We start from the raw sequence: 72089 nt of genomic DNA, 5'->3' as shown, positions 1-72089 counted from the left end.
ATCACAAGTAAAGTACTACTAGTACACTGTACCAATTATCACCAGAGGACAACCTGATGTAGCAGAACAGCCACAAGTGTTGATGTTACAGATACAAAACTGTGTTTCGCAAACTATTCACAATGTACATGTTTACATCCTTCCTGTTCAGGGTGACTTTTTCAGAGCTCCAACTTGATATTCTATATCAGTATAATGTTACTCTTGTGTCTTTCAGTCTCTGCTGACAACAGCTCCATCTTAGTTAGCCTTTAGTTTTACCTTTGGCCATCCTTCCTACACACCTTTGTAGTGGCTTTCCTGTGGACTTACTCTTGTTGTTTGATGCCCCTTCTCTTGTGTGGACCCCAGAACTGTGTGTAGTATTTAAGATATGACCTTATCAAGGCATGTTTGACTGAAAGCATTATCCCTTTGTTTTGGAAGTTCATCCCCTGATGGCGCACGTCATTTAATTTGCTGCTGGCAAAGCCCTCTTTTTCTAGTAGTTTAGTGAAGGTGTGATAAGCTCCTTAATTCCTTTTGCTGTTCTGTTATCATTTTCACTCCTTCCAGCTGATACACACCAGACCAATCATGCCCCAAGCGTAGCATTTTGCATAGTCTGCATTAAACTTTAACTATTGCCTTTTGACCAACTTATCAGCCTTTAAAGTTCTTCTCTTATCCTCAGCTAAAGCTCTAGTGCACTTGCCTATGACTCATCAGCAAAGAGGCTGTTCCTGTTTTCGTTTCCCACAGATATGTCTGAAATAAATAGACTAAAGAGTAGTGGACCCAGGAATGACTTTTACAGTACTCATTTTCATTTGTTACATTGTCCATCACACTACAGCCTTTTCCTCAGTCCTTATACTGTCCATCTCATAAACTTCACCTCATTCCTTATACAGTTCATCTCACTGCAGCCTTCAGAACTTTCTGTACACTGTCCATATCACTACAGCCTTTTCCTCAGTCCTTATACTGTCCATCTCATAAACTTCACCTCATTTCTTATACAGTTCATCTCACTGCAGCCTTCACAACTTTCTGTACTCTGTCCATCTCACTACAGCCTTTTCCTCATTCCTTATACTGTCCATCTCATAAACTTCACCTCATTTCTTATACAGTTCATCTCACTGCAGCCTTCACAACTTTCTGTACACTGTCCATCTCACTACAGCCTTTTCCTCAGTCCTTATACTGTCCATCTCATAAACTTCACCTCATTTCTTATACAGTTCATCTCACTGCAGCCTTCACAACTTTCTGTACACTGTCCATATCACTACAGCCTTTTCCTCATTTCTCCATCTCAACACAACCTTCTGTGTTCTACCCTTTAAATATGAAACATGGCTTTTTTCTGCATTTTCCTAACAGCTGTGTGGGCAGGGTTGAGTCAAAGGCCTTGAAGAAATCCAGGTAAACCACATCTACTGGCATCATGGTCAAGTCCTCCTATAACCTAGTAATAAAACTTGATCAGGTTCAAATACCCTGGGCATTACTGTCCTCTAGGAAAGCAACAATGTTTCCCCTCAAGATTCATTCTGACTTTCCCTGCCATTAGCCTAACAGATCTGAGTGTCATAACTACCCCTGCCCCTTCACCTTTGTATAATGGTATTATTCATCTTCCAATCTGCAGACATTGTTGTTCTGGTGAATGAAAATTCACCAGCATGCTAATCAGTTTCTTGGGGATTCTGGGAGGCCGCCCATCTGATCTCTGTTTTCTTCTTACTAAGAGTAGCTAGCTCCTTTTCTGCCCCACCCCTTCCTATTTTGATGGTTATCCTGTTCTACCACTCAAGTTTTGCCACTGTCCCAGAGTGACAGCCTCCCCTCCCTTTTTCTTTGTGAAGACTGAAGTGTTCTGTCAGAAGAGCAACTTCTACTTTGCCTTCTATGATCTTCCTTCTTGTTTGTTGAGTGCATCATTTGTTTGGGACCACAGAGATTAAGGCTTACTGTTTTAGAGGTTTTCAATGGAGAAAGGTCAAGATATAACCTTCCATGGGGTAGACGCTAATGATTGTACTCTTAAGTTTGAAACTAGATCACAGACTTTGTATATTAGTGGACTGATAACAAGTTTGGAATTCTGAGACTTGTAAATGTGAGGCCTGGAACAGCGAGACTGAATTTGTAAAAATGGACCACCATAATCTAAACATGAAATGACCATGTCTAAAGAGTTTTGTCCAAGTGTAGCATTCTCTGAGGAACTGCAATGTAGGAGTTAGCACACATAATTAGTGGGGGTATGGTGGGTGCAACAGAGTCTTCTCCCCCCCAAAAAAAATATTTTAAAGGATGTATAGCAGCAATTTTTCACTATTAACTGTTTTTCATAATTTTGGGACCCACAGTTACAGGTCTCAAAATTACAGCAGGCAGACTGGTGGACCATATCAGTGTATTGTTCTGTTACTTAAGCAAGAAATGTTTATCTCGGTGCAAAATGAAAATCATCTAGAAGTTCATGTGGACTTATTTAGGTGACCAGCCTGATGAGTACACTTAATTTAATCATATGGCAAGATAAACTGACCAAAAAAGTTCAATCTTTATTCGCTAGGGGGGAACCTATTTACTCATTTTACTGGCATGGAAGACAATTAAAATGCATACCTGTCTCTAGGGGTACTAGAATGTTTGGAATACATTATATTTGCAATTCTAGAAGTATAATGCAAGCCACGCAGTGTACAGCAAAGACAGATAAAAAGAAAAAGTTATTCAAGAATGGTCATCAATTCATTAGCAGCACAACATATTGCTTTCAAAGAACACAATTTAAACAATGCTTTTAAAGCATTCTAAATAATCTCCTTTGCTGGAGAAAAAATAAGGTGTCACAAATGTATCCTATTCCTGCTCCAGTATTTTATAGAATGGAAGACTTTACAAAGACATTTGACAAAGTCCCACACAAGCTACTGCAAGAAACTGGGGAGCAGGATGCGGGAGTGTGACAGAGAAACATTATGGCTGAATTCTTGGTTGAGGAGTGGGACACAAACAGTTATGGTGAAAAGAATCATGTCAAGAAATAAGGAAGTGACTTGCAGAGTTTCATGTGGGTTCATCGTAGATGCAGTACTCTTTAGTGTGTTCATTCCAGCAATAATTGAAGGGGTAGAAAATGAGGATGACCTCTTTGTCAGTAACACAAAATAAGATACAACAGTGGTGGGAATAGAAAAATGGGGGTCTAAGAAAGGATTTAAAAAAGGCTTCATAAATGGGGAAAAAAAAAACAGAAGTGGAGGTTCATGACAGACAAATGCAGAATGCTAGAACTGGGCCACAGTAACTATAGTGTAAAGTAACAGAAGGAAGAAAAGGGAGTAATGGCAAATGAGCGGAAAAACTACTTTAGGATGTCAATAACATCTGGACTAGAACACTGGATGAGAGTGAGAAGGCAGCGTTAGAAGCAAACAGAATGGTCACTTATTACTTCACTACTACCACCAGGTAAGGAAAGTGACATCAGGCTGTTGGAAGGAGTTCAGAGGAAACCCTTCAGAAGGTTGCTTAAGGTAGAAGCGGAAAGATATGAGAGGACATTAATGGAGCCGGAGCTCTTTTCATTAGAGACAAGAAAAGTGAGGGAAGAACATGATTATACATTCACAAGATCACGTCAGATGTGAAAGGGCCATCCTGAACAGAAAGGCTAAGGCAGGGAGGCTCGTGAAAAAGTTGCAGGAATCAAATCTTCTCGATGTGAGAAAGGACTTCGTATGGTGGGTTACAGTGTTTTGGAACGGACTAGTAGAATGGATTAATTGACAGAGAACCTTTGGACACAATCAAAAGGGAAGAGGATGAGTGAGAAGGGAAGAAGGGGGTAATGGTAATGGAGGAGAAGTTGAATATTAAATACACAAAGGACAACCCAACAGGCTTATCATCCCTTCTGGCATCAAGGAAATATAATATAAAAGCAACCCCTCCTACAATACAATTTTTTTATTGGTAACACAAGCAGCTGTAATGCATAGGTAACTATAGTGTGCTGAATCACTAATGTTTTAGGACGAAACCCAATTTTCATAGGTAGGTACTAGGCTATCTGCCCAAAGGCATTTATAGGCCTAGCCGGAATGTGTTGGCTTTCGCTGCCCCCTTAGATTAGTTCCCTGTGCCTCTGTTCAGCAGAGCCATTGAAGTGATCCCTGAGGTAAACTTTCTGTTTCCCATCCACTCGTCAAGGTTTCTCTTCTAGAGGGTTAGTGAGGAGCTCTGCCTAATGTTGATTGGAATCTTGTTCCAGAGCATGGGAAGTCTCTGGGACAGGAATCTATCCCTCCAGCACATCCTATTTACTGTTGTGGTGAGGTTTAGATCCCTGGAGTGTGTGGCTCGAGGGGATATGGTTTACTTTAGGTGGAGCATGTCCATCAATTCTGGGTTGGACATGGCCTTGTATGTCAGGCAGAGATCACCTCTGAGTAGGTGGTATGCAACAGAGTACAGCTGGAGTTTCTTCAGTCGAGCTGCATAGGGCATCTGCTTGAGACCAGTGATCCTCTTGGTGAGGAACTTCTGTGGTCTTTCCAGTTGTTGCAGGTGTCTTGTAAGGTACATCCCCAAACTGGGCATTGTACTCTATGATGGGTTTGCTGATTGATGCATAGAGGGGCCCAATGACCTCTTTCGATCTGGATGCAAACCCTTCTGTGATTAGGTGGGCCACATAGAAGGATTTTCTAACCACTTTGGCAATGTGATTATCAAAGGAGAGGTTACTATCTACTTGGGTCCCCAGATCCCTTATGTTTTCTGAAAGAAACCTCTAGAGCACTGTGAACAGCACAAATATAGCTACAGTAAATCTAGCTCAAACCTCAGAGTTGTTAGGAAGGAACATTAACCACCATATCACCTTACCACTCATATACATTGAATGTAAAAATATATATATATTAACTAACCACATTACCAGCATAGCATACACAGTACATTGGATATTATAAAAAAATTATGCAACTATGCTGTGGGGCAGAATGCAGAGCATCTCCATATGTGGTGAGGTTGGGAAGAAGTGAGATAAGTCTGGCAACAAGTTAGAAAGATATGGAATAGGATATTTTTCATGGAAGTTTAGGATCAGTGGGACATTTGTCTGTTTGCAGTTTAAGGAACAGGGTCCACACGTGTGAAAAAGAAGATACAGTATAGCTTCAAACTCCAACAGAAGAGGTGAAACACCTCATAACCAGGAACTGGAAGGCATGGGAGTCACAATTCATCAATTTATTCATTAAATTAAGCAGTCAGGGTTGTGTGACTATGATGTAGTTTAATGAATGGATGAATGATGAGGTATTGAAAGAATAATTAACAGCAATAAGGTCTGCTTTTTAAGAGCTTTTTGCTTCTCAATTTTAGTCTTAGGGGGCATCAATCTGGGGACCATATACAGTGTACCTAGTTAGGTACTGCTCTGTTGGATACCAATAACAGAGATGGCTTGCAATTCTAATAAAAAGTTGGAGAGAGAGGACAAGGGTTGGGTAGAAAATAAACTTAAGTTAAAATAGGGACGGTGATTAGAAGAGGGAAATAGAATGGGTTTGAATGAGAAAAGGTAAGAGACGCAGTTGTTGTGTTGACCTGATCCGACGTGGACACAACAGTAGAAAGATAACATCTTGGGAAGCCAATGGAACTCTCATATTAAATTAATATGGGATGTTGTGCTGTTGAAATGGACTGCACCCTTAGAAAACCTTTCATCTTGAGGGCGAGTATGGAGTATATGACAAGAGTGCCAAAATACAATAAACTGGTAATGTATTAATGGCAGAATAGAAGGGAGGTAGGATAGTGCAAAGGATGTATTGGAAAGCTGCAGAAATGCAACATAAAATGGATTGATGTAGGAGGAGAAGAGAAATAAAGGGATATAAGTGGATATGGCTGTTTTATTTTGAAATCTTGTAAGCTAATGCAAATGTGAATTAGAATAATAAAGATAAAATATACCTCTCATAGTACATGAGGGCCTCACACAAAGTGATAATTCATAATATAACTATATCGACCTAGGGACCCCTTTTAAATTTAAAAATTCAGCCAACTACCTTATCCAAATATCCTGAGGAATGACCATGTAAAGGCCCTTTACATCAGTCAATAACGATTTGGAATAAGATGCTAGGGACATTTTAATCAGTGCCAAAAAATTCCATGAATCCTTACATATTTGTACCTCATCAGCCAGAAATTTCTCAAGTTTAACATCTAAAAATTTACCACAAGCTGAAGTGATGGAATTATGTCCATCAACTATGGGACGCATTGTTGGTCTATCTATATTCTTATATTAAGTTTAGGAATGCCGAAGAGAACTGGTGTAACCCCAGGTAGATATAAATGTATATGAGGAATTATTAGAGTTGGTTTTGAGTAATAATTTTATACTTTTTGATGGTACTTACTTGCAGAAAAGTGCTGTTGCCATGGGTTCTCCATGTGGAGCAGTGTTTGCAAATATAGTAATGACATTCTGGGAGCAAAAGTTTATATTTAATAGTAAATTCAAGGATAAGTTCTGGTTATATGTCCAGTTTGTGGACAATATATGCATTATTTGGAAGGGACATGAGGAGGAGGTGGAGAAATTAATGGATTATATTGGTAATATCCCAGGTTTTCTGGCCTTTACCCATGAAGTAGCTTTAGAGAAAATATGCTGTTTGGATGTTGTCCTAATTAATGATGGAATTAATAATGGGTATATTTCCAACACCCACAGAAAGGATACTTACTCCACTAGTTTGCTACATTATACTAGTTCTCATCCTTTCCAGCAAAAATGTTCAGTGGTTAAGGGGCAACTAGTGAGAGCATCTAGGATTATCACTAGAGGAACATTTCTTGGAGTGCTCCAATCTGGTGGATATGTTTACGAAAAGAGGATACCCTAATGAATTATTAGAAGAATTGGTAAATGAAGTATGTTCAAAAAGGGTTATTCTAAACATATTTTAAACAAAGGATCTTGAAATTTTAATTTATAAGGAACAAACAAATGATTATGAAAAAAGTAGTTCCTTATATATGGGACTTAAGGGAGCGAGGACTTTAAAATAACATTTATTACTACATTTAATAATGATCATGGAACACAAATGTAGGGTAAAAATTGGTCTCTTATAAGTGATGATAGGTTGGTTTGGAATAAAGTCAGGGACAAACCAATTTTAGTGTACCATAAAGGGCCTAACCTTAAGAATATTTTAGATAAAAGCTACAGGATGGAAAGATACTAGCTTAGGAGGGATGAGGAAATGTGACTTTTGCCATTTTTGTAATCACATAAATGTGGGAAAATCCTTTGAAATAAAAGGATCTGAATACAAAGTAAATGGGAAATTCAACTGAGAGTCCTAGGAGGTGGGGTATGTTGCCATGTATTCAGCTTGCCCATGTTTTTATGTTGGCAAGACTGACCACAAGTTACAAGAGAGGGTTTATGAGCAGGAATATAGCATGAAACGTAATTTAAATAATGTACTTGCTAAATGTATTCAGATATTCACATATTTTCGGAGCACTATTTTAAGTATATACCTATTGATTGCTATCCCAATGTTAGGGGTGGTCCCTTGATTTTTCAGTTGGAGTAGGAACTAATCTGGCAAATACTGCTTAATGTCGGTATTTGGCCAGGTATAAATGAACAAAGCTGTATGTCTTGTATATTACAGCTAAAAGCTTTGGAACAATAAAGACTTATGATTTTTAGGGCTAATGGTTAGGAATACCAGCCATGGAAGAGTGTTTTAATAAGGGTTTTATTAAATGTATCTAATATTTATTTCAGCATTTAGTTCAAAGCACTGAAACATCTTGAGTATATTTTTTTTTAGCAAAGATTTAAGTATTCTAAATTATTATATTTTAATGGTTATTTAAAGATTTGTGGCATCTTTTGATAACTTATTTTAATTGAATGGGCTATACGTATTCGCAGTAGTTCAATGAAATGATGTAGGAAGTGCGTGTGTCTGCAGTAATCACATAAATGTGGGAAAATCCTTTGAAATAAAAGGATCTGAATACAAAGTAAATGGGAAATTCAACTGAGTCCTAGGAGGTGGGATATGTTACCATGTATTCAGCTTGCCCATGTTTTTATGTTGGCAAGACTGACCGCAAGTTACAAGAGAGGGTTTATAAGCAGGAATATAGCATGAAACGTAATTTAAATAATGCACTTGCTAAATGTATTCAGATATTCACATATTTTCGGAACACTATTTTAAGTATATACCTATTGATTGCTATCCCAATGTTAGGGGTGGTCCCTTGATTTTTCAGTTGGAGTAGGAACTAATCTGGCAAATACTGCTTAATGTCAGTATTTGGCCAGGTATAAATGAACAAAGCTGTATTTCTTGTATATTACAGCTAAAAACTTTGGAACAATAAAGACTTATGATTTTTAGGGGTAATAGTTAGGAATACCAGCCCTGGAAGAGTGTTTTAATAAGGGTTTTATTAAATGTATCTAATATTTATTTCAGCATTTAGTTCAAAGCACTGAAACATCTTGAGAGTATATTTTTTTAGCAAAGATTTAAGTATTCTATATTATTATATTTTAATGGTTATTTAAAGATTTGAGGCATTTTTTGATAACTTATTTTAATTGAATGGGCTATACGTATTCGCAGTAGTTCAATGATATGATGTAGGAAGTGTGTGTGTCTGCAGTAACCAAACAAATGTTTTTGAAAGGGTATTTACATTTTAAACTCATTGGAAAATGATCTGATGACGTTCATAGTTAATGGACGAAAGTGCTTATCTAAATTTTATCACGGTGGATTTATTTATGGTTATCAAGTTTCTTCAAGTAATAAAAGGTTGTATTTCACGTATCTGTTTCTTTGAGTCTGTTTTTTGGCATCATAGCTTGTCATTTTTATTGCACTTTTTTGTCGTGTGATTCACCATCTTTTCTCAGTCACCAATTTTAAAAGGGAATAAGAGGAACAGATTTAAAATTTGAGTCAGAATCAGGGACAGTTGACAGGTATGATGTTAAAGCATTATTGTATGTTAAAGTAGGCCTCATTGCTAATGGTGGCACGAGTATGCCACTCTGAACTTTAACTGCACTTCTGTGTTTTATACAGCACTGCTTTCCCACAAAGACACGAGATTAAAAAGGCCTAGAAGTGGCCATCATGAAGGAAACTCACACATGAAACAGTCGCGACAGTGAAAGAGCTGCTTCTATCCAGCAAAGGAAAGGTCGCTTTGTTCTGTGAGGCCTGTGTGAGTGATGTAAAACAATTCGCTACTATGGAAGCCACAAATCAAAGCCATAAGGGGCATCTTGCGGTATACAATGGCAGTTGAGAGTCATATCAAAGATACAGAAGACAGCCAAATGATGTGGGCAGTAAGGATTTTCCTGGAATGCACAGGAAAAAGACATTGCCAGTAGGGAATTGTCATTATTACCGAGTAGATGCCAGTGAAGATACTCTGCTGCATTATGGACAGTCCATCTCTGGAAAGATATAGACTGGAGAAAGAGGTGAATATATAACATAGAAATCTATACAAGCTTAGAGAGAAGGTTATAAAGTATTTAACATGCTCATAGCTGAAACAGTAACCAGCCTTTGAATAAGTGTGTTCATAATGAGGAGGAATTTAAGAAAGTCTTGGATGAATAAATGTTCCTTTAGTGTAGATGAAATGGGTGCTAGTTACAAGAAAATATAGTGCATCATGCAAGTAATGAAAAGTCAGACTCGGTGAGCCAAATTAAATTTTTTTGTTCCACTATTTCCCATGGCACTTGATTAATAAGACACAAATCGAGATAATGTGTCATAAAATTATTATTTATAGTAAAACAGACCATAAAAAGGAGATCAGCCATGGCAAAAATGTATAACTCACTGATGGTACAAGACCTAGTCGACTTTTTCATTTAGGCAGAGGGCTGAGTACCATATCTTGAAGCTGACTTTAGTTGGTGTATGAATATAGAAAGCTGGTAACCGATTACATCATTTCTTTACTATCTTTACACCTCACTTTGCCTTTTAGCACTTAGTACTAATGAAAGTATAGAAATAAGATAAAAGACATACTTACACAAGCATTCATGCACACACAAACAAAATTTTGAGATGTAGTTGCCATGGTTACAAATCAGCAGGCCAAAACAGAGATTACAACTCTGTTACAATTTTGACATAAAAAAAAAAAAAAAAAACAGGATTTCTTTTTGTGACATGTTCCCTGCTGGGCTCAGAGTGCCCCACTGCAAGCAATAATATTCTGTCATTTTTATCTGCAGTGAGTGCTGTTGAGAAATTCAGGAAGTAACAATCATGTCCTGATGAAAGCATTCACACTGTGAACAAATAATGGCTTAACTGTGTTAAACATATTGATTAGAAGTGCATTTTAAAGTGGAAAGTCTTTTTCAAACGCATACTGGAGACATACCACACATCATGTCTTATTTTGCACTGCTTACTGAAGATAAAATGTACTGCAGTTACACTCTGTAGATCTGTGTGACCTAGTATGGTTATTTGTTTAATATCTCGTAATAATGTTACTATACAGCTATGTGCCAACATAATAATGATGCAGTGGGTATGTTCCTACATTACTATGGTGCAGTTCAGTGCCCAGAGTAATGTGACTGCACTGATTACTAATAAAATCCCTAAACTAAGTTCTTGCTTCTATATGTAGCAATATATAGCAAAACATATGAAGAAGAGTAGGTAAGGAGGGGTCCATGTTTGGCTACTGAAATCTAAAATACTTGAAGTGCAAAATAATGAACGGAAAATAGCGAAAGGGAGAATCCTTGAACTATGGCAACTTTGAAAAAAATACATAAAACGACCAAAGTTGGCCAACAACCAGGAAGTAACACTATACATAAGGTAAGTGAAGGGAAACCTTTTAAATTGTCCCTTTTCCCCACTGTAGTGGGATCTTGGAGTTGGTATATATATATATATATATATATATATTATAGTTGGGGGGCGCTGACTATGGCCATTCAATGTAGTTTTTTTAATGTTGTTGTTCGATGATTGTCCCGTTCAGGTTTTTACTTTTGCTGTTTCACAGTTAACTTTTTTTAGAATTCGGTGGCCGAACATAAACCTGGCAAGAAGATCTTCATGAATTTTAATTTAAAGAAGTATACCTAATACACAACTGCTTGCCTTTATTTTTTACTACAAAACGGAGTTTTAAAATTGAGTTGATATGCAACCTTATTAGGATTTTGCTGAAAGTTTAGGTATAGTCTAAAAGAAATTTTCAAAGTGTGGCATACTTTGGTTGTGCTTCATATGGGAGTATGGACTTGTGTATTCTCATATATCAGCTTTTGCCACTTTTGTAATCATTTTACCTTTATGAAGGTTTATACAATGAAAATCAATTAATGTTCTAAATTGTGAATGACAACTGATCATTCACTTGTGTGAATATTGTAAATAGAGCATTATCCTCAGAAAGTAGTCTGATTTAATTACTACTGCTCTAGCTAGTCTAGTAAATTAAGTCAGTTAGGCCGATGGCCTAAGATCGAATGTTTACCATCAATCACACAGAAAATTACAGCAAAAATATGTATATAAAAATAATATGTGCTTGCTAATATAGTTCAAGTAGAATGTGGGCATACTCGGGTAAACTACAAAACCCATGTGCACTCCGTTTCTACTGCTCATCTTCCTTAAAAAAAGGAGATAGCAAGTGCAGCAAATCAGTATACGTTGCACATGTCATCATGCACAGTGGTGCATGCACGCTCATTGTGCATATGCAAGGCATTCCTCTGCACTAGAGTGTCTGAGAAGAGATAAGGAATTTTGCAAAACAATGCTGTTATTTAATAAACACAAGATATTTTTAAGTAGTATTCTATAAAAGCAATAACTCACATTTGAGTGTGATAATGCAGGCTGGCTTTGTTTGATCACTCATGCTTTGCACTTATCAAAAAACACCAGCCATGAGTAAACCCTACATTACCCAGATGCAAGTCTGAATTGCTTCTAAATTAAATAAAACAGAAAAGGGCAATAACTTGTTTTGTCCATTAGTTCACCAGCTTATTTTTGAACCACTTTGTATAATATAAACAAATATTCTTCAAGATGCATTATACTAAACAATTGGGTTTGAAATTGTAGTCATTAACCAGTGAAGCAAATATTCAGTGAAACAGATGCCACAAAACACACTCTCAGTTATATATATGGAGAGCGACCTTGGACCTTTGCAAAAGAGACAGAAGCACTGCTGTTGAAACTTCAGTGTTTAATTCTCCTCTTGAAAGAGGAACTTAAAACTGTGTCTGAAACTTACATTGCTAACATGTCAGTGAATGTGCAAACAATGAAACTAAGAGCCTTGCACAGATCTGGTCTCATAATTCAGACTACAAAAAGGCACAGTTACGCACAACATAAAGCATAGGAGCATCTGTCTGGTATGAAGCCAAGATGTTTTAATTCCATGCCAACTTCTAGAATGTAGCACTTTTCCCACAAATCTAACCTCCTCCCACCCCAGGCAACACATGCTCTGAGCAATATACCTCTGTAGAAATAAAGACATGCTTAAGCAAAAAAAAAAAAATATCAACCAAACTGTGACCAATTAATATGGGATGCTCCTTGCACTGACTCAATCAAGGAGCCTCAATCCTCACCACTGGCAACAGTGGGGAACGTACACACTGGGAAAATGAAAGTACACCAGAATAAAGTGCAATTTCCCTTAAGAGGACACACAGATCACAGTCAGTCTGGGGACGGTTTCTCCCAATCCCTAATAAGACTCCCCACTGGTACAGCTATAGGGTTGAGATCTCAGCTGAGTAGCCAAACCAAGATCTCCAGTACCCTTCTCTGTCCAACCAGTACTTAAGTGTCCCTGCCCAAGTAGCTCACACACACACTGATTTGATTTACACACACACACACACACACACACACACACACACACACACACACACACACACACACACACACACACACACACACACATACAATCCTGGGAATGGCTGGCACAGGTTTACTAGCTATGACCCCTTCTGCCCAGACTAAGTTAGCTCTGACTGCCACCAGCCAATCTTTGTTAGCTACTTTAAGGCCCTTAAAAAAGGGTATCCAATCCTACTGTGTAATGTTACTATTACTCCAAATGGTAGTTTGACCAAGAGCCAGGCTATTAGGAGCGGCTTGTGCAGTGTCACCAAATAGACATGCAAGTACTTTAAGAGCTTAAATATCTCTAGAGAGACCAGCCACAATTGAAAGGTTTAAATATATTTAATAATAAATCAAACAAGAAAATACTCAATAATCAGTTACATCAGTGTTCAAAATGACAGGAAATATTTAAAACAACATAGCTGGACAGTCTCAAATAAAGAAAACATCTAAGATACACTTTACTATATTCCTATCTGAATCTAAAAGTTACTATGCCCTAAAAACTTACTTACAGAACAATCAGGCAGATGTGATGAGTGAATGTTCTTGTTAGGTCAAAGACAATACAAAATGCCATCTCTCTCTCTCTCTCTCTGGGTTAGCTTGGATGACATCACTTTTTGTCACCTGACTTTAGTTCCCAAGCTAATCCCCCATTGTCAGTAACTACCAACATTTTAGCATCTCCCAGAGGAAAATACAGATCTCTGAGATCTTTGCAACTACTAGAAGACATAACACAATAAACACTTACAAAACAATGCAGAAGGCACCCTAGTTCTAGAGGCCCTGTCTCCTTGCTACATTGAAACTAACTTTTATAGCACAATCATAAAACAATTTAATTTCAACTATTTTCTTGAAGTTTTGCAAGTTAACCCCTATGTTCTAGTTCCCACTGTTAAAACATATACATTTACACATGTACACTAGTTTATATACATTTCTGCTCTAATCCAGCAGGGAATGCTGTGGTCACACATTCAGGCTTAGCAGTGTACAAACCCTGTTCAACACACACACACTATACTATACTGTACCAGAAGTTTAATATACACATAACATACTGTTCTAATACATTTGTAAGACAAGCATATGAATCACATTGATATTCACAAATGACATATGATTATTTGTAAAATTCTAGATAGCTGTGCTGGCAATATCTCCTTCTGTCACACTTCTGTATAAATCATATTAATATTCACAAATGACATAATTATTTACAACATTCCAGCTAGCTGGGCTAGCAGAATTTCCCTTTGCCACACATTCAATGAAATATATAACCATAAACCATTAAAATATGTACAAAATATATATTTTGTAAAGGGTGAGGTGGGCACATGGTAAATGCAGGGCTAAACTCTTAGTATTTGCCTCATCTCTCTTCATGTTGGTCTTTATATTTGTAAAGAAGAAAATACCTTATGCATTATGAGTTCATATCAAGAGGTCGGCATCACTGAGCATATAAACAAATAGCAGACAATCCCACTGATGGACTAAGCAGTTCTCATAACAACAGGTACCAGTGCAAATAAAATTGTTCTGAAAGACCACACTGAAGGAAGGTTGGTGTAAATTTATAATAATCCAGATTGTGGGGCAAAAGCATGCAGGCACTTGGGTTTCTGACTCATACTTTCAATTTCCCATGGAAAAAATGTAGATCCGACAGCCTTGAATAACAACTTTGCCATGATTTCCTTTTCAGACAAACTGCACAAGCTTTCTGAATAAATCCCATCTCATTTTCTGGAGTGGTGGGTTCATTTTTTTTACACTATCTGACTGATGAGGACAGTCACCATCCATTATTGGAAAATGTTTCTGTTGTACAGAGTAAACTTTCCTTCACTCAGCCTTGGCAGCATGGCATGATATTTAGAAGTAGCAGCGCTCCTTAGTATTGGAATGCATATAAAAATAATATACAGTTTATGACAAGTCAACAGTACACAACACAGTTTGAATATAGAGGTAAGAAGAAATATGCTTATAAAACAAAATGTAGTGAAAGTGCGAGTGAGGTACACTTCTAATGCAGGGTTTGCATGAGTGCTTACATTAAAAAGTGCAAGAACACGAGTAGAAACTGGGTCAATACCTAAGGCAGGTGGATATTATTTAGTGGATGTGCTAAAAGCTCCTGTAAGGCACATCTGGAGGATTACTGTACTAACCCTCCTATTAGTGAAACTCTGTCGATATTATGGCTAGCTTCTGATCTGAACCTCTTCTCCTTTCTCTTTCTCTCTCCCTCCTGCCTTTCTCTATCTTCCTCTCATGCTCACGTCTGATCTGACCCTCTTTCTCCACTCTTTCTCTCTCCCTCCTGTCTTTCTCTATCTTCCTCTCATGCTCGCTTCTGATCTGACCCTCTTTCTCCACTCTCTTTCTCTCCCCCTCCTGTCTTCCTCTATCTTCTTCTCATGCTCAGTCATTCTATGCAATGTTTTCCCTTCTAGTTTGTAGCTGCTCCCTGTTATGGAGCTTTATCTCAACAGCAATGGCAGTCACCCAGACATGATGATTGGCCCTCTATGACAGAAAGCACTTTGTAACGTGGGCTGATGGTCATCTCTCTTACTCCAGAGAAGAGTATATGACACTGCACCCTTGCCTCATGGCAACAGGTGAGCAGGAATGGGCTGATACAAGAGCTAATAAATATCTTTGGTGGGGGATGCTCATAGGAGCATATGCATGATGTTACTCCTGGGAAGTATCATGTACATAGGCATCCCTGCATAGGAAAATTAGACTCCAAGCAATATCCTTCATCCAGTCACCTATCAAATTCAGAGTTCTGCAGACCAGCCTTTATTAGGCATATGTAGGTGACATTTAGGATACTGGGGTAAAAAGCAATAGAAACAGGAGCTGGGGGAACAATTATAAAAAGCATGCCAGGGATAGGAACATTATGGCTATTTTTTAATGTCAGTAGCAGCTGCAGTTCTCTTAATACCTAATAAGTGCATCTGATTTATTCTAATCTTTTAGACATTAGCCTAAATCCTACAAGGCAATCAACAGCTGCTCAGCAGCACTGCAGGTGGATGTGATACATATGAGAGCGTGGAGAGGGAGGGAGTTTTATATGCAAGTGCCTAGAATGAATTGCATAGTCACATGATCAATGTCATTCAAAAGGTCAGAAAGGTCAAAGTTCACAACACATTGTTTAATGGAGGTAGTGGGTATCAGAGGTTTAAAAGTGACTTTGTAGTTTGCAGATCACCAGATGATCCATTTCAAAGGCAGAGGCAGAAGTTGTGAATGAGGCTGAATTTACCTCCATAAAGCTCAGTCAGCACTTAGTGGGTGATTTCAGCCTCCTGATTTTAATATGAAATAATGAGCCTGTAGCGCCAAAGATAGTTTACTATCTTTACAAAAAGATATTGAAAGATCTACATATCCTTCCTTACAAAAGGCAGAAATATTTCATATCATATTTTTTCTTTCTTTTGGGTGGACAAAATGCTTGTTAAAAGACTGTACCATTATCTGCTTGTGATTTGGTTCAAACATATATTGCACTTACACTTCGTACAGGAATATGAGAGTTAACGGGACTTTGATAAGAGTTCACACTGGACATGGAATAATAGATATAATACAAGGATAAATAAAATACAAAAATAAATCACAGCTAACTATTCAAGGAGCAGTCAATGCATGACATACATTCATGAAAAAATCATTGATGGGACTCAAATGACCATTTTAATAAGACATCAGATTTAATCAATCTTAAGACTATATAAGGAAAAATTAGCAGAAAAACAGGTTTCATAAAGTGTATGTCACTAATGCTGCACTGGTTTGCAACAGTATCCAGGGATCTAAATTAATAGATCAAATATGTAAGGTATTCACCATCAGTCTTCGGGAATCTTTCACCCCATATAAATAAAAGCAAGTGGTGGCATTCCCTCTAAAATAAGAATGCCGAAAGATAATATGATACAGCAATACAATTCTTACAGTATAGTCTTAATACATAAGATGTCAAGTATATTTTGCAAATCCATAGCTATGTCAGTGGATCAAATGGAGATGCACAGACAGAAAATGGCAGGTATAACTGAGCAATAAAATATGGTGCAGTTTCTTACAAGAATATCAGAGTCCCTCAGAGCTCAGTATTAGGGCCTTAGTGATATTCAGTTTGAAGGCAGTTATGATTGCCATAATTAAGTGAGATACTAGTCAAAATAAAAGACCGACTTAAAAACCGTTTCTGTAAAAAAAAAACTGCATAGTCCAGCATCATCTCATTGATGATGTTATTAAAAAAAAATTCCTTATTTAAGATATTAGAATAAAAGTCAACAGCAGCTTTGTTTTGATCTATACTTTGATTACATTTGTAAAGTAGGCCTCAAAATGATCAGATTATATCAAAAATGTGTGTATATATATATATATATATATATATATATATATATATATATATATATATATATGCACACTATTTGCATTTGAAACATCAAGCACTGCCCCATTGAGATACAATATTTGAGGATGAATATATCACCTCATGGCATATAAAGTCTACCAAAAGGTTTTCCGACACAATAGTTAAAAATGTACTTATTACGAAGTCATGTGTGTTTAAGCATTTCAGCTGTAATAGAACCTAAAAAGTAACTGTGTGTGTAGCTCAATAATTTCGCTCACCTTGAAACTGCAGCATAAGAGGTACAAGGTATGTACTTACCATGTTTGCATCCTTGTCTAATATATTCATTTTTCTGTGCTGTCTTGTTTTGAAGTTGGGGTAGTAATGAGCCAGTAAGTCTCTCTCACTCACCTAGTAAACAAATGTAGAGAGAATGTAAACCGATAAACAAATACTTTGTTACAGTACCCATATTGCTTTGAATATAATCTACATGTTTTTCCTGTAGGAAAATCACACAGCAGTCTACTTTCTGGATGTGTGGTTTCTGTTCTTATATGGGCCCTAACTATCTATTTGTTAGATGAGTTGCAGATGTTTTCCTTTCCTACCCTGTTTGTTATATGTTTGCTCTATAAACCATATAATATTGATGTAGGTGAAGTCAGTGTTGTTTTTGTTGGTGTGTATTTTGGTCCCAGCTGTTGACAACTTGTATCTTGTGTACAATGTTTGAAATGCAGCTGTTGTGTAGCATGATGCATAGGTACAGCCAGGATAGGTTTAGATGACCATGCAAAAGGAGTTTTCAGGATGTGAGAGATACAAGCAAGAAAGTTGCAATGACTCCAGCTATAAGAGAAGATGGTACACAGCAAAGTATTTCCTTACGTATCAATTGTCATGCAAACTGTAGCTACAGAATATACCATAATGTGAAAAAGGACATTTCCTTGCATTCATTCTGTACATCTCATTCCTGCTGAAACATGCACTGAATGACATGAAGGGTAATTCTCTAATATCAGCATATGAAAGCCCAACTGCTGATTCAAACCTAGTATCAAATTATTAAACTAAGGTCAAATGTCCTCATCTGGAATACCACACCTGCAAACCCTTTCTTTCCCATCTGCATACACCACTTTCCAACCTGCAATACATTATACTGGGCACAGGCAATGGTGGATTTCCTTTCCCTTTCCCATCCTTTTCCTTTCATTGGATATGGTTGGATTCCAATGGCCCCATGTTATCTAGCTGGGAAACTTTCAAAAAAACATTTCCCATTAAAGCTGCTACATTGCCACCTTATATGCAAATAACATTTTAGCTGAAGGTTGCTTTATTTACACGGCTGGTTCAGATTGACTTTGATGGTTCACAGCATGTACTGAAGGAGCACAAAACAGGTTTTGGAGTTCCAGGTTTAATGAAACATTATGTACACTGATAGGATGAATAAAAAGCAAAGCTATTAAATCAGTAAAGAAAATAGGAGGTTCACAGTTCAGTGAGAAATGACTGTTATCAGAGCATGACCACAGCAAATGTTTAGCTACTAGCAGAATTCATTTGTAGAGTCCAGTGCAAAGATGTTTTCTTCATCAACAGGGGGCAGAAACCATTTAAATGGGCAAATGTTAGTGTCCCATGTTTGTTTGCTAATGCCTTTCTCAGAGGTCCATATTTTGGGTTCTTTGTTCAGAACTCAAAGACCTTTTTCAAGGATATTGTATAGACCTTTGAGAAACTCCAAGGATGCACTATATGCAGAGACAGACCCATGATCATCAAGTGAGAAACCAATAAAGAAGAATCTTCAAGGTGACGGAGTAGCCAATATATTATAAAATGGTCTCCATTCCTTGATTATTCCATACTTGGATATTATTCCATATCATATTGCACATCGGTTTGGTCATCCTCACTTGCAGCATCTCCTTAGTGACCTCATCTTTGCCGTGTTTCCCAGTGAGCGTTGCTCTAGGCTGACAGTACACTAGGCATGATTACATGCTGCAGATACTTTGCTCTTTTAGATAATTCCATAACCTCTCCCGAGTTCAGTGTTTCCTCTTTCAAAGTATGATTCAAAGATTCCACACTCTGCCATCCATCCTCTTATGTCGGTGTCTAGTCACTTCCAAAAAAATACTCTCCCAAATTGTTAGCAGGGGAGTTTTCCCAGTGTCCTAGCCAAATTTCCTGTAATCACTATAACTAAATGACTGAATTAGAGTTTAAAAAAAGACTGCTGGCCTAACAGGATCTTCCAGGTCAACAAATGCAGTAAAATATCCAAGTTCATTTTTTAACAATCAGCAGCAAATGTCGTGAGATTGTTGGCTCAAAATGCTGATTGTTGTTTAATTTATGCAAAGTAACACAACTGGGTATGACAGTCACAGTGAAGTGTACAGCTCCTAAGTATATGAACAAAGCAAGTAGGGGATTATGATAGATTTATAGCCCTATAGTTCAATAATCTACACCATATTTCAACAGTACAGCTAGAACAAAAGGTCATGGTACATTGTATTGCTGCACTGTTTGTTTATGGATCCACAGCTGAAAAGTATTTATTCAGACAACAGCTATTTTTGAAAAAGCATTACACAATAGACAAATACTTGTATAACTATAGTTATGAAAGATATACGTGAATTTTATTAACCAGATAAGACTGATTATGAAAATCGTAGGACAGTTAAAATACCTGATTTAGAGACATATTGTACAAGCAAAGGCTAATGGAATCAAAGTCTTGTCTACAGGTTATAGTTTATTAGTACTTCACAGCCTTAAGCATCTATGCTATGTAACTAGCCACTCAACATTCTCTGTGTAGCACAGTTTTGCATTTATAAAACAAGTTGCCTTTGATGGTGAAGATCTAAGTGGTGTGATTCATCTGTTTAATCTCATTGGGAAAATAATTCTAGCACTTTAAAGTGCATGAATTACACATATCAAAATGTTTAGAAGAGATTCCATCATTCCTTTTTGGTGCATAATAATTTAATATGGCTAAGAAAAGACCTGGCACTTAAATTTGTAAGAAACAGAGTACAGACCATTAATTATACCATTTGTCATGATGGGGAATCGAACACAGTAAGTAATCAGAACATCCATAATCATGCTGTGTGAACTTGACTGAGGGAAGGGGAGAGACCACGAGAGAGAGATCAAAGAAGGGAAAGGAAGGGAGACAGGGAAAGATAGAACTCTCTGGAATAGCCAAATAAACATAAAAAAAGAAATAAAATGCAGAATTGTATTGTAGCATACTCAGAATATATTAATTATGACAGAAAGGCATTCATTAAAAAAATTGCAGAAAACATAAAATCATGGTTATATTTAAAAAAATGTATCAGTAAACTAACTTGTTTTTTCAACAACTCCTATGTAAGGTTGGATACTATCATAATCAACTAAATGTAGTTCTGAATGTAACACAATTTGCTAAAGTATATTCCTGTGAACATTTTTTGTGGGATTACCTTTCTTCCCTGTTGTGTTAATACCAAATATGTGCAAAGCAATACAGCTTTTCTTGCCCTACTGATTTATATGAGTTTTATTTCCTTTGTACCAAAATTAGTTTATGCAACAAACATAATTAAAGGATCTGTTAAAAGATTACTTCCTTGTATGTCATAAAAAAAGGGTAGAGTATGAACATTATGCTAAATGCTTTCTGGCATAATGACTTTTCTACCTCTGGTTATTGTGATCATTTTATTAAGTCTGAATATTTAGTAACCAGATAAAGAGTGATCCAGAAGCACTCTGAGGTTACCTGACTAATCTTATGTAGATAACCTCATCTAGGACGTTAAAAAATTCTGAAAAATAATCTTAGAAAAATGAAAGAGCAATGGGGACGAATGTAAGGATGCTTGAGGCAGTTATTCATTCCTCAATACTCGCTTAATCATTTTCAAAGTCACTGTGAAGTCAGAGCCTATATGCCAGTACTCCGTGAACATAAGACAGAAAATTAATTCTGAACAGGATGTCAGCCCATTTCAAGATGTAAACATTAACACTCACCATGCATTTACATCTTACAGGTAATCTAGAACTCAGCATGACTCTGGGATGTGGAAGTAGACAAGAAATCCTGGTGTAACAAACACAGAAGACGTGGTATCAAAAGATATTCTAGATAGGAATTAAACAGAAGAATGAAACACTGGGCCACAGCAATGTTTACCGCTGCATCACTGAGCGACCCTTATGCCTAAAAACTAAATATTCAGCCAGTTAAAGAATGTTGCTGTTTTGGTTGGTCTTTGTACTGAATCCAGTCACCTAATTGTCTATTAAACCAACTCCTTTCCTATGTAGAACATGCTGCTTAAACTTCTTGTTGAGAATAGAAAATGGCATAACTTTTCACTCTTGTCCCCCATTATGAAAAATCCATTGCATAAAGGATTGTTAAATGCAGTATTTCTGCAGCTCTCAGTGTGTGGAGACTTTTAATTGATGTTTTGTGGCACTCCGACTCTGATCAGGATTATTACTTCAAAAGAAGTCTTGGAATTTTAGACAGTAAAGGCACCTGAAAATACAATATATTGGTCTCTTACCACCACGTACATAGTCAGAGAAGTCAAAGACAACGGGAAGCATAACATAATGAAATTTCCTTCCTCAGGCAAATCTGGCAATTGACTAGCTATGCCATGGCAGAGTCTGTTCCAGAAAAGAAATCATACATTTCAACTACTTTTAAATTTAGGAGACCACATGCATAAAAGCAAGTAGTAATGTACTGTATTAATTCATATTTCCTGTGGCTTTAATATTATCCCATGCTGTGAGTAAACTGTACATAATGAACAGAAATTCACATTTATGATTTAAGTGACTGTTCCAGTGAGAGTAAATCTCATAATTCCTAAAGGATTGCTCAAAACTAATTATGTAAAAAATAGATATACTTTTTGTAGTTATGCGGCAATCACAATGACATTTAAGCTCAAATAACTCTAAATTTGGAGAACACATACCAGACGTCATCCACTAATCAATGCATGCTGTCTTAACTAATTAAAATTTCTCTTCCTTCTTTCTGATTTTGACAACCCCACAACTACCTCATACATACATGTACAAACATACACAGAAAGAAGCGGTTTTGCTTCTGTTGCCTTAAACAAATGTCAGCTTCTCTGTTACCACTCATTCAGATTCTGAAAACTCCCACCCCCATCCCATACATAAACACACACACACTTGCATTTAAATCCAGTCTAATGGAAACACTTGCAGTGGTGGATCCCGGAATTTCCAGATGGGTGGAGGGGGGGTAGTCTGACCAATAGGCCATCAGGGTTACTCTGACAGCAGGTGGGAAATGGGTAACTATGGGGGCTTGGTGTAAGAAGGCAAGTATAGTAGCACATTTACTCACAAAAAATAAAATAACTTTTACTGCTTTGCTTCACTGTAGTAATTATATGCTATACCCAACATACCTTAATCTAACAGATGGTGTTAGATGTATTCCGTTAGTGGGAGCATCTCACTTAGGTTACCTATTTCCCTTATTATCCGTCTGACAATATTTTATTCAACATACCTTCATCTGGTAAATAGTGTCAAATACATTCTGTTGACAGGAATATTTCACTGTTGGTCCCTGTTTTCCTTATGAATCCTTCTGAAAAGCCATGTCCCCAACTCAACTAACTCATAAAACTATAATTCTCTTATGGCTTTACAAAGACAGTGAGGGGCAAACATTCACACTCTAACTATATCTGTACAGGAGTGACTGGACAAAGACAAGATAGATACTGAATAAATTAATGTAAATATTGGTTAAATCAGTAGAATGAATAGATGTAAATAGATATTCAACAAGTATGTTCCAATCATACCACTCATTCAACATTCAGAAACAAAACAGTTTGCTCCCAGTTTAATTTCTCTAAGTCTTTTGGTTTTCTAATATCACAACGGGAATAGACCCAATTCCTAAATCACAGTATGATTAAAGTTCATGAAATTAATTTTGTTTCAATCTTTGATGTTAGCCAGAAGTGCTCTTCACAGCACCTGCAATGTGCTCAGAACTGACTTCTGCAATTCATATGGAGCTACATGTATTGGTAACATATCTAAGTACAGTTGTAAATTCTTTTTATAAGACGTGCTGTTCCTACTACTATTGGAACTGTCTGGGTAACCTTCTTCCACATTACCCTCATTTCTGCCTGTAAATCCTGGTATTTTATGACTTTGTCTCTATCTGTACTTAATTCACTATAGTAACTGTGTATAGCAATTTCAATGATTAATGCTACTTTTGTCTTCTTTTCATGGACCACTATATCTAGTTTTCTAGCATCTATTTTTTAAACTGTTGGTAATGGGTGATCCCATGCGATATAAACCATCATTTTCTATAATGTTTTGTGGCTCATGTTTCCAATGTATTTCAGTTACTTCAATATTATAATGTTTGCACAATCCCCAATGCAACATTCTTGCCACATTATTATGCCTTTCGGTATAGAGTCCTTCTGCCATTAGTGTATGACACCCAGCAACAAGATGTGTGACTGTTCCCAATGCTATTTTACAAAACCTATATTTGTCTGTTTCTCCCACATGTTCAAGGGACTTTGTAAACCAATGTGTATTTAGTCCACTATCCTGGGTTGCCAATATTAACCTTTTATCTTGATTTAAATTCACCTCTCCTTAACCATTCCTTTGTTCGATCCTGATCGAAATAAGGTTGTTCCAGGAGTTTTCTGTACTTGCATCTTCCATATTTCTTGCCTTCTCATCTGATCCTTCACCTTATATTTTTTGTTTTTTGGTACATTCAGTTGCCGCTTGATTTTTATGTACTTCTGGTTTGATTTCCATTCCCGCCTGACACCGATATGTTTCTGCAGGGAAGTCATCTTAGACTTGTTCTCTTCATGTTTCAGAACTTTCACTATGTTTGGGTCTTATAAGGCCAGCAGATATGTATGGAGTCCTACAATTTCAGCTCTATACATGTAATCAATTTTGAACGAGAAATATATAATATTGGTATACACTGATTTTTATATATCATTTGATAAGCATGAAGCATTTTTCTTGTTTTGACCTAATACCTTTTGGGTCCAGTTAATCACTCCAAAACTGTAAGTTAGGACAAGGAAAACAAATTGGTTTATAGCCTGGACGTTGTTCCTAGATGTCAGCGCTATTTTTAGTCTTCTAAAATATGCCTACGTTTTATTTGCATTAGTTCGTTTTTTATTATTGATCCTGTCAGTTCAGAAATATTTATACACTCCCTCTTGCGGAAGTTTTATATCACATTCCTGTTCCAAACTGATGTTTTCTTGATGCTGCAGCTTTCCTGGTTTAAAGGTTGCTTTTGCACATTTATCAAGACCAAATTACATTCTTATATAATCTGAGAAAGTTTTGACTACTGGCAGTTGTGCTTCAGTTCCTCATCTGATGAACTATACAGTTTTAAATGATCCACACAATGAAGACAAGAAGTCTTTATAATTTGTTGTTTTCTGGAAGCCAACTTGTAGCCATGACCTAATCTGTTAAGTAGACAGCTTAATGGGTTAAGGGCAAGAAAAAAGAGCAGCGGTGATAGTGTCACCCAGGAATATCCCCTCTTTGAATTTTTATTCCCTGCAATAATAATTTGTCCATTATCATGGCTTAACTGCATAATGGTTTGCCACTGGTTCATGGTTGCTATAATGTAATCGATCAGTGTAGGGTGTATGTTATGTCATAAACACTCGATGAATGTGTGATACTGTCAAATGCCTTTTTGTAGTCTATCCATGCCATACTTAGATTCTTCCTCTTTTTACAGTTCTGCATTATGACTTTAACAACAAATAATTCTTTGTTCCATATGATTTTCTTTTGTTACCCTTTTATTCTATTGTCATGACTCAATTTTCTTCTACATGACTATGAACTCTGTCGGCATCAATTCCAGTGCATAGTTTATACATAATCAGAAGGCGATAGCTTGCAGGTTTGCTCTTAAGTAAGAGTATTGCTTTTCCTGTTGTTAACCAGGCTGGTGTCTGTTCTGGGTACACACATAAATTGTTCTTACTTGTGGCTAAATTTTCATATAAAGATGCTAATACTTTTAAGCCAGAAGTTAGGTAACGCATCTGGGCCTGGAGTTTTCCAATTAGGAGCTTTTCTTAATTTTGTTTCAATTTCTCTGGCCATTGCTTCATCCCATTTCATATCTTGTAAATTTAGAACTTATTCTTTCTTTTACTTCTTCTATACATTCAGCATCTTTGTTATGTTCCACAGGATCTTCATAGATATTTCTCCACAACGTATCCATTTCTTCTTGTATTGGTGGCGTTTCAATTCCTTTTACCTTGTTTCCCAATTCTCTATAAAAAATTTTTGTCTCATCAATAAATTTCTTATTTTGTACTTTTCCTTTATATTTATCTGCATCTCTTCCAAGTTTCTGATCTTATTTTTTGTATTTTAATTTTTCTAAATCTGGGTGCCCTTGTTTGTATTTCTCTTTGATTATCTTGGGGGTTGCTTTTTTTGTATTTATTAATTTAGCTTTCTCCCTTGCATAAATATTGTACTATATCAGATCCCGCTTTCTTTCCCATAGTTCTTTTTTATACCTTTCAAAAATATCTAGAGTTTCTTTATATTTTCACACTTCCTCAGTTGCTTCTTTTTCCAAATGTCTCAAGGTTTCTTGGTCTGTATCATGTTTTTTATGAATCTGTTGAATTAATAAACACAAATTTGCATTTGAAGATTTTGACAGTTTTTCTTATGTAAGTATTTTTCTTTCCTGTAATTTCTTTGTTAATCTTTTTATATACCTTCTGTCTGGAAATTTTAGGCTTCTTGCATAATAGTAACAATACATAATTTGTCTTATCCTCAATAGTCCACACTATCATCTTTATGGCTCTTTTTTTTGGCCTATCAATTTTTGGGGACTACTACTTCCTTCTACAACAGGGGGCCATCCTCTCACCTACACCTGGCCTAGCCCCATTTTAGGAATGTTAACGTGTCTTGAGGATTCTGTACTATCATTTTTTCCAGTCCTTGCACCAGTATGCCTACCAGGGTTGGGCGGGTTTTTTATCCTGGGACTTGTGCACCCAGCGGTCTTTTCATTTTTTAACCTACTTCTGTCCGTGACATATGGTATAATAAAATAGTCTATATATCGATATCATCTTGGTGAGATTTTATAAAAAACAAGGTCTATGCCTTGAAGATACTTACCAAGACTTGAGGAGGAATTCAATGCCAGCCATACTACTCTCCTTTGCTTGATGATTTTATCATCTCTCCATTTGGACCCTCATCTCTCTACTCATGCCCTTCATCTCTTCATTCAGACCCTCACCTCTCCATTCCAAACCTTCATCTCTGTATGGACCCTTCATCTCTCCATTTAGAGCCAAACAGCAGTGTGTCACAGATTATGTAGTTACATATTTTTATTTAGAGCCATGTTAAAATACAGCCATTTCAGCAGCACTGAACTGACTACATTAGCAAACAGGTCAGAGGAAACAGATTAACAAAGCTGCTGTATGCAGATAATGTGACATTACAGCCAGACTCTGAGCAAGAACTTCAGCAAAGGATAGGGGAATGGAAAGCAAAACTGAAGGCACATGAGATGAAACCAACTATAGATTAAGCAGCTGTAACGGCAGCAATTTGTGGAGTTCATAAGGAGCTGAGAATTGAGATGGAAGGGAAAATAGTGTAACAGGATAACCGCTTGAATTATGTAGGAGGGGTGGTTGAGAAGGGAAGGCTGAATGAGGTGGTCAAATCTAGAATCAGAGGGGCTGCAGCCAAGTGGCAGTGTGCGTGTCAGGGGTAGTGTCAGACACATGAATGCCAAAGAAGCTAAAAAGTAAGGTGTACAAGACAGTGGTGCGACCAGTACTACTGTATGATACAGAAACCTGTGCAGTAAAGGCAGATCAGTTGAAGAAGCTAGAGGTGATGGAGATGAAGTGCCTTAGATGGGTGGAAGGATGTACACTGTGGCACAGGTGAAGAAATGAGGACATAAGAGCAAAAGCCAAAGTAGCTCCAAATGCAAAAAAGGTAAAAGAGAACAGAACAGACTAGTGGTTCAGGCATATGCGCAGAAAAGCAGAAAACAAAATGGTGAAGATTTGAGAATGACTGGAAGAAGGCACAAGGAAAACATGACATCCAGCAAAGAGGTGGATGGATTGTGTGACAGAAGACCTATGACAATCAAGCATGAATATCAAATAAGGCATGACAGTGGCATTGAACAGAAAGAGATGGCGACAGTTGACAACACCTTGACCCCATGTAGAAAATGGATTTAATGATGACTTCAGCATCACTAAACTTATGTACACTGTGCTAGTTCTGCAAGCATAGCCAACTGACGGGGGTTGGAGGGTCCAGAGGGCTCTCCCCTCACATGCATTGATCAGTAAATGTATTTATTTCATAAAACATATAAAAGTATGGATACCTAAACTGGCAGGACATATTACCAATGCTATCAGTTCTGGGTAACTATACATTTGAGAACTTGCCCAAACCTGCACAGAGTCCCTGCACAGATCTTGAGAAAAAAGTACAATAGGGGGTTATTTTGCTCCAAAATTGCCAAGGACAAAATTATAACAAAGCCATTTGTGTATTAGTCAGTAATGGAATTGCTAGTGCATTTTTAGGTATTCTTTTAATCCCACCATCCTGCACTTTAATATAGCATATTTGTTTGCTACAGCTGTTGAAAATTCAGTTATTCACATGAAAAAGAACTGTACTGTGGCCCCAGCAAAGAGATTACCTAAAGTCTCCCTTAATGAAGACCACTATCTTACTAACTGCATGCCAGTTAAATCAAGGAAGAATCTTCATTCTCACAATAGCTTTCATCCTTCAGAAGGTAGTTCAGATCAAACTTTATTTACCTGCTTGCATTGTATCCTGTTACTCTCTCAAATATATCAGTGCCTAACAGTTGTTGAATAAGATCAATTGTCCATTGCTTTTACGGGCAAGCATGATCTACTCCTCTACTCCATTCATTAGCCACCTTCCGTGTACACACCTCACATAGTATTGGAGAAGAAAGTGAAAGAAATAAGGACTGCAGTCATGTATTCAAATGACTGCTTCCCTATCCCACCCACCCCCAGCAACACCTTCTTTGTACTCCACTGCTGTTATGTTGTGAGCCAAGTGAAAGAAAATAATGGCCACGGTAATGCAACACCTTCTTTGTACTCCACTGCTGTTATATTGTGAGCAAAGTGAAAGAAAATAATGGCCACAGTAATGCAACTCAATATACTGATCTCATGTATGCAGTGTCCAGTCTGTTCATGGTTAACTAATATTTGCTTTTACTCACAGACTGCCTTGAACAGATCTCCACTCTGGTGATCACCTACAATGTGTGGTTACCAGATAGTACCACGACTGGCCTAATTAAAAAAACTGAACATGCACAGAATACTGCTGTGGGAAATAGGTACTTTCACCATTGCCACAGATATACTTTCATAAATCATTAAGCAAATGGTGTCAAAATATGTGGTTGGCTGACACGGAAGAAAATACCTGCTACAGCCAATCACAGTACTGCTGACTCAGGTGAGTCCAGTGCCTCTTGCCACTTCTAAGTTTCTTCTCCCTCTGCAATGACCAAACTGTCCTTTCCCAATCCCCTGACTACGACTGCTGCCTCTGCAACTAAGACCGACCGTAGATTGCTTCCAACTCCTGGTATATGACCATGAATACTGATAATCTTTTTGAATTGAAACTTCTTATGGGAGGTTGTGAGGGCTCAAAGTGAAACAGAAGTATGGAAGTCAAACTTCACCCACTAAGGGCAGAGTTTGACTTCTGTACTCTACTCTAGCTTTTCAGCCACACACACAAAGTTTCAGAATGAGTCATACCTTCGCAGCAGTAGTACCTTTAAGATCTGAAAACTATCTCTGTTTCTTTACAGACTAGTAGAACTGCAATAGGCAAGAGAGTCATATTTGCTCAGCCTGAATACAGGCTCTCCATCATAGCTACAGCTTCTAAAAATGTAAGTACTAGAGATTGGCAGTCTAGAAGAGCCAATCTCTAGTGCTTATAGTGGTGTCTCTTTGCCCTATCTTCCTTGATCTTCAAGGTAAGTTTTTGTATTTTGGTTCCCTCCTCCAGTTATTACAAAGATAGTTAGGCATTGCAACAAACCCTGTTACTATATTAAGTACACTCATGGACTGCACCACATTCAGCCTGTGAATCCTGTGGGCGGGATACTGCTTCAGTGTACTGCGTGTTCTCTCTCAACTGTAATGTAAATGTAAAAATGGTCAGTAACCAAAAATAATGTCACCAGGATGTGAAGGATATAAATCAATTTTTGTAAGAGCTTTTATCCAATAATTCATCCACACCACTTTTTATGGTGCATTCTTCTTTTTAGTGGCATACATTCCTTCAATTAATTTTTGATTTCCCCTGCCTGCCTTATACAGATTGAGGAAGTCACCTTAAAGTAAAAAATAAATTAATTTTTTAAAGAAAAAAATGTGAGTGGTCACCACGAGCGGTAGACGAGAAACTTCTGTAAGGAAATGTGAAGAAAAGCAAATGATACAGTATAAGCTCCTTTGCGCTTCTTTACAGAAGTTTCACTTCTACTACGCATGGTAAACACGCACATATTTTTTTGTACGCAATGTAAAACAAAACATTCTATTTCATTTTTAAAAATTGTAGGCTTTTTACACCTTTTTGCTCAATTGTCTCATAACCAAATCATCAGAAGGGGCAGAAAAGTCTGGAAATAAAAATGAAAAGGTGTATTGCATGTTGTATATAGGTAGTTGGAAACTGAAAAATGGGAGGGGGCAAAGTCTAAAAATACAACTGCAATCCAAGTACATACATTGCATTAATATTTAAACTGAGTATTTTCAGGGATATCATACCTCCTGCTACAAAGCAGAATAAGCCAAGCGTAACACCTGACACTTGCAAGAAAAAAGTAAAACCACCTAATTTAGTGAAAAAAAACATGGTATAATACCATATATACCTGACAAGAGTGGATGCTGTGGTTTGGCATTTTACTCCTTTATAGCCTGAGCATTGATTCTCTTGGACTTCATTCTTTGAATCAAACCTGGCTTGCTAGGCATAAATCCCACAACTCCTCCTTCCCCTGGCAGGTACTAAGGCTGTCATACTAGAGCCATGAATTATGTGAGCTGGTTTGACCAGATAAACATCAAAAAGCAAACCGGCTGTAGGGAACTCTCTACCTAGCGGCTCTCCCAACTCATGCCATGAACAGTGTGCACACCAAACACTGACTATTACACTACCTTGAATCTCCAGACAGCCCTCTTTGTCCATCCCAACATGCTTGCCTTAGAACCTATGGAAGCATTCAGATACAAAAACATCTGGGACAAAGGGACTTTTTGCTAGAAGCAAATCAAGGGCATTGTACACACAAGCTATGTATGTTAACCTGTAATATCTAATAGTGTAAATAGTATATGTTCCACTATATTATATGAAGTGGCATGCCCTTTTGCTGCACTTTGTCAGGGTGGTTTGCACATTGAAATGGGATGTAATCAATATTAGTCCCTCACTCATGTTATTAGCTTAACTTAAGTAACAAACAGTCTTGTACAGGTTTACCACTATAGTCATTCCATCTACCTAGATAGATCCCATAGCTATCTATTTTAGTTTACTCAGCAATAGATAAGCAAGGCTGGTCTCTTTGTTCACTTTAAAACTGAACTTGTCACTATGGAACTAATACTTGATAATGCAACCTATACAGCTTGTTCCCTAATCAGTAGATACTTAGCTATAATGTTCACCAGTATACTGACCTGTGCTGAGCATAGTCCATAGATAGTTTTTTTTTTTTTTTTTAAGAGAATACTCTTCTTGTTGGTGGAATGATTTGTACTCTGTTTACTCTTTTTCTTAGACACAACTACCTTCCTTTGAGTTATTCAATTCCCAGGGTGCTTTCTGCTCTAAATGCTTTGTGAGAAGTGCCATTTTTGATAACTCTGTTCATGGGACAAGTCAGGACAATGTCTAGCTAAAGATTGGCACAGCAAGAAAGTTACTCAATCATTTTCCTATATTTTGTGTTTTTCCAACATATTTGGAAATGCACAATCAAGTTTAAAGTACTACAGTCAACTAAATAATAGTAATGAATGCAATTGCTAACAGTTGCAATGAAAAAGTTAAACTGCAAGTGGCACCTGCCTGTTTCTAGAAGTTTGTTGCTATGCTACTGTGGCATCATTTTCTGATTGTGTATGTCAGTCTTATGTAAAATACTGCATATTCCATATTGAACCACAACAGCAGAAGTTGTATTTGAGGCTTTATGAACACAGTGTTATTTAGCATGTCAGGTTCATTAGTAAATGCATAATACGTTAACATTATGCTGGCACAATTTTAGAGCAATGGGAATGAGGTCTCACTTTGGGAACTCTATATATTGTACTTGTTTGCTGTAAGATATTTTCTGCAATAATCTACCCGTTTAAAAAGAAAGTGTTAAGACATTATAGATACTACATAGCTGTTGTGAACTCTGGAATATACTTGCTGTTCTTTGATATATACTGCTACAGTTTGTTTAAAAAGAGCTGTTAGAAATACTTCTACTGATATGCAGTCAGTTTAGGTGCTGCATAGTAGACTCATACTTGCTTGTTCACTTAAATACTTACAAACATCAGTCAATTATGCAAACTGTTCTTTGCTCTCTAAATTAGATTAGTTAAATGTGGCAATTCTCTCTGTGTGTTTATCTGCTATTAGGACATCGAAATCTACTCCTGCCAATTTCTGCTACTATCTTGACATTTAGCTATATGGTATAAAGACTTAAGAACCATAGTTGGTTTTAGGGGGTCCGTAGGGAAGACTGGCATAAGTAAGCATTACCTACTTTGAAGTGTTACCAAAATTCTCTCAGCTAAGTATTGTATTTTTCTTTTCACATATTTTTCCACTTCTTTCTCTTCCTAGATACTGACTAGTATTCTACTTTGAATTGTACTGATTAATGTCTAATACCTAATGGTGTAAATAGTACATATCCCACAATATCATACGAAACAATGCATCTTTTTGATGACTGTGTCAGGGTGGTTTGCACACTGAACTGGGATGTAGTCAATAATAGTCACCCACTCATGTTATTAGCTAAATTTCCCTAAGCAATAAATAGTCTGTACTTTACGTAGAACAACTACTGATAAAAGCTTCATGAATAGCTAGATTTCCTCATAGCTACATATTTTAGTTTACTGAGTACAGGTAAACAAGGACATATTTTTTTCACTTTAAAAGTGAACCTGTTACTATGGAACTAATACGTGGCAGTAAAACCTACACAGCTTGTTCCCTAATCAGTAGATGCTTAGCAATAATCTTCACCAATGGGCTGTCCTGCTGAGAGCATAGTCTGTAGATATTTTTTTGTGAAAGAACCCACTTCCTGTTGGTGGATCCTGCTCCACTAATACTTATTCTGCTCCACTACCCCCAATTTCTGACCACCTCAAAACCACTCACCTTACTAGTGTTGCCAACTTTGCATGTCAAAAATTCTGGACATGTACGTGAAAGCAAAATTCTTGTAATTTTAACAATGTCTGACATGCAAAATTTTGCTTAATAATGTTTAAATTGACCAGAGACAATCAAGTGATTATGATAAATTAATGTTTACAATACCTATGTTACTGTATTGTACAGTATTTTGCCAAATATCAGGTTTGAACTCATGCTGCAACTTAAGCTACCTTTACCGTAATGGTTTAAATTAAAAACACAGTGTGAAGCAATCATAACTTGATAGGCATGAATAAGTATAACAAATCATAAAGACAGCAAGCTGTTACAGTCTCTATGTCAGGCTCTTACAAAATCTACTAACATAGACGGGACAATACAACAAGCAATATGAAGCAGCTGGAAGGTTAGGCAAGTTTGAAAATGATTAACTTTCTGAGCTTCTCTCTATTCTCAAGATGAATTTCTTGTCCTTTGTTTCTTCAAAATATAACAATAAACAAGCTCATCCCTTAAACAGCATCTTATTAAATTTTGATCACATAATTGGGAGGAAATGCGTCCAACCAGGCTGCATCTGGGTTACATTTCACCTTTCTCTTGCTTAGCACCACAGTAAGTTCAACACTCCCAGCCATTTCTACATGAGCTTTTTATCTTGATTGATTCAACAATGTTCAAAGTGCATTCGCATCTATGGATAGGTAATAGAAAATGTACCCTAGGTCTGCTCCTTGTACTACTGCTGGACAGAGGTAGTTCCTAAGTGCTTTATTCCAGGCATGGTTTCCCTCAAATTATCTACGGTATGATCCTAGTTATTGTCACTAGGGTTAATATATAATAACCATGGGATGGGCTTGGTTAATATTCCACAGGACAGGTTAATTCAAACCCAATTAGGGAAATTGGATAGGCTTAAAATGTCCTACAAGGGCAGCTAGCCTAATACTTGCCTATGAATCTATACATATTTGTATAGTGAAGCCTGATAGAAGTTCAATAAAAAAATACCATATTTCCATGGTTTATGATTATTTATTTTTGTAAAATGGATTTCTGTATAATGGTCTAAATAGTTTTTGCTTTCATTCAACTCTATTACTGCAAGAATTTATTTAATGGGGACTAGTTTCCGATAGTCAATATGCAATTCCAAAAACCTTGGCTATGACCTCTAGGTTGCAAGAAGATGGGCAACCTATCTCGTCAGAAAATTTAATCTTAACTTTTGTTAAAATATTTAAGCATGTGTACAAGTAATACAATAAATAAATATTGAATAATAAACAACATCAGTATTGTTTTGCTGTTGGGGTACATGAAAAGTGCCAATATGAAGGCGATAATTACAGTAGTTGAAGATGCATATCATCTTTTTGATGTATATCTTACCACTATAAAAAGTAAAGACTATTGCAAAGATAAAGGCCACAAATCTTGTGTTATTACATTACTAATGCAACATGTGCACAATACTCTTCTTGTTAGAAATCCTGTACACCCACACACCTCTATCCATATTACAACTGCAGTCCTAACAGGTAATATAGAACTATATTTGCTTGTAAACTGAATGCCAGGCAGCACAAATGTCTAATCCCATCTGCAGCTGTTCCAAAGTAATCACAGAATTGCCCATACCTTCTCTGCTTTGGCTAAGTAAAGCCATAACTTCTTCCAGGTTGTAAACTTCTTTCACTCATTTAAATTGGAAGCCATTTCTTTGCTAGCATTTCTAGAAATGAGCAGTGACTGATACTTGCTTAATTCATCATCAAGACTGGGCTAGTACTTCCACAACCACTCATACCTGTCTTATTGGAGGCAGCCATATTGCAAGCCATAACTTCACCCTCCAGAAAAGTTCAAACTCTTCCAGAAACTGGAAGAACAAAAGAGCCAAACAATGACTTCACTTATCAAAGCTATAGCTTGTGGGCACCTGTTTCTTAAAGCAGATATCACATTAGGGAAAGTGATTCATTACAGTTTAAGTGTGAGAAATTAAAAGTTTTTTCTTTCCTTAGAGTTCACAGAAACCTTTATATATACCCATGTACTTAATGTATGTGAACATACCTGCTAGGTAGACTATACATGCAGAGACATAGGGAACTTTTAGAATTGACACCACTATTCACTGCCACTTGAAAAAGCCAGCAGTTACACAACAAACAAGATAAGGATGGTGCTTCCTCAGGACTCATACCTGAACTTCTCCATTTTCATATTTACTTCTCAAATCTCCAAGCAGAGAGCCAAGACCTCTGGCTAACAAAGTTTGCAGACAATTGCAAACTGAAATTGGGAGTTGTTAAGTCACCATATGTCACCCAAACCCTCCAAAATGAACTCACCCTAGTAAACTCTTGGTGCATTAAAATGGGCTCAGTATAAATGCTAAAGAATGGAATATCACTTTTTTTAAAAAAAAATTTTTAACAGATAAATCAATTATACAACAAACAACTATTTACATAGGTCCACAGCTGATCAATACATCAGAGTTATACAGATCAACAACGATTAATATTTTTCAAGCAAGTCTTTAGGATCAAGTCAAGATCTATATGAATGTGTAATATTAGAAGTTCTCATCTTTATAGCATGCAATTCACTACTGCAAACAATCTTTGCCATATTAATAAATTCAACACTAGTGGGGTAACTTTACTTTTCCAATTTTTACTAATTACTTTTCTGGCTAGAGCAAGAATAGATCAAAGAAGAGGCACTTGGGTTTTTGGAATTATCTCAGGAATCGGTGCATTAAATAAAACTAAAGATTTAGAAATATATCTATCTGACCATAGAGCTTGAATGAAGTTATTAATTTCCTTCCAAAAAGGGGAGATGGCTTCACATTCATATACCATGTGCATCCAATCCACTATTATTTCAGAACATCTCCAGCATTTAATTCTATTTGATTTATACATAATTGTAATTTTGTTAGGAGTGACAAAAGCTCTCTGGAAGAATTTCCAACTGAAAATTTTTCAGTATAATTAAGATTTGGTTTTATCTGTAGATTTTAATATTATTTTCTTCTATTCTTCAAATAAGTCTTCATTATTAATTTTTGAAGTATAGTTCCAATAGGAATTGTCTAAATATGTGAAATCTAACTTAAGAATTTTATAAATTTGTGACAGATATGATTTGCTTTTCATTGCATTATTGATATTTATTAAGAATTCCAGTTTGAAGATAGATTTCTTATCTAGGCTAAATATCTTATTTATCTCTGTGTTCAGAAAGTCTCTAAATATTTGGAAAATTAACAACCAATTATAAGAATCTGGATTGTATTTGGACCTTAAATTTTCAACAGTATATATATCAGTACCATTTAAGAATTGATGCCAATTAATTAAATTACTTTGTTGTTTCAACACTAGCACTTTGTTGCAGTGATGAGTTTCTAACCATTCATTTGCATATGAAATTGGAAACAAAAATATTAAGTCTTTAATACAACAGTTAGAATACATGAACTTTTGGAAAGAGGAAATTATGTTATTTAATTAGGGAAGAGGGTGTAATTCCATTTATGCAAAAATGTTTTAATAACCAGATAAAACTATTAGGGACTATTTGTTTATGGTTGGTTGCAATATATTTATTAATATTTGTTAATGTATTTGTCCCCATTTCGAATCATAAGATAAATTTATCCACAATGCTATAACTTTCAGAATTGCTGAAGTAGCATACAATTGAATATCAGGGAATCCTATTCCACCATTAACCCAACCTTTTCTGTATGAAAGAAAACTCTTGGTTTATTAGAATGTCAACAATTTTAAGTAGAATATTATTTATCTTCATTTTATTTGGTGGAGATAGTAGTAAAGATTGTAACACAAACAATATTTTAGGAAGAATTGCCATTTTAATAAGCATTAATTTTTCTTCCACGGTACAGAAGAATCTACTCCAATTTGTGACTAAACTTCATATTTTATCAACAACCCATTGAAAGTTTGTTTGTATCATTTCTTTATTATTGGACACAATGGTTATACCAAAGTATTTAATTTGATTGTTATTCCAATTGAATTTAGAATATATCTTGTATGATTTTTAATTTTTTATTAGTAATGTACTTGTTTTATTATGATTAAATCTAAAATTTGATATTTCTTCAAACTGACTCACAGAACTGATTATATCTCCTGCTGAATTTTTTATATTTCCTATTAGTAAAATATCAAAGCGTTGAATCTTTAGTTTGATTTGATACCATTAATGATCTTATTGGATCTAATGCTATTAGCAAAGGGTTCTATAGCTAATGTAAAAAGTAAAGTTGATAGACATTCTTTTTTGTGCCTTTTTGTAATTTATAGGAATTCAAAAGAAAACATATTTAACATAAGTGCAAGAGTTATTGTACAAGTTAGAAATTAACGCAATTAGCTCAGCTGAGAAATTATATACTTTAAGTGTTTTAAACAGGCCTGACTGATTAACTGAGTTAAAAGACTTATTTAAATCAAGACCAATGATGGAAAGTTCTTTATTTTTATTTGCAGAAACTATTAATTTATGTATTATTATATTATCCTGTGCTTGTCTATTTAAAATAAACCCAGTTTGATCATTATCAATTAGTTTAGGTACTAGTAGATTAATTCTGTTAGCTAAAATGGGCATGAACATCTTATAGTCCACATTTAAAAGTGAAATTGATTTGTATAGTGAACACTTTGTTGGATCCTTATCTTGTTTTACAATAGGTGATATAAGGGAACATTTCTAAGATGGGGGACTTCAGCAGTTTTCATTTCTCTATAGACCTTATCTAATATTTTAACTGCATCATCTGGTAGTATTTTATATAGTTCTGGCATTAAGACCATCTAAGCTCAGTGCCTTATTATTTTTTAACTTTTTTTTTTATCTTTTATTTCTGTTCAAGTGAATGGTCTATCATTTGTTTTTATTTGCTCACTTATTTTATTCTTTATATTTTCACTTAGAAGAGTTTAAACTATATCATCATTATCTAGGTTATTTGCATTATTTGTATTTTCATAAAATATTTAAATCCCTCGTGTTTTTTATTATTTAGATGCATTATAATTTCTTTGATAGGATTTAATTTATTCATTTTCTTTGATGCAAGAGCAAGTTTACGGTAGGTTAAAGGGTTACTGAATATGCCTGATTAAGTTGTTCCAGGTTTTTGAAACTTTATGATTTAGAGTTTTAAAGATTTGTATTTAAGTTTTGAAGTTCAGACTGACTGATAATGTTATTTGGTTTTAGATTTAACTTTAGTGTGTCTATTTTGGCCTGTACTGTATTTTTATCCTTTTCTCTTGTTTTACTAATATAGCAACTTGTAGATCTTCCATTTAAGTAAGCCTTTAGCGAATCCCACAGGACAATGGCAGATACTTCACCATTCACGCTTATTTCTATAAAATTTTTGATCTCTTTAACATACCAATCCTTGAATCCTTTTATTTTAATAATGTGCCCTGGTACTCATCTGTGTTGTATTAAATTATCAGTTTTTAAAATAATATTAAAGATTATAGATTCATAGTCCAATAATGGTCATGAAACTATTGAAACTTCTCTGATAAAGTTTTTCCCTCAATCTATTATCAGTATTTGTTTGTGTTCCATATCTATATGAATAAAGGGAAAATTGAAGTGAGTTTGTTTTCCCTAGCTAATACATATCCTTTGAATTCATTCGATTTAAAAAAAAATCATCAATTGTTTGGCTGCAGATGCGATTCCCAGCTTTCTAACTGCAGTGGAATCTTTGTCTAATAAAATACAATTAAAATCACCAGCCATTATGACTTCACATTTCATGTAATAGGCTATAGTATCCAAGTAATTTTTTGCATCTTTAGCTCCTACCACTGGAATCCAATAAGAGTTCACCAATTTATATAGTTTTCTGTTCCACTCAATTATAGCAATGCTTAACATAGCATTTTTATCAACATAGGTATCTTTCAATTTAGGCATTACTGGTGAGTTCTTCCACAAAATGAGGGTGCCTCTTTTTATAGCTCAAAAGACAGAACCTGAAAAATCAAATAATTCTTTAATGGAAGTTTATTTACATCTTAAGTAAATGTGTTTCCTGCAGAAACACTTTTTCAGCTTTTTTGTAATTGCAAGTATTTGAACAGACTCCCCCCTCTTTACTGGATTATTTACTCCATTAATATGAATAGATATGCATTTAAAATCAAGCATTTATACAAGAGGGAAAAACACTGGTATATTGAAATCACATGTACATAACTTATATACTTTATAACAATATGCAATATTCAGGTATGGACAAAACTTTTGAAACAAAAAAAAAATTACCTAATGATATATAACCCTAAAACATTCTACCATGGAACATCATATTTCAAGTTTGCTGAAAATGTAACTACCTCTCAAATTCTCCATTAGACTAACAAAGCTTAGCTAGTGCTTCTCTTCTGATTCATATTAATGTGTCACATATTTTTAGTATGTATCATCTTAAAACCTGTCAGTGTTATGAATGAGAAAAGTTAAACAGATATTCAGAATCTTTATTATAAGTTGATCAAACTGAATATATCTACAATCAGCTTTTTCTGTACCACATATACCTCTGGTGCACTATAGAGAGGAAGTCGGTTGTTATTTTCATATATTTTATGTTAGATGATTTCATATTTTTTCTATTTTATTTACTATAAGCTTTTCAGGCTTGTTGGCTGTTGGTGAAGCACCCACCAAGAGGGGAAAACGCTGAGAGAAGAAAGGAGCCACTTTTGAGACTAAGTATTTTTCCTCTGTTTATTTGCTAAGTTTTTCTGCATAGCCGCCTATTTTGAGCATTTTCTGGCTTGTTAAATTTGATTTCTGCATTAGTAACTGTAGTTAGAGCACAACCTAGAGCTGTTTACTGAATTTCCTGTTTGCACTTATTTTTAAAATCGTTTTTTTCTCAAAACTTGCATTTTATCTGTCTTTGGCCTAGCACTCTTGTGTGGGGTCATTTACTGCACTGTTATAACTTGTTGATACTTGTGAACCTCTGCTATCTCTGAAAAAACAAAAAAAACAAAAAGAATCTTGCTTTTTTCCCCACTTTTCTGAGATTTAAAAAAGTTCGGTTACAGGCTTGCTGTTCTTGAACTGTTTGTAAGTTTCTGTGAGGCCATTTTTTGCTTGGGCTAAAGGAAAGTCTCTCTGTTGATCAGTGGCAGTGAAAAACATTGAGCAGCCTGCCTGCCCCTGTGGGAGTGGTTACTGACTTGAAACTGTAGTTTTATTGGCCATTTTGGGTCAATTCCAAAACTCCTTCATCTTCCTCTTTTAAAACCCTCTTTTGCGCGTTTTTGAGCATAGCGCAACAACGGGCAGCGCCGCCTAATTGGGTTTAATCTATTCCTGGCTCCACAAAGTCTACTCTTCACTTTTTCCCTTAGAACTGCTCTATCTCTCAATTTAAACACCATATTCTCATTCTAAGGCCCTTCACTGGTCCAATTAAGTAATCCTACAAATTAGCACTATTAAACCATAAGCACTACTTACTCTTATACTCTCTACGATTACCCTGTCCTCTATTGGTCTGTCTTAAATTCAGTTTCCCTATTACTCTAGCATGTCCAAAGGTCAGTCAATGGTTTCCTCTCCAGTCCAGCTGGTGAATCTGGGAATTTTGAGGCAATGTTACAACTGTCTCATGTACACGGACAACCCTCTCCTCCGCCAAACAGGTTCAAATATATGTGAGAGATGCAACTATTTAGCCTAACTGGAGGCTGATCTCTCTCATCTATAAACTGGTGTAACCAGTCAGGAGGAGAAGGTAACCTCACACAACACAATTCCAGTATCACATAGTCCCACCACATCAGCGAACCAAACACAAATACACAAAAACATACTCGGAGGCTCTAAATAAAAATCTACCTAAGCAACAGAGACCTCCAAAGCAGACATCCAAGCAAACGCTACCTCAAAACAAAACACACACAACACATAACCCACAAAGTCAGTGTGCCAAGCAGCCACAGCCCTTAAGGCTGAATAACACACCTGATACTCTTGTTATAGGTAACTCTATTGTCAGACACACTGACGTCCCACTCACCAGGCTGAATAAAGAGAAGGTCACTGTGAGCTGCCTGTCGGGTGCTAGGATCCGACACATAACGCAAGCACTCAGGTCACTCCAAAGCAAATACAAATATGACTCAGTCATTGTACATGCTGGTGTGAATGACCTGAGACGTACCTCCCTGGACTACATGAAGAGAGACATAGAGGAGCTCTCTGATCATGTAGCCCAGGCTGGTATGACCCTGACCTTGAGCAGCATCTTACCCTTACCTGGAATGATGCCACAGTACAAAGACAAAATGATCGATTTTAACAATTGGCTAAAATTTTGGTGTCATTCAAAGGGGATCCAGTGTCTGTCAGCCTGGGATGACATGCTCGACAAGCCACGTTGCTTCGCTAGGGACGGCTTGCACCTGTCACCACTGGGCTTTCGGATATTGGCAAAGGCTCTTGCCACCCCCATAGTGCCTTTTTAGGCAAGGCTCAAAAGTCAAACCCACCCCCATAGACAGCACAAAGAACAAGAAACTAAGGGTAATGCTGCTAAACGCCAGAAGTCTTAACCTCAAGATTGCACACACTCGAAGCTCTCCTCAGTATGGAGAACATCGATATCTGTGCAGTGACAGAAACCTGGTTCAAGGCTCCAGAGAGCACCCCAGCACTACCAGGCTATACCTCATATCATGCTTTTCGGCCCCAAAACCCGGACTGAACCACAAAAGGAGGGGGAATTTCCATATTTATCAAGGATATCCACACCTCTATGTTAGTGGCATTGCACGAAGTATCAGAGACCATCCATGTGCAACTAACAGTGGGCAAGACTGCTTTTCAGTTTATAGCATCTTACAGACCACCCTCTCAAAGTCAGGAATCCCATTCGGCTTTCCTGAAAACATTGGAGAACATGAAGATCTCTCCGAACACCATTATATTGGGCGACTTCAACTACCCAAACATTGACTGGGAGCACTACTCAAGCCCCAGCACCTTAGCCCAAAGATTCCTGGAAATTATAAACTCAAATGCTATGGAACAACTAGTCACCACTCCCACAAGAGGGGCAACATACTAGACCTGATCATTACCAACATGGGGACTCTATGCTCCACACCAGAAGTATATCCCTCATTGGTAAGATCAGACCATAAATTAATTTCACTGGATGTCCACATCCCGACCCCACCCAGCCCAGAAAACCACAGTGAAAAACTTCTCAAAAGCGAACTTCTCACTTCTCAAAACCGAAGTGGAATCCTTCAAGGCCACAGGGCCAGTGGAAACTACGGCCCAAACTGCAGAATCCTATATAAATGCATTCTACGGACATCTCCAGGAATGCATGGATCATGCTATCCCAAACAAAACCAAGACCCAATCATCCAAAGGCAGGCGTCCAGTCTGGTGGACCCCTGCCATAAATAAACTGTACAACAGAAGGAGGAAGCTACTACATGATAGAGCAAAATCCCTAATAGGGAAGGCATCTCTGATCAGTACTAGCAAAAATTACGATCCCTCATAAAATCCTCCAAGGCCAGCTTCGAGAGAAAAATTGCACAGGACACCAAAGACAATCATAAGGCTTTTTCCAGTTATGTTAGAAACCTGGGATGCAACTCCCAGACTTGTTCTGAGTTGATTCTAAATGACAAAAAATACACTGAACCCACAGACATCGCCAATATCCTGGCAGACAGATTCAGTGCAAACTTCTCCCCACCAAAAGAGCAAGTATATATCCCGGCAGAGGGCTGCCTCCCAAACATCTCAGATGCTCAGGTGAAGGCTGCCCTCTCCAAAGCAAAAAACACTGCTTCCATGGGATCAGATGGCGTCCCAGGTTGCATCCTACATGAACTACAAGGGGAACTAATCCCTCAAATAAAACAGCTATACAATCTCAGCCTCACTACAGGATATGTGCCCACAGAATGGCGTACAGCAACAGTGGTCCCACTCCACAAAGGTGGAGCCTCTACGGACCCTGGAAACTATCGCCCCATAAACCTGACTAGCTTAGTCTGCAAGGCTATGGAGAGGATCATCATGGAGCTCATAAACAAAGACATTGGGGACCTACAGACCTAGATCCTACCCAGTTCGGCTTTGTCAAGGGCAGATTCTGCCTTTTGAACCTGGTTGACTTCTTTGAAACAGTCACCAAAGCCATAGATGAAGGGAAGGTAGTCCACACAGCCTATCTGGACCTTGCAAAGGCATTTGACACAATACCCCACTCGGGCATCATAGAGAAGCTATTCAGCTTAAATATAAACCCCTATGTCACAAGATGGGTCGCAAACTGGCTCAAAGACAGAACCCACAGAGTGAGAGTTGCTGGAGCCATGTCAGACTCGAAACCGGTCACAAGTGGCGTCCCACAGGGTTCTGTCCTGGGATCACTCTTGTTCAGTATATACTTTTCCGAGGTACAGGCAAACGTGGGAGGACTATGGCTCACCAAGTTCGCAGACGACTGCAAACTGGGTGCCATAATCAGCTCTCCAGCTGACACAAACATCCTTCAAAAAGGTCTCACAGAGACAGATAACTGGTGCCAGCGCCATGGTTTAAAGCTAAATGCCAAAAAATGTATAGTCATACCCTTTGGCAAAAACAATGTGCCCACAAATTACCACATAAGTACAGAGAAAGTTATTAGGGACCTGGGGACCCAAGTTGATAGCAATCTCTCCTTTGAAAACCACATTGCCAAAGTGGTTAGAAAGACCTTCTACATAGCCCACCTCATCACGAAGGGTTTCACACATCTAGATCAAGAGAGGTAATCGTGCCCCTTTATTCATCCCTCATCAGGCCCATCATAGAATACAATGCCCCTTTTGGGATGTACCTTACCCGACACATGCAGCAATTAGAAAGACCCCAAAAGTATCTCACCAAGAGGATCAAGGGTCTCAAACAGATGCCATATGCTGCTCGGTTAAAAAAACTCCAGCTCTACTCAGTTGCATACCACCTACTTTGAGGCGATCTATGCCTGACATACAAAGCTATGTCAAATCCAGAATTAATGGACATGCTCCACCTCAGTAAATCTAAATCCCTTAGAGCCACATGCTCGTGGGACTTGAACCTCAGCACAGAAATAAATAGAACTTGCTGGAGGGACAGGTTCATAACCCAGAGGCTCCCTTCGCTCTGGAATATAATTCCAGTTCATGTGAGGCAGAGCACCTCACTGAATCTCTTCAAGAAGAATCTCGATAAGTGGATGGGGGATCGTAGGTTTGTCCCAGGTATTACTCCCGTGTCACTATTAGACAGAGGCACAGTATACTCAAATCAAGGGGTGGCATAAGCCATACAGAATTGGGCTAGGCTTATAATTGCCCCAGGGCAGATAGCCTAATATGAACCTATGAACCTATAAAGTTGTTCAGAGGATCATAAGTTCATAAATTAGTACCAAGCTAGCTGTTCTTGTGGGCTATTCTAAGACGAGCCAATTACCTCATGTGAGAATCAAACCCTGCACCTTGTTCTTATAAGGTGAACACCTTGACCATTATGCCAACCTACCACCCTTGTAGGCATATTTATATTCTTTAACTATATACATATTTCTTTATTCTGATCCCTTTCTAATTCTGTTTGTATACTATGTCTTGTAGTAGGGCAGCCGAGGTGGTACAGCAGTTAGCATTGCCACCTCACAGCAAGAGGTTCTCCGGTTCGATCCTCGGCTGGGGTGCCTTCTGTGCGGAGTCTGCATGTCCTCCCTGTGGTCGCGTGGGTTTCCTCCGGGTGCTCCGGTTTCTTCACACATCCCAAAGACATGCTGTAGGTGGATTGGACACTCTAAAAACTGGCCCTAGGTGTGAGTGCGTGCATGTGTGCACCTTCTGTGAAAGGTTGGGTGCTGGGCTAGCAACTCGACACCGTAAAACTCCACTGCCAATCATGAGTGGACAGGTGATCCGCGGTGGTGACCCCTACTGGGAAAAAGCTGAAAGAAGAAGAAGAAGATACTATGTCTTGTAGTATTAATATATTATTGGGTATTATATTTTAGCTATAATCCTAGTGTAGAGTATTGTATAACAGAACATTATATTTATCCTTATATATTTGATACTCTTCAGTACTAGTTAGAATTGGTCTTATTTTTCCCTTAAATGTTATGTCTAATAGCAGCTGAACAAACATCTGAAAAATCTTCCCTTTTAAGATTTAGACATTCCATAATGAATTACATTTTATCATTAAAAAGAGATAAGAGAAACACAGTCCTATTTTTTTATCAGAAGTATAATTCTATAGGCTAGTATATCCTTCTGATATACTGCAAGCATTCAGAACTATTTAATAACTGACAGTGGTTTAGAATGCAATTCACTGTCATTTGTTTATTATCTAACTTGTACTCATTAACATCTTAGCACATGATTCAAAATGTTATGATTATTTACTGTTAGACAGGAAAAAGTAATCTAGATAGTTCTTAGAAGTTTCAGAACTACCACAGCATCACAAAAGAGCTCATGACTCTAATTAAGCTGTCTCAAGCTGGTCCTCATGACAAGGGCTTGCAAATCAAAAATGTATTAGCTACAATTCACACAAGCATTCACAAGTGAATCCAAGCCAGCTTTACATTATACGTCAATCCCTCAAACCCTTCCAAACCATTAAAAAAACAGAAAACATTTCAAAGTATGTTAACCACTAAAAAGCTATTATATTTAAAGAAATAACATTTAATGATTCAGGAAGCACTATTTGTATGAGATGTTTAATATAAAGCAGAATGTCATTTTTTAAAGGAGACATAGCATATAAACTTGTGTTAAAAGAATGACAGTTATATGTGATCCAGGTTTAACTTGTAAATGTGTAAACGTTACTCTATTTGATAATATTCCAATAACAACTTTTATATATGTAAGAAACTATATTTTTATACTTTGTTTATAACATAGCATAACTTTCCTGGGTGCTATTGCATGTCAAATATATTATTGGTCTCTGTAATAACTGACAGTGGTTTACAATGCAATTCACTGTCTTTTGCTTATTATATAACTTGTATTCTTTGACATCTTAGCATATGATTCAAATGATTATGATTATTTACTTTTAGACAGGAAGTAGTAACCTGGACAGTTATTTCAAGCTGATTTTCATAAGGGCTTAAAATGAACAGTCCATCAGTTACAGTTCACACAGAAATGATCAGAAGTAAATCCAAGCCACCTCCATGCCACACATCAATCCCTCAAATCCCTACAAACCACCAAAAAAAAACACCAAAAACATCTCAAAGTACCCCAACCACTAAAAAGCCATTACACTTAAAGAAATAACATTTAATGATTCATCAAGCACTATATGTATGATATGTTTAATATAAATCAGACTGTCATGTTTTAAAGGAGACATAGCATATAAACTTGCATTAAAAGAATGACAGTTATGTGTGATCCAGGTTTAACTTGTAAAAGTGAGACTAACTGATATCATCCCAAGAGCAACTTTTATATATGCAAAAGCTATATTTTTATACTTCGTTTATAACATGGCATGTCTTTCCTATGTGCATGTTAGGTATACTATCAGTAGCACACTACTGGACCATTTTAAGAACCAAGAATGTAACTTAACATGCCTTGTGTCATTTGTTACCTCTTGTATTATATAGGATCATAGATTAGGATCGTAGATTAGTACTACGCTAACTGCTATAATGGGCCATTTTAAGCCTAACCATTTACCCCATGTGAAAATCAAACCCTGAACCTTGTGTTTTTAAGGCAAGCACCTTAACCATCACACCAACCTCCCACCCAACTTCTGCTCATGATATATTATATTTAATAGTACATTGCTAAACAATGCCAAGATATCAGAAAGTGTACCACCTAACAAGTTTAATCATAATAATGATTAACTTATAATAAAATGAATAGTTTAACCTTTTAAACTCTGAAAACGAGTGACTTTAATTTCATATATAATTAAAATCAAATTCTAACATTTTAAAAAGGGAACTGGTAACATCTGAACTTGGGAAAGAAAGCAATAAGTGATTTACCTTGTAAAAAGTAATATTCAGCACATGCTCATAAGTATTCAAGCACTTTTTTAAATAAGAATTCATAACCATGAAATACATTAATTTTCATCTGCCCTTTAGTTTTTTAGTGCATTTGTCTTTTATTATCCTATCATCTCTTTGTTGCATTTCTCTTCAAAGAAGTTGATAGAGTTTAATCCATTTCTTCTTCTTTTTCTAGGATTTTATTTTCTATATAAAGTCCATTGCATCCTTCCATGGTGTTACAAATCTTGCCTTCTGGAAGGTGAATCCTTATTTTTTTCTGGAAACAAGATGTGTGCTTTAATATTTTCTTTAAGCTTTTAACAAGTGGCACACATTTTTCTCTTTGACATCACTAATGTTGAATAGTCTTTTTCAAATATTATAATATTTTCTTTAATTTTAACTGGATAATTAGTCCACGCAGCCAGGTATTAAGGAACTGAATCATACTTCTCCCTCCTTTTTTTCAGGACTCCCATAAATCCTGATGTTATTCCTTGTAGGTCTGTTCTCTAAGTCTTTTATTTTTTTCCCCAGAATAAGTTTTGTTTCAGAAGTAATTCAGTGTTATCATTTTTCAAGTAATCTTCCATCAAAATCAGACCGTGCCTCTTCTATACTCGAAATTTGTGATGACTGCTGTCTAAAAGATTCACTCAGCACTTCAACTTGTTTTTTCACATTCTTTAAAATTGTCCATTTTGCTGTCTAATGCATCATTCCAGATAACCCACTGATGTTACTTAGTATACCCTGTATGACTTTTTTCAAAGTATTGTCCTGTACAGTGGGCTTAGAGTGGCTCATTCTGAGACAGTTCTTTCTAGTTTTCCTGACAGGAGAAAGCAATTAAGTTTCAAACTTATTTTTTGTAGTAAATCTTCCAGATGTTCAACTATAAATCCATCAATTTTGAAATTTTCTATTTGAGTTTAGTAAAAAATCCTGTCAGAGATGTTAAAATGAAGCAGAGTTAAAAAAAAAAAAAAAAATGTTGTTAACTGCTCACCATCTTGGCCATGCCCTAGTATCACTTTTTTTTCCTCAAAAAAATTTTTTTTCAAATACATTTGAATGAATTCCATAGTATTTATACATAACATCTTAAATAACTATGTACACTATTTACATTAGCCTGACACTATAACAGATCTTAATATATACAGTTACTTTATAAATATGTCCAATCCATTATCAGAGTGTCTGATCAATTATTGTATAGTGTCACTCAATGATAACACTTTCCCCCAAGGGTTATTGATAAATGGCTTTGGATTAATTCTTAGTTCTTTAGTTTTAATTTCCAATAATGCTGTTGTCTTCAGCAGGCTGTATTAGTCTTCCAAAGCTGGTATTGTGTTTGTATTCCATCTTCTTGTTATACATTTCCTTGAAATTGCAAATATAGTCCATACTAGATACATGCTTGACCTATTCAAATGAGGACCTTTGTTCACATTTAATAAAACAAGAGCTTTAGTTAAATAAAATGATTAATTAAATAAAGCTTGTAGAAAGTTATTAATACCATTCCAAAATGGCTTAATTTTAACACAAAGAACATGTGGTTCTAATCTGCATTGTGTACTTGCTGACATCTCCAACATATTCTTTTTATGGAAGAACTAATTTTACTGATTCTGGCTGGGGTTAAGAATGCTCTGTGCAAGCATTTCCAATTAAAAGCTTTCCAATACTGTGTAAAGGATGTACATTTTATTGATAAGATATTTGTTTTAATATCTTCAGTTAATTGTATTGAGTGTCCTTTTGTTATATATTTCCAATATGAGGTTTTGAGTGTTGTTTTGAAATACTGTTTCCCATGTCAAAGTCATTATATATGATTTCATATATGTATTTCGTAAATTTAGGTATTTCTTTAAATGAAAAATTGTTAATTATTCTACTTAAATCTTGCGAATATGACAGAACACTCTGTAAAGTTAGCCAGTCCTGTTGTGGAATTTTGTATATTGTTTTTATTACTTACATATCTAAAACTTTTAGCTCTTTGATACATTGGAGCCAACAAACAGATCCTCTCTGTTCCCAGGAACTAACAGTTTCTCTATATATTTGATGTGGAAAGTTCTTTGTGCCTATAAATGGAGTTAAAAGATCAAACCAGATTTTTAAATGTATACTTGCATTAATACTCTTCCTAAATGAGTCAATGTAATACTTAATCATACAAGTTTTAATGGGTTTAGTTATGTTATATTGCATACTAATACATATGTGCCATGGCAAATTGTTTTTATCTGTTATTTGAAATTTCTTTTATAAATCAAATTCATTGATATTACAGTTAGTAATTTTTTCCAGTTTGCAGAGTAATTTGGATTTATCCAGTCTGAGATTGTTTTATATATTGATGCATTTATATATGTTTCTATATCAGGAAAGTTTAATCCTCCCCATTTCCATGGTCTGATATGATGCATTAAAGCTATTCCATTTCTTTTGGGAAACCATAAAAAAATTATTAGGCATGAATTTATTTCTTTAAGTATATTCCTTTCTGGTAACAGTTGTGTTGCTAAGGCTATATATAGGATCTTGGGCAGTAAAACCATTTTTTTATTAACTGTAGTCTATCTTCAAATGTTATTTTGTTCCATTTTTCCACAGAGATTTTAATTGTATTGATGATGTTATTGTAGTTTTTTGAGACTAATTCATTATTCTTGCAAAACTCAATTCCAGATATTTTAAGGTAGATTCTTGTTTCCCTATGATGTGATCCCCTTAGTCTGCAGTTCTTTTTTTATTTAAAAATAAACATTTTGATTTTGATTTATTGAAATGGAGTCCTGAAGTCACGTGAAATTTGTCAATTAATATATCTAATTCTTCTAATGTCTCTTTTGTGTTAGATAATGTTAGTAATATCTCATCAGCAAATAGCATTACTTTAGAATTGTATTGTTCATAAACATCTATTCCTTTGATTTTTATATTGTTATGAATTGAATCTGCCAATAGTTCAATAGCCAGAGCAAATAGAATCAGTGACATGGGACATCCTTGTTTAGTGCTTTTTGTTATATGTATAGATTCAGAGGTAAAATTACCTAACTTGACATACACTAAATTATGTGTGTGTGTGTGTGTATATATATATATATATATATATATATATATATATATATATATATATATATATATATATATATATATATATATATATATATTCTTTAGGAGATGAACAAAGGGTGCAGGAAAGTCAAATAATATTAGGATTTTTTATAGAGAGTCCTAATTTAGGGAATCAGAGGCTTTCTCTATATCTAAGCCAATTATGAGTCTTTCTTTATTTTCTTTATTAACATAATCTATAAGAGAAATTATCCTTTTAATATTGGCACGTGTGTGTCTGATATATAAATCCAGTTTGATCATTATTTATTGTTTTGGATAGTGGTATTTTCATTCTGTTAGTTAATGCTGTCATAAATATCTTATCGCCATTATTTAATAATGATATAGGTGTATATGAGGTATAGAGGTTTGGGGATTTGTTTTCCTTTGGGATTGGTGTGATTAAGGAATATCTCCAAGAGGGTGGTAATTAAAGCTTGTGACTGAATTTCTAATAGAGTTTTATGGAAGAGGGATAGTTTCTTTGAAGGAAAAAGTTTATATATTTCCATAATTATGCCATCTATACCTGGTGCTTTATTATTTTACCCTCTTTTATTGTATTTCTAATTTTTTTGTAGGATATGGGTGCTTGCAGACCTAGTTTTAATTTTCCTGGTATTTTTTTTTATATTAGAACATTTTTCATCTAGATTTAATCGATATGCATATTTTCATTTTGGAAAAATTTCCCATAGTGATTTCTATAGGCGTCAAGAATGTCACCTATATCAGAGACATTTTTCCGTTTCTTTTCATGGAAGATACTTTTAATGTTATTAGCTTTTGATTGTATTTTGATTCTTGTGGATAAATTATGTAGATATTTGGGAGAAGTGGCCAAGGTAATAAGTTTTAGTTTTTCCAAAGATAAACTAGTTTTGTGTATTAGAATTTCATTGTATTGTTTAATCCTTCCACTTTCTTTTTCCTCTCCAAATGATTTTGATTTTTTCAGCTTTTACTGACCAAAGTTTGGATTGTAGATCTTATAATTCAGAATCCCATTTTCTGATTTTTTTTATATCAAGTTAGGGTTTTATCATATATGTAAGCTTTTAAGGAGTCCCATATCATTATTTTATTTATCTCTGTGGAGTAATTAATATCTGTGAAGAACTGTAATTCAGATAATAACCATATATATATATATATATATATATATATATATATCATAGCAACAAAGTATGAAGCAGCGAAGATAACTATGCAGCTCAGTTCAAATTGAATAAAACTCAGTTGTAGTATCCAAAACAGCAGCTTTATTACGTGCACACAGATGGTAAACGCTTTCACATTTTTAATGGTATGAGGAATTTGGATACTACAATCGAGTTTTATTCGATTTGAACTGAGCTGCATGGTTGTCTTCGCTGCTTCATACTTTGTTGCTATTATATTTGCTTTTACTAGCAGCGCGACATTTGCTTTGGGGAGTGCTGGTTTGTGTGTGTGTGTATATATATATATATATATATATATATATATATATATATATATATATATATATATATACCTGAATTTTGGAGTTAAAGATTAATGGTTTGCACACATTTTGAAGTTTTAGTATCAATAAATTGTGGCCTGAAAAGGGGAACGGATTGATTGAGAAATTAATCATTTTAGACTGCAAGTCATGGGCAGCAAATATTTTATCTATTCCAGTTTGGGTACCAAATCTGTGATCTTGATGGGAAAACAAAAAGACTTATCTTCTTTAAATTTGAAAGTATCTACAAGATGAAATGATTCTACCCACTTGTTTAAAGCTTTTGATACAGCAGATGTACGCAGCAGTTTTTTATTTGTAGTTTCAGAAATATCAAATATACATTTAAAATCACCTCCTAATATTAATTTGCCTTTATAAGTATTGGAAATGAAATCCAAGGTTTTTTTTTTTAACAGTTCCTGTTCCAATGCCTGGGAATCAGTATAGATTGGCTAGGGTCCATATTCTATTATATTTAACTATTACTAATGTCATAAAGCCTTCTTTATCTTCATACTTATAAATGATTTCTGGGTTAATCACATTTGGTTTCCATAAAATTGTTACCCCCTTTTGTCTTTGTCTTATAAGTGGATTGCGCCATTATCACATATTCCTTAGGATTCCATTTGTCATTGTCATTTGTTTTCTAATGAGTTTCTTGATGGAAGACAATTTGTGCTTTGTTCAGTTTTTAATATTTCAGTAGACTTGATCTCTTGCTAGGATTGTTATGAATGGTATTTAAAGATAAAGTTAAATCCACCTTAGGTTATTTAGACTATGTATTTTTTGTTTTATTGTGACTATTAAACATTTTCATCTGATAACTACAAAGTATATGCTTGAGCTTTTAAAGGAAATTATCAGTTGTATACTGTGAGTGTTTACCAACAAAGTAATGTTTTGGTCATGCATACTAAAAATGTTTTTGTGAAATAGCAAATTTAAATTAATAAATGTTAACAAAACTAAGATCCACGCTACCATGGGATGAAAATCATTCCTAATCTGATGGATAAATCTAAGTCCATCAGATTATCACTCATACCTTGGCAATCCAGCACATCTGAGCTCCAGAAGTTGAATTATATGGAGAATATTTATAATAGGAATAAGCAATATTTATATTATTTTGAACAGATATAGTACTATTGTAGATTAGACAGAATTCAAATACAATATAAATGTCTACTTATTGTATAAGCAAATATTTACATGAAAGATATATGACAAGCAATTTAATCATAGTAAAGTAGGATGTATCATATATAAAACCTCAGTAAAAGATCATAGCACAGTTATTTAACATTTGCCCTTATTGATGAAGTCTTTCAAAACTTATTACTTAATATAAATAGATGGTAATAATATTTATACCCAACGTTTATAATACAATGTATTTTACTGGATATATCAAAAGTTATATTCCATTGTTTGCCAGCATTTAAGTAATCACTTTGTTGCTAACTTACTTAAAGTATCAAGTTTGTTTTATGTGAACATTGATGAAAGCTAGTGCATTTTGATTATCAGCGCATCCCTCTCCCCCCCCCATTTCCTACACATAAGGATTTTCATATCTGTCATTTCTTATTATAAAATGAGTGAAATTATAGGTTAAAAACAACACATTCACTTATTGTGATTAATGATTACAAGTTCCCTTTCCATATTCATAAATTGCCATTTTATGGCATAAACCGAAAGGTTTTAGATTTAAATGGCAACATTCTATTTTGCATAATCAGCAAAGGTTAAACTGAGTGATTGTCAATTTAATACTATTTGTTCAGAATGTGATTGTTACATTCTGTGACATTCCTAGTTCAGGCTTCTATTGTTTCCCTTGAACAACTTTGTCAGTTTGATGTCATGTATAAAATATTAGTTACCTTGGTAACAGCTTAAGTATTATGTATGGTCAAGCTGGGTTACAAAACCACAATTCAAGTTAAAGCAATTATATGACTTGTTTACTTATATGAGAAAATCATCAAGCTTCCCCTTGATGTTCAATGTAGTCTATGTCATTTATGACAAGTTAAAACAGTAGTGTTATACACAAGCCCATGTTATTAAACTGAGTGTCTCTTGTCAATTTTATACTATTTGTTCAGAATATGATTGTTACATTCTGTGACATTGCAAGTACTTTCTCTTGAACATCTTTGTCAGTTTGATGTCATTTGTAAAATATTAGTTACCTTGGTAACCACTTAATTATATATGGTCAAGATGGGTCACAAAAACTACAATTCAAGTTAAAGCAATTACATGACTTGTTATGCATATTTACTTATATAAGAAAATCATCATGCTTCCCCTTGATGTTCAATGTAATGTATGTCATTTATGACAAGTTAAGATAGTAGTGTTGTTATATACAAGCCCATGTTATTAAATCATGTCTTTAATATCTAAATTCAGCAGACTGCTTCATTTTATATGACAATTATATATTTTATGTCTAGATTTACTAAAATCATACATTACATAACTATTGTGTATGTGTTTTTTTTTGGCTGTTGCTTAGTTATTTGAGAGACCACAAGCTGTAATGCTTATTCTTATTATTAGCTCCTTCCAAGCATGTTTATACAGTCCATAGACTTTAATTTATGAGACCCTTCTAGTTTATTTGTTATAAGTATATTTCCATCCTTACAAACACACATACCAGTACTTCAAGTACAGGTAACAATGCCCATCCAGTTTTGCCAGAATACCATTCACTAGTTCATGTGGTGTGTTTCCAGGCTGCTCTTAAAATATCCAAACCAATATTTGTCCTGTTCCATTTTACCAGCCTGTTCCATGCAGTGACCACTCTGCCAGTGTACCACTCAAAACACCTTCCATTCCCACAGATATTTCCACAAAGGAAATCTGATGACTTTCTAGCACTTCCAGGCATCCACAAACACCCCTAGAATCAGCTATCCCCATATGCCCAACATGTCCAAGCAAGCTCACCACCCAGACCACTGCAAAGGGTACTGCACAAGACCAAGTGCTCTTAGTCTTTCACAATAACTCAGACTTCCACTCTTATGTAAGTCCTTAATGTGTTTGGACCAAAATACAGTTTAAATATAAAATTGTGCTTATTATTATTTATTTATTTTTTTAATCAAGAATCAACTTAATAAACTAAACGAAGTGTTGGGAGACCATCAATATGTGTACATGTGGTTTAAAACAGCCCTTTTATTATATTTTTTCTTTTTTTTTTTAAAAAAACAAAAACTTCATTGCTGAGAATCATCTCGGAGGCTCCTCAGAGCCATTAACCGTTATCGTCACTCTGTCGCCATTACCATAGCAACCTGGGAGTGCCGGTTTCTGTTAGTGTGTCTGTGTACTGCATACCAGAGGCTCGCGATGTACCTGACAAACTGCCACAACAAAAAATCACATTCTTCCAGCCTTCCCACCTCTCACTCAGCAGATGTACAAACTATTTCCTGCCAAAATATCCCAAATCACAGTTTTATCCACCCCCTTTCCTTGGATACAGGCTAAAACATGAAATGCCTCTTCCTAATACACAAGCATCAGTAAACCTCGATCACAAGCTGCAACCCACAGCTTCCCAGAAATGAAAACGGCAACATACAACAGCTGCCAGACACGGCTGCATTCACACACACACCATATCAGGATTGATCAAACAGCACTTGAAGCTAGAACACCTGCCATAATTGATATTAACTAAATTTAGACAGAATAATGATGACATTTGTACTAAGACCTTGCTGCTATTATTTAACCAGGATATATATGACATTTCTAAATTATACTTAAACTGAAGAAGGCAATTTTTTCAAAACACTCTACTGTTACTGATATATATTATGTTAATTTTTTTTACATCTGAGTCTGAACGCTGATGAATGGTACCTTGTTGAATTAGTTAATTATTTACTTAAATGATTGCAAGTAAAATCAATGAAAAATGAACAAGATGAGTATTTGAGTTCAAGTAGGGGAATAGAAACTTCTATGTTTGTATTATATGTTACTTTGGCTTATATATAATGTAAATAGTAACCCATCTTGACCTACCTTTGTTTGTGAAGAATTATTGGACTCTGAACATTCTGAATAAATCATTACTGTTTCTCAGTTGTTTAAGAAACCCTCCTTTTTTAAAATAAAAACAGATAAGTGATGTACCATATCAGTTGATACTTTGAGAGATGTAGTTGTAAGTTATTTTGGGACAGCTATCTTGGAATCAGTTTTTTGTTTCTTCTTTCTAGCATCAGTCCAAGGACTTCTTTCTTTTATTCTTTTAAGAGTAGGGACCATCCATTCCATTTCTTCTGGGATAGACACTATGTTGTTGTTTTTGATGAATATAGTAGCTTCTTCTAAGTCATTAAAGGTTCTCATCTCACTGGCAAAAAATATTTTTATCTTGGCTGGAAAGGCCAGCTGTGCTTTAATGAGCTTTTGTTTCAACAGTTTTATTACTGGCCGGACTTTTTTCCTTTGTTCTAGTATTCTGGAAGAATAATAACTGTCAAACCTTATCAGGCTTTTGACTGTATTTTAAGGATGATTTTCTCCAAGCAGATTTTAATATTAGTTCCTTGTCCAGAAATGAAATAAATTTTATAACTATGGATCTAGGTGGAGTATTTGTTGAGTTAGAAACAAGTTTCCTCAGTGCTCTATGTGCCCTTTCAATTCCAAATGAAAGTCCCTCTTTCAAGTCTAAAAATTCAGGAATCCAGGTTAAGAATTAAATAATGTCTTCTCCTTCAGTATTTTCAGGCAGACCAAAGATCCTTATGTTATATCTCCTTTCCCTGTTTTCTAAGTCATCTATTTTGTTAAGCAGCCATGTATTCTATTTAAGCAGAAATTCTTTTTTTGGAATTCTTCCTCGGAGTCTCCCTTCAATGTCAGTTAGAGAACTATCTATATTTGCTATTGTTTTATGGTGTTGCTGTAGTAGTTCCTAAAGAGTATCAGTCTGTTTTTGAGAATTTAATTTAAGGTTTTCTAAGTCATTTTTAAAGCCATCCATCTTCAAAGATAGTTTAAGGTAGATGTCATCAAATGCAGTTCTTTTTTCAAAGCAGCATCTGGATGAGAATTCCTTGAGTTGTTCATATTCAGTGACTCAAATATCTCCAAGTTACATGACAGGAAAATTTTTATACATCTCCACCAAAATTTATATTTATATAGTTTAGTAGTTTATCTATAGATTTCTGATGTTTTAAACTTGAAAATAATAACATTTTCCCATATTATACTAGTTTATGAAGCCCTCAAAATGCACTGCTCTCAGTTGGCCATCTAGGATCTGCCCCCCACAGTATCACTTTTGATAGAAAAACCATCCTGTCAGCTATACTGTCTAGTCACTATACCTCTACATAACAAAAATAGAGTTAGGGACCTAGGTACTTGCATTGATAGTTCCCTCTCTCTTTGGACCATCATGTAACAATGGTCATCAGGAAATCTTTTTTATTTAATCCTAGTTGCTCAAGGAATACCATCATCAAGGTTGAAAGAGATAATTACTCTCTCTAGTCCAGGTATTGAGTACAACACCCAATTTGGGATTCATCTGACTAAATATAACAATTAGAAAACCCCCAAAGATTCCTAATTAAAAAAAATACAATTAAGAAATCTGCAGGGCACAGAGACTCCGACAGGTACAATGGCCAGTAAACATGCAGTAAAATGCAAAACGGTACAAAAACAGTGGATTAGCGCTTTTGTTTATTAAATATAAACTTCTTCAGATCTGATCTTATTTCTGTTTTTTTTTCTTTTTAGTTTCTAATTAAAAAAGATCATATGCCTAAAGTCCTTGAAATGCCAAGAGAGGCTGGAAGTTCTAGCCCTTTATTCGATATCTTATAGACTTTTGATAGGTATACAACATAACACATCCCAAACTTCTGGAATAAACTTCCCCTGCATGTTAAGCAGTATGTCAAACTATCTTACTTTAGACAAACTAGATGACCGGATAAGTATCCATAAATTTACTCCAGGTTGACCAGTATGGCCCTCCTGGAAAAAGGAGGTGCTGTCTGAGTGAGGGTAGTACCAAGGCGAGAAGGACTGGCCATGAAATAGCTATGTAGTTATGCATCTATGAGATTACTACTGGAAAAAACTCAAGGGTGAGTTGTGTGTTGAGGTCACAACTCTTGGGCCACAGGATCAAAGGATGAGACAGAATGTAGAAAACAGGACATTTCTCTACTTATTTTTATGTTATATGCTATTCCAAGGAAATGAATTCTCTTTCTGCATGTTTCAGTTTCCACCAGCAATTCAATACTGAGTAGTAAATGTTTGCAAATGCTCAGCTTTTGCAATGCAAAGACAGAAATCTAAGGTATTATCTTAAGTACTTTGCTATGGTATAATAGTTGCAATACCTGCCAGGAATAAGGGTTATACAAGGATTTACTATGTCTAGCCCCATGCACTTTGATCCCTCAGACTTTGACCTTGGGATTAAACCTAGCTAGTCAACAGTAAAGCCCTGCATAACTTCTATCACTGCTAAGTACTATAGCTTTACTATATTATTGGATTTTCACATATAAACATTCATATTAGGCACAGATATTAGTTTATTTTTCTTATAGGTTCATAACCAATAACCAGAAGTCATAATCAAATCCTGTAGCTTGTATCTGTGAGGTAAAGAACATAACCATTATGGTAACCCCGCTCCTTTCTTTGTAATCTTCCTCCTATCCCTCTGTAATGATGTGAGGTAGTGCCAGCTGTGTTGGGGGAATAGGGCCATGAATGTGTAACATATTCCAGCATAGCTAGCTGAGGTTTTGTAAAGAATTGTATTTCATTTGAATACCAAACTGATCTGTACAGATGCTTGTGTTAAAAATGTATTTATAAAGCTGCTTGTGTTAAAAATGTATCAACAGTGGGTCCTGTTGGACAGAAAAGAAATATACCAAAAAATTGAACTCTTAACAGACTCAGAACTAAATAAAACAAAATGACACCAAGCTTCAGGTGTTAACTTATAACATTCCAATAAACATTGTTTAACCTTGTCATAATTTAAATAGTCAGTATCAGACCATTTAGAAACAGAAGTTACAGCTTTATCATGGAGTAAGAGGGTCAGGAACTGTTCCCAAAATCCTTGGTCAGCATCATTGTTTACATAATCTTATAAATATATGAATAAAACTATAAAAATTATCACCTTTATACTATGGAAGAAATTTACTGACCTTTGTTGCTTCTGGGATTCAATTATTCCCTTCCTCATTACCTCTGTGCTCCTGTCGAAGTATCAGCAGGTCCCTCTCATGTTGCTGCTGTTTCTCATTTTCTTCAGCCTCCAAATACAGCAGTATCTCATTTTTTCCCTTAACCCCTTGCCTTCCACTATCCTCTGTTAAAACATATACATTTCAGCAGTTACAACAATACAGCCTGACATACAGGTATATTTCTTTTCTAAATAAAACAAAATGACACCAGAAAGAGACAATAAATCCAAACAGGACCATTGATAAGTTAAGCGCTTTCACTCACTTTATTTACCATGAGCTTCTTCAGAACAAATGCATTACTGACTTCAATCACTTTATAAGCTATAATCAATTACATCACATGACTTTCTTAAAAGGAAATCCAACATTTTTTAAAAAAAATAAAATAAAATTATCGGTGTTAATAATATGACTCTTTGTGAATGTTAAAACTTTGAAATAATACACATATTAAAAAACTTTCTTTAAGTAAATCGTTTGTAAATATATGAGTATACAATCAAAATGTATCTATATATAATAATACTGCAGATACTATAAAAAACTGCAGATACTATAAAGAACTGTGCACAATAAATTACCTATTCCTGGCCAATGTTAAAAAACACTTAATGTTGATAGAGCCATTAAGGCCAGGAGTTTCATCAGCAACCAAAATAATTTGCCATAAACGTTCTCTACACTCCAGATAAGTCTTATAATCACTTGTGAATAAATCAGAGTTCACCCTTTCCAATACAAAGAAAGAAAACTTCTTAAAAAGTGGTCACTCTGTAGCATGCACAGCCATGGCATTAGTTCCATCCCTTTTTCTGATGGCTAAACAGTGCTCGTAGATTCTTTTAAGAGCTCTAATAGTTTTACCAATGTGAAACTTATCACGTGTCACACACAGCACAATAAACAACATTGGTAGTATTACAGGTGCAATGATCCTTTGACCAGAACCTCCTCCCTATGTGTTTAAATGCAATACTGGACGCATTGCTCATAAGTCTACACTGTTTGCATCGTCCACAAGAAAAACTCCCTGCAATCATAGATGATGTATTTAAGGCCATTAACTTACTGTTATTCTCTAAAATGGACTTAATACTGGTAGTCTTTTTGTAAGAAAAGTACGGTCTGTCCCCCAAAATGTTTGTTAGTTCGGTGTTTCCCATTATAACTTTCCAATGGTCTAATAAAATTCTCTTGATATAGACCATCTCATTGCATATTGGAATAGGAAAAGCCAAAGAAAATTTGGAAGAATCTTTACACTGAGCACTAAGAGACAATCCCCTAAAAGTGTCCCCAGTGCTCAAAATAGGACAGGCAGAAATGTCCCTAAGCAGCAGAAACTTCTTGAACTATCTTTTGGAGCCAAGTTAAATCATAACCTCTTTGGAGAAAAAACTGTGTCAGTTTATCTACTTCACATACAAAAACAGAGTATTCACTTGTCAACCTGCTAAGACGTATAAATTGGCCTTTTACCGCACAACCTTTCATGTGAACTGGGTGTAGACTTTCCTTATGTAAATACTGATTGACAAAAGTGGTCTTCCTAAATATCTGACTCTTGAAATTTTGAATAACAGTGTCAAAGTTTAAATGTATGTCTAAAAAATCTATAGACCCACCAAAACCTCCAACAGTGAACTTAAGAAAAGTAGTACTAAGGTTCAGATGTTCAACAAAAGTCAAAAAACTACCAGAATTGCCCTTCCAAAGGAGAATCAAATCATCTATGTATCGCCTGTAAAACAAAATGTTTTCAGAATAAGGCAAAACATAGAGATGTTTTAGCTCCCAAAGGGCCATAACAATGTTGGCAAAAGATGGAGCAACTCTTGACCCCATTGCCACACCTGATGTCTGCTGAAAGAAGCAATCACCAAATTTAAAAGAATTGTTAGTTAGAACTAACTCCATAAGAGTACAAACAGTGTTGACAGTGTTGTTTCCAAGAGCTGTGTATTGTGTTAAATATTCCCTCAAATAGTCCAAACCAACCTCCTGATGAGTACTTGTGTACAATGAGGTAACGTCAAGTCTAGCAAAGGAAAAAACATCAGAAACTTCAAGCTTGTTCAAAAGTTCTAACAAATGCCAAGAATCTCGTAAATGTTGTTGCATCTTTTGGCTTTTCCAGGTTAGGGGTCGCCACAGCAGAAGTCTGGTCTGCTAATGATTGGCGGTAGATTTTTATGTCCAGAGTTGCCAGCCCTGACGCACAACCTTCAACAAAGGTACGCCCATTCATGCACGTCTCCACACAGAAGACGCTTTAGCTGAGAATCGAACAGGACAACATCTTACTGTGAGGTGACAACTCTACCGCAGCACCACCAACTTGGATTCCTGAACCACTGGATTTAATATACTATCCAACCAAATGGAAATAGGCTCAGTTTTGGAATAAGCCGCAGACACTATAGATCTGAAAGGAGGATTGAGACAGTCCTTGTGTACCTTAGGAATACCAAATAATACAGCCATCTTGGGATATTCAACCTGTAAGAACCTATAGGTGTCAGTCTATGCTGACCTCACAGAATAAATCAAATAACGTAATGTCTAACTTTTGAAAGCAGTTAAGAATAAAATCACTACTAACTACTCTGTAACACTTATCGTCATCTAATAAGAAAAACAGCTTGCTTGTATGCCCTTGTTTTCATAACAACTAACGAACCACCCTTGTCAGCTTTCATGACTGGAACCTCACTATTGTTACTCAGATCAGAAAGAGCCATTCTTTCACCTTCTGACAGGTTAACAACATACAACCCTGCTTTCAGAGTTCTAAACTGTTTTTCACATAATGTGCCAAAAACATGAATAGTAGAATTCAAAGCAGGGTTATAGGTGCCTTTCTTCTTAAAAGTTGTTAACCTTCCAGAAGTCAGGGATGATTTATCAAAAATAAACTTTAAATTTAGTTTCCTTAAATACAACCTAAAGTCAATAATCAATCTTGGAATATTAACAGTATTAGAAGGAATAAAGGAAAACCCACGTTTTAACACTGAAACAACATCATTACTAAGGTCATCTCCAGTCAGATTCAAAATCTCTATGTCAAAAGTTGGTTCTTTTTCCGACCCTACCCCTTTCCCCTGTTCTTGTTCTCTGCTTGTTGTGACCACTTCGGAGTCTTTTTGTTGCCTGAGTAGTCCATTAAAAAAGACCTGTTGCATTGGCTACACCCAAAATATCATTGGAATTTTGGTTACCTTGGCAATCGGTTTTATTATTGTCAATTAATCCAGAATTACTTAAATTGTCCGACCCATTATGTGCATTACAGTTATTGTTGGTATTGTTGTTGCCAACTTCTCTATTTACAGTGGTAAACAAATGTTTCCTGCCACGGCTCAAATTGTTAAAGTTAAGGGGATATGCTGAGCCATTAGAATAAGAAAGCAAATCCCTTATTTTCCCCCCATTTTTTAAAAAATGTTGGATTTCCTTTAAAGAAAGTCATGTGATGTAATTGGTTATAGCTTATAAAGTGATTGAAGTCAGTAATGCATTTGTTCTGAAGAAGCTCATGGTAAATAAAGTGAGTGAAAGCGCTTAACTTATCAATGGTCCTGTTTGGATTTATTGTCTCTTTCTGGTGTCATTTTGTTTTATTTAGAAAAGAAATATACCTGTATGTCAGGCTGTATTGTTGTAACTGCTGAAATGTATATGTTTTAACAGAGGATAGTGGAAGGCAAGGGGTTAAGGGAAAAAATGAGATACTGCTGTATTTGGAGGCTGAAGAAAATGAGAAACAGCAGCAACATGAGAGGGACCTGCTGATACTTCGACAGGAGCACAGAGGTAATGAGGAAGGGAATAATTGAATCCCAGAAGCAACAAAGGTCAGTAAATTTCTTCCATAGTATAAAGGTGATAATTTTTATAGTTTTATTCATATATTTATAAGATTATGTAAACAATGATGCTGACCAAGGATTTTGGGAACAGTTCCTGACCCTCTTACTCCATGATAAAGCTGTAACTTCTGTTTCTAAATGGTCTGATACTGACTATTTAAATTATGACAAGGTTAAACAATGTTTATTGGAATGTTATAAGTTAACACCTGAAGCTTACCAAAAAAAGTTTCTTGAGCATAGACGTAAGGTAGATGAAAAGTGTATATGATTATATTGCTGAGCTAAGCACTTATTTTCATAGGTGGGTGAGTAAGTGTCAGGTCACGAGTTTTGAAAGACTGGCAGACCTTTTGGTGAGGGAACAAGCCCTTAGCACTTTGCCTGAGGATGAGAATCTGGTTGGCAGACCAGGAGTGTAACTGTAGATGAGCTGGTAAGAAAAGGACATCTCTAGTTAGGAAGCAGGGCACCACTACACAAGAAGGGGATACCCAGTGCTGCACACGGATACAAGGGAACCCATGGTGGGCAGCCTAAACCACCCCAACAGAGTCTACCAGTAACAGGAGAAGCCACTAGTTCAGGTACATGGCCAGGATCAAGGTTTAGATGTTTTAAATCTAACCAGAGGGGCGATTGTAGCATACAAATGTCCACTGAAACAAGGTGGCGAACAAAAGATGGAGGAGCCAACAAGTGGGAATAACAGTATGTCAGTGGTAAGCTGTTTGTCGACAAGTACCAAACTATCACTGGAGTTTGCAACCGATCTTAGTGGATGGAAAGCAGCCCACTGTTAAGAGAGAGACAGCCTCTGACATAACCATTGAGAAGCCTGCAGTAGTTAAAGAATAGCAGTACCTGCTTGGGCAGACCAATGCAGTCAGAGCTTTAGGAAGGACCCCATTCCAAATCAAGGTTCACTTTCACTGGGAGCATGGAAAAGGAAGCAAGCAAGTAGGAGTGTTTGAGGATATCCATGCACATGTCTTTATAGGGAATGATGTTGATAATACAGAATCTTGTGTGCATGCAGTTGCAGTCAGACTTTCAGACCGGCATGTGGGTCTGGTATCCTGGGGGAGACCCAGGCAGACCCCACACCTGCAACTGGGGCTGGTGATGTGGCTATTTCATGGAGGGAGCTATCCTGTAGCAGTGAGCCTGAAGGTGAGCCACAGCTGCTTATGGATACAAATATTCCCTTGCATTTATTTAGTGGCACTGTGGCTTCACATTTCTGAAGGTCTTTCTGCCTGGAAATACTACCATTTGTATAAGTATTAATTTTACTAAGTATAATTGGGTACGGTGGTAAGAGCCTTAGAGCAACTGGCTTTGGGGTGTTCTGGTGGCAGTATTTACCTTATAGTCTGGGTGGAGGTGACATAGTGGGTTAATCTGTCCCAGCCCTTCCCAGGAGTGTGCGTTAAAATCAAATATCAAAGAAAGAGTGCATGTCAGCTAGTTGGAACACTCCTGTGTATGCTGTCCTTCAGATGAGATTAAACTGACGCCCCATCAGCTTGAGTTGGTGGTAGCTTCAGTGGATACAAAATATCCACTGGCACCTATCAGAGAGAGTAGGGTAAGTTCCCTGATGCTGTGGCCAAATTTCCTCTAGTAGTATAAATACCACCTCAGGCCTTCCCTGAAGAGAGGTTACTAGCCTAGTAGAACTAACCTGGCCAAAAAAAGATAAATCAAATAAATAAAAAAATAAAAGTTGTGTGTATGCCAGGAGATAGTCAGTTTGCCTGGTACTAATGTTTTCAATTGAGTATATCCTTAAAAAGTCAAGTTTTTTAATTGTTCCTCTACTGGCACCACCATACAGTCCTCCATCTACTTCCCAGCTTCCACAGCTGCCCTTTCTTGTATCCACCAGCTGCTATTAATGGGTACCACCAGGGTAAACCTGTTGGAGGGCCCCTGACACATTGGGAAGTTGACCTCATGGTAACTCATCTGTAGTCCAGAGGAGCAGGACAGTCACTGGGGAGTGGCATGCAACTGGAAGCCATCATCCTCATGGCTGCTGGTCACAGTCTTTAGCTCAGGGAGTGGTTAAGTACAATGACATCAGAGATGTCACTGCTGCCACCTGTAATCTGGGTGGATGACCTGGGTTACTCCTGGTCTCCATCAAAAATTGCACAGGATTTGGACAATGGGCTTCCCTAAATCCTTCCCCCAACCCTATTGACAGCTTAATGGTAGCTGGCAATACAAATGGAAGTCATGTCTCTGTGCCTTCAGTTTAATGCTACCGGTATTCATCCAAGTTTGCCAAGTTTATTACTTATTAAAAACTTCTTAGTTTAGCTTCTTTCATTTTTGAAGGGAGTGATGTTTATTATTTGATTTATTTCTTTAACTTATGAAGTGACTGTTAAGTATGTAGCAGCCAGATTCTATTTATCTGTCTATATCTACATTTATTTAATTAAGTATTTAACATTTGTTTATTGGGATAGTCTAACTGGGCGAAAACCAATTTTCAGCGGAGGCTTGGGGAGAAAAAATATTTACAAATACAAACATAGAAAATAAATAGAAATACAAAATACAAGTTAAGCACAACCAAATCACTAAGTTACACATAGCATAACAGGTACTTTCAGGTATGGTGACTAAACTGATTGTGAAGCAAGTTGTTTTTTTATTTAAAGCCAGATAGGAAAAATAATAATTTGAACTGTATGGGAATTTTGTACAAGAATGTCAGAAGGGAGGAGAGTGGAAACAGACCACAAAAATGTATGAAATGTGACTAAAGCGAGGAATGTAGAGAATAGAGTGGAAAATAAAATAGAAACAGGGGAAGTAGGAGTGAGTAGAGGAGAGGGCTAAGGGAACAGGGGAAAGAGATGGGGGGGGTTAAGGTGAGTATGAGAAGTTAGGAGACAGAATTGTTACAGGTGTGATGAAGATAGGAGGAAAATTTAAAGTTACTTACTTATGGTGAATGTGGAAAGGTAAAAGAAAAAGTTGAGGAGCTGATGGATGGGGAAGGGTTTAGCCAGGACAGGTACATGAGTAAAGCCAGTTGTTATTGAGGAAGACCCTTACTAGGTTTTGAATTGAGTTTGGTTAACAATAGTGATGACTGGCTGAGGGATAATAGTCCATATTTTGGAGATGTAGTTAGAGTCTGTGGCTTTATTGCTGGTGTTGGAGACCTGTAATAAAGACTTATGGGAAAAACAAAGTAGGCAAGTATTAGTATGAGGTTGAAGTATTAGTTGAAGAGCAGGGGTTATATGTCAGGTTGGTGACTCAACTTATGAGTGAGTGAGTTGAGTGTAAGTTAGGTAATGGGGCAGTAATAACCAGTTTGGTTGATGTAAGACAGAGCAGTGTTGAGACCTATGTGGGGTATTGGTAGTGAACTTAGCTAAATTATTATAGCAAGATTCAAGTCGTGATAGATTAGTTTTATTTATGCTGGTGAAGAAAGGAGCAGCATATAGCAGGGTGGAGAGAGAATGTGTTCTGGCTATTGCCTGTCTGGTTTTGTTAGTCAGACAAGGCTTGATTCTTTACAATGAGCCTAGTTTAATGTGCGTCTTCTTACTTGACTGCGAAATGTGAAAGTCGAATTTCAAATTATTGTTGATTAAAACACCTAATAACTTAGTTTGGGATACAGCAGTTATTGTGGAGTTATTTGAGGAACATATTTGGAATGGGGTGGGAGGGTCATGTAATTTGTTGGGGTGAAAGACTATCAATTTAGTTTTGGATGGGTACAGAATCAGCTGTGAATCAGATAGCCATGATCTGACAGCTGCGAAGGACTGCTGTTATGGTGACTTAGGGAAGGTGCAACGCAGATGAGAGTAGAGTCATCTGTGTATTGTGCTAGGGAGGCTAGGGGAGTAGATGTGTGAAGACGGCTGGTAAAAATAGTAAAACAGAGGCCCCAGGATAGAGCCTTGGAGTACTCCCATGTTGACAGGTAATAGGGTTGATAGTTCTTGTTGCCATTTGACTGCTTGCTGTTGGCTGGATAGGTAGCTATAGAACCAAGCTAGAGAACAGTGACCAAGTTGTAGACTAAGGAGCGGCCCTAGGTCAATTGGTGCCCTAGGCAAAAAGGCTCCATGCCCCCCCCCACCACACCACCCACTGCCTCCATCCTGTCTACCTACATCAAATAAATACTGGAAAAGTGCCCCTGCTTGAGTGGTGCCCTAGGCGGTCACCTAGTTGGCCTATGCCTAAGGCCGACTGGAAACAAACAGTATCAAAAACTTTGGACAGATCCAAAAAGATGGAAGATGCAAGTTTCCTATTATTGATATGCTGGTTTGTGGTGTCAGTGAAACTTAAGGCAGTAGTGGTACTGTGGTTGGGGTGGATACTGTGTTGTGTGTTGAATAAGTTATTAGATAAAAGGCAGTTTAAGAGTTTAACTACTCATGAAACTAAAACCCACTACCCTGGCTGCTAACAGTCTGCACCTGCATAATTCCTAAATATAGCTGCAGATGCAATAGCCTATCCAATCTCTATTCTTCTCAATTGTTCTCTACAAGAATCCTACATCCTAGTCCTCTGGAAAGTGTCCCACATTATACCACTGCACAAAGGTGGCAACTCGTATGAACTCTCTTAACTACCGCCCCACTGCCATTCTTCACCCCCTGTCTAAACTGCTTGAGAGATATGTACACTCTCAATTCATGAAATTTTTGCTTACACAAAATATCCACTCCTGTTCACAGCATGACTTTCAACCTTTTCATAGCACTACTACAGCCCTTCTGTCATTCACTAACTTTGTTAATGAACATAAAAATAACCATAACTATGTCTCTGCAGTCTTCCTAGATCTTTCCAAAGCATTTGACATGGTGTCCCATGCCAAACTACTTGACACCTTGATTACCTTCTCTTTTTCAACCTCAGCTATTGCCTGGTTCACACACTATCTCTCAAACAGGCACCAATCTGTTCTATGGGAAGGTGAACTACCCCCCCCCCCAACTTCCAACAACCATAGGAGTACCTCAAAGCTCAATATAAGGATCACTCCTCTTCTCCTTACTCACAAATAATCTTCATACCTCCACCTATCATGCAACACTCATACAGTATGCAGATGATTCTACACTGGTCTGCTCAGCCCCCTCACTGACAACCTTGCAACAGATGACTCAAGAATGTTTTAACTCTGTAGAATCTTGGATAAACATTTAACTTCTTCTAAACCCCAACAAAACTAAGTTGCTCCTATTCCCACCCACTATGGCTAAAGCCATGCCCCTTCCTTTCATCATCATGTCTAAAAAATGGTACCGCTAGCTCTCCTTCTCCTCATACCAAACTATTTGGTGTTGAGATCGGCAGCAATCTACACTTTGATATCCATATCTCTCAAACCATCAAAAATGTTAATAGAAAAATGGGAATTTTATACAGACAAAAAAGGTTTCTCACTGATCAGGCATGAGTCACCCTTTCCCAAACCCACCTGCTATCCACCCTTCTATATGCAGCCCCCATTCTTATCTGTACCAGAAAAAATTACCTTGCAAGACTTGAGTCTTGCTATAATAAAATCGCTAAGCCAATAACTCCAGTTTCAGAACTCACCATTGCCAGGCCCTAAGGGACTTAAAGTGGCTTGAGCTCCACTAACGTCTTCTATATCATCAGCTTGTCACTACTTACAAAATTCTAAAACACTCTGAGAAAACCCCTGCTCTTAGCCATCTCCTGATTCTCTTCACTGCAAATCATCCTCTTCGCTCAAATGAAAAATCTTTACTCTGCATTTCCAGAGCCAGCAATACTGCAGGGAAAGCCTTACTCTCACATACCATAGCTAAAGCCTGGAACAGCCTTCCACCTTCACTGACAACCATCTCCACTATCAGCCAGTTTAAAGTCTCACTCAAAAATCACATGACTAACACCTGGCTTTGCTCCTGCATTTCACCTGCTTAGCTAGATTGACAAATGGCACCTAACCTAGGTGGTATGATTTAATCTGACTAGCCATGCTACCTATTTTACCTCTAGCCAATGTTATTACTGAAGTATCATTTAATATTTGTGAATCCGAATTATGTACAAATGTTTTGAATGTCTATATTGCTTCTATGCCTATTTGTTAATCATTGTTAGTTTTCTGTATTTTAGTACACAAATGTCTACCATTGTGAGTTTGAATGATTTGATGTGGAGCTTTTCTCCCTGAACCTCCACTGTAAATGGACCTGTATTCAGTCGGAACTTCCTGGTAAACAAATGTTAAATAAATAAATAAGATTTGCAAGTGGATACACTTTTCTAATATTGTGGAAAGGGGTGATAGAGTAGCAATGGCTCTGCAGTTTTACAAGGAAGAGTTGCCTCCTTTGTTGCAGGGGGCTACAAGATATTTTCCAGCTTGAGGGAACATATGGTGTTGTGAGACAGAGCAGTTGATTAGAATACCAACGGTATAGGCTATGGAAAACAGGAGCTATTTTTAGGAATTCCAAGTGTAGGTTTGTCTGTGGCAAGGGTTGTTTTGTTTAAACTTGCGAGAGTAATTTTTTGCATGGTGAGAGTTTGTATAGGTTTAAATGAGAATGAGTCCCTGGTTTCATTAGAAATATTTGGGATAGTTGGAAGCATGCTAAAATTAGACTTGAAAACTGATTAAATGGAGTTAGTAAAGAAAGAGTTGAATTGTCCTGCAATACTGCTGGAGTTCTTAATGGTAGAAGGGGTGGTGGGCAGATGTTTGACCGCGGTGAAGGAGTTTACAGAGGACCAGAACTTTTTGGGATTATTGACGTGCTGTTGCTGTGTGACAGTATATTATGTTTTTTTTTTTTTTTGTTTAGCTTGTGTAAGATTTGAAAATGCAGTAATGTACCTTAATTAGCTGGAAACACTGTATACAATGAAAATGAGAAACAAAAGTCTTAATTACTCAAGCTTGTGCTTCAATAGGTGTCAGTATCTCCCTTATGCACTGTTCATCATGAAGTCTCCAAACACTGTAGTTCATTTAATAAGGTTTTATTAGATGTTCACAATATCCGAATACTGTCTTCATTAACAGTACTGATAAACAATTCAATTGCTGCACATCATATTCTGAACAATGTAAACTGACATAGTCTCTAGATAACCTGTTTTCTGTACTCATGGCTCAAGTGTTAAGACATCTTCTCTGAAGTAACAGGTTGAACGAACTTACTAACCTTAACTGCCTTGCTTTCCTGAACACTGCATATTATATTCTTTCTTTTCAGTAATTTTCCTCTATTGACTATATCCAGACCCCCTAGCCTTGACTTAACTTAACTCATCTCTCGATTCTTTCCTTGAGAAAGGAATATAACAAGAACTCTTTGCAATCTTTCCTTGACAAACAGTTATGTCAGCAAGGTCAACATTCACTGGAAGATTCTTTGTTTCTGCTTTCTAAAATGTATGCATAAATGAAACAGCATTTCTAGGCTTATTTTATTCTTTAGCCTGTCTAATGGCTAATAACTACTGTACAATGAAAAAACCCTGATCTAACAGTTTGACTTGGGACATGGCTTTATTTTGAAGTTACTTGTATTGATCATGGTTAACTTGATATTTGGTGGAGTGAAAAAGTGACCAGGTTTTGTCTTTTTGTTTGAGTAGGTTTTTAGTGTCTTTTGTTAACCAGGGTGCATAGTTAGATTTTATTCTAGTAGACCTGCAAGGGGCTAGCCTATTTAGTATACCAAGGAAGGTGGAGTTGAAGTAGTGTACTGCTGTATCTGGAGGAAGAGTTTTGAGTGGTGACCAGTTGCAGAATTGTAAGAGTGAAATAAATGTATGAGCATTGAAGTTTTTTGTTGTCAATATGATAGGAGGTTTCTCTGGGGGGGGGGGGTTAAGATGATGTCTAAGTAGGTAGGTGAAGAGATCATCACTAATACTATCAGGGAGGCAACCAGATTGGTAGGCTGGAGATTGTTTGTTGGTTAGGATCCAGTTTAGTATAAACTGTCTTAGTGGCTTTGTTATGAATTTGTGAAAAGCCATGCAAGCTGATGAAACTGGTGGGATTATTAGAGTTATAAGAATACTAGTTGGTGTTGAAATTGCACATTATGATGGTTTCTTGTGTGAATGTGGAAGATATCCAGTGAAGCTTATCCTCAACTGCGTTTGCATTATTGCCGGGAGTAATAGAAGTAACAGTTATTGTTAGATGTTTACTGCTGCTGATTTTGAGTTTGGTACACAATAGTTCAACATTACTAAATTGAGGAGAGGTTATCTCTATAAGCTCTAATTTTAAATTTTGTTTATACATTATGGTTATTTCACCTCCAAGCTTGTTTTTTCTCTCACATCGATGTACATTACATCCTGGAGGGAGAATTTCATTGTCCTTAATTTCAGGTTTTAGTCATGTTTTGGTAAGTATGGTGATATCAGGGGAGTATTAGGAAAGGCAAGCATGAAAATCATGGACCTTATTGGCTGCGCTTCTTAGATTCATGTTGAGAAGCAGGAGGTTAGAGCCTTTTGGGGAAGCAGGGGGAGCAGGAATACCAAAACAGAGGAGTAAGGTAGGGGGGAAATAGGTTGATTTTGAGCATATTTGGACCAGGATTAGAGTGGATGTCCCTCCTTAGTATTAGTTGTGAAGTATAAAAGAGCTTTAGTGAGCTTGGTTAGGAGTTTATTGTACCTAAGAAGTGATAGGGATTTGGAATGGAGCTGAATGCATTTGTATGGGAAGTAACCTATGTGGGTTATGTTACAGAGGTTGGGGGAAATTATGTAGTTAATGTGGGAAGTTTGGTGGGTCTGAGGATTTGTAATGGTGTGGTATCAGGAGTAGTTATGCAGCTGATTTTGGTAGGATGTTGATATGTTGACAAGTATGAGGAGGGGAGGCTAACTTTGTGAAAGAATACACTTTTAGGGTGTATGTTGAGAAGAGAGGTGGAGACTGTTTGAGAAGAGAATGAAGTGGTTTGGAATAGAGGGTAGTAGGGGTGGTAATATTGAATAGGAAAGGTGGGTGAATTGGTTGGTGTGATAATGTAGAG

Source organism: Protopterus annectens, chromosome 9.part0 (genome assembly GCF_019279795.1).
Source record: "Protopterus annectens isolate FY-2018-M chromosome 9.part0, PAN1.0, whole genome shotgun sequence".
Taxonomy (NCBI): Eukaryota; Metazoa; Chordata; order Ceratodontiformes; family Protopteridae; genus Protopterus; species Protopterus annectens.
The sequence above is the reverse complement of the archived record's forward strand: the minus strand, read 5'-3'. Positions refer to the sequence as shown.